General features: G+C 38.6%; 5 protein-coding genes and 1 long non-coding RNA gene across 8 annotated transcripts in view; 2 read left to right on the top strand and 4 right to left on the bottom strand.

Moving 5' to 3' along the window:
- Positions 1-932: 932 nt before the first annotated feature.
- LOC144628150 (uncharacterized) lies at positions 933-13787 on the bottom strand. Of its 2 annotated transcripts, XM_078486212.1 has the most exons (4): positions 13071-13787; positions 12615-12758; positions 3818-3955; positions 933-3309 (listed from the first exon to the last, which is right to left on the bottom strand). In XM_078486212.1, the coding sequence occupies exons 1-4, from the start codon at positions 13156-13158 to the stop codon at positions 2501-2503; spliced, it is 1179 nt and encodes a 392-aa protein (XP_078342338.1). In that variant the 5' UTR covers positions 13159-13787; the 3' UTR covers positions 933-2500. The 2 variants fall into 2 exon arrangements, with proteins under 2 accessions (XP_078342338.1, XP_078342347.1); XM_078486221.1 differs by lacking the exons at positions 12615-12758; positions 13071-13787 and adding an exon at positions 6779-8114.
- A 1034-nt stretch (positions 13788-14821) lies between these two features.
- On the bottom strand, positions 14822-20272 carry LOC144628265 (uncharacterized). The gene is made up of 2 exons (XM_078486337.1): positions 20031-20272; positions 14822-16324 (listed from the first exon to the last, which is right to left on the bottom strand). The coding sequence occupies exons 1-2, from the start codon at positions 20095-20097 to the stop codon at positions 15504-15506; spliced, it is 888 nt and encodes a 295-aa protein (XP_078342463.1). The 5' UTR covers positions 20098-20272; the 3' UTR covers positions 14822-15503.
- Positions 20273-25200: 4928 nt separating this feature from the next.
- Positions 25201-28913, top strand: LOC144628531 (uncharacterized). The gene is made up of 2 exons (XR_013566262.1): positions 25201-27048; positions 28526-28913. It is a non-coding gene; the product is annotated as an uncharacterized LOC144628531 (long non-coding RNA).
- A 6763-nt stretch (positions 28914-35676) lies between these two features.
- Positions 35677-47293, top strand: LOC144628095 (MFS-type transporter SLC18B1-like). Of its 2 annotated transcripts, XM_078486157.1 has the most exons (17): positions 35677-36010; positions 37900-37995; positions 38812-38885; positions 39455-39602; positions 41469-41537; positions 41616-41709; positions 41958-42020; positions 42449-42519; positions 42611-42718; positions 43015-43115; positions 43229-43324; positions 44099-44173; positions 44783-44849; positions 45305-45331; positions 45825-45871; positions 46607-46691; positions 46940-47293. In XM_078486157.1, the coding sequence occupies exons 1-17, from the start codon at positions 35783-35785 to the stop codon at positions 46943-46945; spliced, it is 1455 nt and encodes a 484-aa protein (XP_078342283.1). In that variant the 5' UTR covers positions 35677-35782; the 3' UTR covers positions 46946-47293. The 2 variants fall into 2 exon arrangements, with proteins under 2 accessions (XP_078342283.1, XP_078342289.1); XM_078486163.1 differs by lacking the exon at positions 41469-41537.
- A 1-nt stretch (position 47294) lies between these two features.
- LOC144628086 (MFS-type transporter SLC18B1-like) lies at positions 47295-57703 on the bottom strand. Its single transcript, XM_078486147.1, is given in 18 exon segments — positions 47295-47990; positions 48222-48276; positions 48697-48743; positions 49139-49165; positions 49824-49890; positions 49994-50068; positions 50758-50853; positions 51494-51591; positions 51776-51874; positions 52465-52535; positions 53028-53096; positions 53623-53713; positions 53817-53885; positions 54770-54917; positions 55443-55516; positions 56054-56149; positions 57291-57428; positions 57430-57703. Coding segments are annotated over 18 exon segments (1455 nt in total). The 5' UTR covers positions 57559-57703; the 3' UTR covers positions 47295-47984.
- Positions 57704-59160: 1457 nt separating this feature from the next.
- LOC144628386 (heme-binding protein 2-like) overlaps positions 59161-60948 on the bottom strand; it is a 4439-nt gene continuing 2651 nt past the window's right edge. Inside the window, exon 3 of the mRNA XM_078486484.1 lies at positions 59161-59787. Coding sequence (XP_078342610.1) covers positions 59324-59787 — 464 coding nt within the window. The 3' untranslated portion in view covers positions 59161-59323. The remainder of the gene's footprint in view (positions 59788-60948) is intronic.

Here is a 60948-nt window from a genome sequence, read left to right as displayed (position 1 = left end):
GATTTCTCAACAGTCAGTTAAAATTTAAGCCCATTTCTCAGCTGTCAGCAATCTTTGCGAATCTCAGCTATCAGCTAAGAAAAGCGTCATTTCTCTCCTGACAGCTAAAACTTGAACCTATTGCAAGCTATCAGTGAGACCCTCTTATAATGTCGAAGAAGGCAGGGCAGAACCTCGGACGCCAATAAGCCCTTCGTCTCCTTTCTAGAAGATACTATCCTTCATAAGCCAGCGTATCTCATCGGTGTATTGGCAGCCAGTGTCCTTCTGCAATGTAACGTCGTACCTCGCGTTGGTTCTCATAGAACAAATGACTCACTGCAAGCTCTGAGTAACACGGAGAAGCCTTTCTCGTCCCCCGGTGCCGTATCCACTGCGGTCAAACGACAGAAATATGCAAAAAATAAGAAAAGTACTGCAAAGATAAGGTTTTAATTTTCAAAGTTCAAAGTTCAAAGTTCGATACATAACCGGTATCCTAAGGGTTTACTAAGTTTTTTTGAGCTTTACTAAAAATGTTCTACGTGTTTGAAAATAGCGATATGCGGACTTGTCGGCGCCATTTGTCAAAGCACCTTTGGTTCGGATGCGAAACATTTAAAAGGTAAAAACACTGGTTTACCTGAGGGAATGGGATTATGCCTTCACTTGGCAATTATTTTTATCTATCCTTGCTCTTAATAACACTTCAATTTGAACAAAAAATGGTGAAATGGCAAGAAAACCTGCCTGAGACGTTTGACCGCGGTGAAGGTGCCGTAGCACATCATGTTTTCTTGCGGAACCTATTCGTTAGTCCCCGTCTCACACCTAAGGCAGAATCTGGCGCATCGATCCATCTATTTGCTCATCAAGGAAACAACAAGGCAGACCCTGCCTGACGCTACATTTATGCCAGCAATCATACAGCAATGACAAATTAAACGCAATGATAACGTTCCAATGGCTTGTTTATTTATTTTACAACTCTTAAAAAAATTAGCCATAGTTTTACATTGATATGTTTTTAATGCTTTAGCTTTCGACTAATAGGCCTCTGACTGAATACAAACGTTTTCGATGAGATGAAATGAAGGCGGTGTATAAAACGTCTTTATGTAATACAAATAGTAAAGAATTGTCTTCCTTATTAATAACAACATTATTATATTATTCGATACACTGGTTTGAGGTTCAAAGGCTGAAGGTAATATGAATTGCTTCCTTATGTCTAAAACCAGTTTTAATGAAAAAAAAAAACCTTAATTAAGCTTATCATGATTTTTCATTTGGCTATTTATAGCATATCTTTGGATACATTGCGTAAATATTGCCTTTGTCTTTAAATGGTTTGAATGGAGGCCTCCTTTCTGAATCTTTATACTGAATCTTTAGACAGTAACTTTTAAGGTTTCCACTGTCTATATAACTTATTGCTATGTTTTCATAGGTTTTAGTTGCTTACTAACAACTAATGAAATTTAATTTGAATAAAGATATGGACCTGAGTTAGAAAGTGAAATTACTGACAGATTTCCACGTCACTGATGAATATTTCAGCTTATTACTCTAAAAATATTGATGGGAAAGGCCACTTTGATATATTTCTGACAAAAACCTACGCGTAATGTCACTGTATCTAACTTTACGATAATTGTTTATAAAATACTTAACTTTCAAAATCAGTGAGAAATCTTACACTTTGCTAGCAAAAAATTATTCTCCCTAAAGGATATAAAAAGCTACAAAAAACTTTTTATGTTTTGTTATGTTTTCATATCTAAAGTTGAAAATTTCCTTAACTTAAAATAGAACCTGTTCCATATTTCTATTGATTGTGCCAGTCTGTGAAAAATTGACACCAATAGGTTTCGTCTCTCCAATAGACCATGGGCAATCACAGTTCAAAAACAAAGTCCTGACTGAGTTATTGTATTCTGATTAAAGTTTGTTTTTCTGTATTTTTAAAAGCTGCAACTTTCTACTTAATTCGTGTTTTGTTAGCCGATCGTTCCTAGCTGAAATAAAATGTTATCACAAACTCGTATTGAGAAAGGTCATGTTACAAGAATAGTTTCCATTAATACTAAGTCTGTGATTCAAATGTTTCAAACATCCTGATAAGAAAGGATGTAGGCAAACTTACAGAGCTATCAGTGAGCCGATAGATCGTCCATTAACGGTGCTTATCACTCAGCATAGCTTAGCTTCTGACAGATGTATAATGTATGTAAGTGCTTCTTGGTCCTTTTTTTAAGTATACATCAAGTTGAATAGCAAGGCATAGTTTTGATAGAAGTGTCAGCTATCTGCGTACAATTGCATGTTTTGCTAGCTGCTGAGTATCTTTTCTCGCCGATTTTTTTGTAGATGCTGGTTATATTATAGAACGTCGCAATGTTATGATGGCTGCGTAGAGCAATCCCTCACTCAGTTCTATATATGCTTGGTAATAGCGCATTTAAAAAGCGTTTTCAAACCCATGTGCATGAGGTCATGATCGCGAACTTGCTGCTGGAATCTAGCTTTCTACCTCGTGGGTGTACATGTGTCTCCTCAGATCAACCTTGCGCATGAACGATATACCACATTCATCACACGAGAAAGGCTGAAATCCTTTGTGCTTCCGACAATGCGTGATCAGATTGGACGACTGGCTGAACGACTTGCCGCAAAAGCTGCACTGGTGGGGTTTCTCTCCTGTGTGGATGTATGTGTGTTTCTTCATGTCGGACTTCTGGTGGAATCTCTTGCTACAGAACTGACACTCGAACGGGCGCGTGTCGGAATGAATCAGCATGTGCGTGGATAACGTTGACGAGCGCTTGAAGCTTTTACCGCACACTTTGCACTGAAATGGCTTTTTGGTCGAATGCACGATCATATGTTGTTTTAGGCTGATCGAATTGTTGAATACTTTCTCGCACACCTGACATTGATACAGCTGCCTTCTCACCGATCCAGGCGTCTTGGGGTTGTCGTTTTTCTCTTCCTGTTCTGATCCAGGACTGCGTACACAATTGAACTTTTGTTGACCATTTTCCTTCTGAAATTCATCGTCCGTTTTTGTCTTTAGTTTACTAATAGCCCCTTCTTGTTGCATCAGAACATTGTAGTATCGATACGCCCCGGTGGAGGGATCATTTTGGAGTCGTCTCATTTCTGCCCATTGCTGCATCCAGCGTGCAAATGCTTCGGATCCGTTGTAAGGCTGTTGACGGAGGTTCCAAAGGGGGAACTGTGGGTATTTCCAAAACAGGCTTTGCTGTCCTTTGGAAGAGGGGGAGGGGAATGTTGGCAGAAATCTCAGTCCTGCTCCCAGTGGCATACCTTGAAAATAAATGAAATCAAACAACAATAAGTTGTAAATTGGTTTTCAAAAGCCTGAAGGGAAAATGGTATTTTAACTGACTGGAACTTCGAATAAGCAAATTTAAAGTGAAAAGATTTCCGTAGTTATGTAGCAACTGAGTCAGTCAGTCAGCCAGCCAGCCAGCCAGCCAGCCAGCCAGCCAGTCAGTCAGTCAGTCAGTCAGTCAGTCAGTCAGTCAGTCAGTCAGTCAGTCAGTCAGTCAGTCAGTCAGTCAGTCAGTCAGTCAGTCAGTCAGTCATCAGTCAGTCAGTCTATAGCACATAAGGCCTAATACTCAAGCCCCAGTCTCTTCCACTTGTAAGAATATCCTCCCTTCCTTCCTCTCTGTATAACCATTCGTCTTTCTTTAATTGGATTTAATATGATTTTCTCTCTTTCATGGGAAGAGATTCAGTGAAAGAAGGAAAGAGAGGGAAATGGACTCTTTGTTAAATAAAAGAGTGCAAAAGATCATGTTTTTCTCACCATGGGAATAAAACGGTAATCTATTCTGTGGCTGGTAATTGTTCCCATCATGACTTGCGTCTTTATCTGAACTTGACTCTGGACTGGTGGTCTTCTCATTGTCCACGTCGTGCGCATGCTCGTCACTGTCACTTTCATCTATGGAAAAAAGGAAGAAAAATTCAGAAGAGTACTTTACTGATGTCAAGTGTAACGCTTGCCATATTTAACGATGGTCAAAGCGCAATCGTCCATGATGTTCCAGAGCCTCTTCAGAAATTTTTGAGAAAATACTTGTAACTCAAACTCAAAATCTACTTGGCATTAGAATATCCGAACAGATAAAACTGCAATCATTCTAAAATTTAAAACATCTATACAATAGCTTCCCGCGATTAAATAGGGTAATTTTCAGCAGAAGCTAATTGTTGGTCTGTCTTATGGCTAACGGTTGAACAAACACGGTAGTGCTGTGAGATTACTGAATTAAATCGCCATATCGATTTAGACTGCCCTCAAATGTTCTCTGTAACCTGCACAATGATCTTGCCTCTCCGGCCATACCCAAAAGCACAAATAGGTACTACACCGAGCGTTTTGCTTTTCCCTTTGTATGGGTGCTAGTCCACTGAAGATTACTACACCAAATTTTGAAAGGATGTTTCTAACAGGTGGTTAGTAGCTATGTAAGGGTGCTCGATCTATACATCTGGTTGGGGGAGAGGCACTGTGAGATCAAAGTGTTTTGACCATGGCTACCACATAATGATCCCGGCGAGCGCTTAAACCTCTTGACTCGGAACATAACATAGTATTACTTCCTAGCGTCTCCTACCCAAAAAGAAGACATCGATTTAGTTAAAGGGATATCTTAGATGCTAGAGAAATAAGATGGGTTGGAGATATTTTTGTCTTAGTATCTTAGGGATCACCAAGTTATTTAGAAGAAAGGTTAGGGATTCGAAAATTACTTCATAACGAAGAAATTTTCGATTCAGAATTGGCATTTTAACCCGCATCTGTGTTTGCAGTCCCAAACAAAACTAATTGAAACTTTCGAAAAGAAAGAAAACATATTTATTTTCCAAAGAAGTTATATTTTAACAATTGTAGTCATTTCTTATTATAAATCATTCTGGGAGTGAAATACTGTTAAAATATCAAGGCCGTAACCAGACCTTTGCCAAAGACGAGGTAAAATCTTTCTAGTGGGTTCTGGGGGCATGCTCTCTAGAAAATTTGAACTATAATCTAGAAGCTATGAATCTCTTTCAGAGACATTTGTCATGAGGTATTTCTTGAGAAAAATCAATCTCGTTCAACTGGCGATCATTTCGTATTATAACATATTTTGTTTTTAATTTTGGGTAAAAATTAAGTCGAGGCAAGTTCCTCGTCTTTTCTCTTGTTAGTTACGGCCCTGAATATAAGCAAGGAAAAACTAAGAAGCTTGTGAAATACGAGAGCGTTTTTTCTCACTAGCATACCAGTTCCTATAACACTTGAGTTGCGCCCCTTTAGCAGGTGACATGTAACCTCAGGTAAAGATCTGTCAAAAACTGACTGCTGATAAACTTATGAAATAATTGAACTTTACAGAACGGAACAACTTCGTTCACAAAAACTGCGACGGGTTTTAGAATTTTATTGGCCTTGTGCAGCTATATAAAAACTGTTTTCTGTGAAAATGGTCGTTTAAGTTGGGTAATAGAGAAGTGACATGGGAAAAAGGTATGTAAAATGCTGTTTATCAACCGCAAAGCCATGCAATATGGTATTTATTATTACGAGACTTTGAAATGTTTTGTGGGCCATTAATATTGGCTATGGTATAAATAAGAATTATTTGAGTTCAGTGAATTCAAATTGATTTTCTTTTACATGAGGGAAAAAGTCCACTGAATGCAATGTTTTATTAGAAAAAAAAAAAACAGTCAAGAAATGAGATAAAAGAAGGATAATGGTCAGATGTTTTGTTCATCTGTAAATCATAAAATACTTAAGCTTATACTTCGTGAACTGAAATTATTTCTTTTGAGATGTCATTAGAAACTCTTCACTTAACAACAGAAATGAAAAGCTCGGAATACAGGAAAAAGGGAAACTTGAAATCTCCTCTGGACTCCTAAGCCGGGATATAAAAGTGACTGAATTGAAACCTCAACCCAAGACAAAGCGTAATGCCGGTAAAATAGCTGTTGCTACTGCGAGATTGGTTTATTCGATCATTTTGATTTTATTTTTCAAACAAAAGTGAGATAGTTAGCCACCAAATTCCACAAACTGGTCAGAATTTGTGCTTCGTTTCGCAATCGCTTGAATTTTTTGGAAAGGCTAGAGCCGAAGGAAAGTTGCTTAGACAAACTTTTATCTTAAATTTACTTTTGCAATTTTTAGGAGACACTGGAGAGGAAATTTACAATTACACTATGAAGTCGCCTTGGTCCCGTAAAAACTCTGAATAAAATTATAAAATTATTTTCAAGTAAAGAAATCGTTGAAACAGTTCGTAGGTTTTCAACTTGTAGTGTTACAAACCACACGTTATTGGTTTTTGTGTTGTTTTCATTATTTGCAGAGAAAATTTCTATCAATCCTTGCTCATATTATGTAATTCTGTTGGTGTAGAAATTCAATCCATTCAATTTCTTAGTTTAAACAGAGCAAAACGGCCGAATGGTGTAAACATGCATTTTTTTTAACGTCCCGTTTACCTGAAATTTATTAAGATGCTTGAGATGAATTTTAAATTAAAGCAACTCATTAACTGCATGGATAGTGACCAACCGACGATTTAGAACACTTATTATCGAGTATAATAAACACCTTTTACTATGATATCCCGTGATTTGCAGATAGTATATTCAAAACGAGTAGAAAAAACGACTTATACTTGGATTCTTTCAATCTTGGGATGCACCCAATGTTCTCTATGCCACTATGAGTCACGCATCTATTGAAAGGGTAAAGAAAATCACATACCAGTTTTCACTTTGTGCTGAAATCCTCCTTCGGGCTCCAACTTCGACGCAACATACGGTTTTATTAGGAAAGATTTTGGCATTGCTAAACGAACCTGCGCCCGAGAGTCGAAAATGAAGAACACTACTACAGACAACGCTTGTTTTGTCCAAGATAACAGGGAGTGGTCCAGCGGTACCAGCAGTTAGGTTTGATAGGATTTTACATACACATGACTTCACATAATTGGGCAGAACTAGAGCTGACGACAACTAAACACCTTATAGGCTCACGAGGAATGCTATTTACTGGGAGTGATTCAAATTATAAATTAAACCGGGACAATAATCAAAAACCCAACAAAGAATAATAAATAATTATAGGATAGTTTCTCTGATTCTGGAAGTAAATTAAACGTTTAAATTCCCATCGTTATACGTTATATCATTCTAGTAGTAAAATAATTACGATCAGTTATTCAGAAAAGTTTAAATTCCCATCGTTATATCCGTTATAAATTTGTCATGTCTTACTTCAAACGAATAAATTATGGTCAGAATCTTTCAGACTATATATATTCTTTGTATTTCTTCTTTACCGTTTGACGGAAAAGCAGTGCAAAAACTTTGATAGGTGAAGACAGGAACGTTCCATGACTAAGTGATATTATGCTAAGGACAAAACGCTAATTAAATACGTGCTGTTTTCATGCTGTTAAATATACGGATTGTGCATCGGCGAGAGAGTAAAAAAAGACATACTTTATTTAACTTGAAGTTTATAGGGGGTATTAACTGTTGAGTTTATTAATAGATTCACTGTGTCTTAAAAACTTGAAAATCTATCAACCTATCTTTCTTGCATTTTGAGGTCTTTTAGACGCCTCATCTAACGTACATGACAGAATTTGGAACCGATCTTGGAACAACAACGAGCCTAAAATTCTATAAAAACAAGCCCGAGAATGGAAATTTCAGTAAAATGACACATATGTACATCGATCACTACTGTCTTTAGAAACTGTAGATAAATGAAGAGCTTTCAAAAAGATTTGTTCTTGAGGTTGAAGCACGACTTTATTACGAGGTGTTAAGTTTGGGCGTCATCCACTCTAGCAAAGTGCCTTTTACACAACTGAACACTGTCCGCTAACAAGCAAACAGAATGTTTCAGAATGTGTGTTGCTCGCCTATAAGAAAACGAAACACGTACGAGGCTCGTTCTGGAACTTTTGGTGTGTGAAATTTTGTTAACTTGTTCAACGGACTATTAACATACCAGAAGGAACTAAATAAAATTATTTTGTGAAAAAGAAAAAAAAGACCAGTTGGAGATTACCGGAGTCTAGATATTTTTTTTATTTACCTAATGTTGAGCGAAAACGCATTTTATTTTTCTATGACAGTTCCAATATGCATATCAAAAGAACCGGCTGAGCTGCTCAGAGCAGAAATTTGCTATTTATTCAATACTTCGATTCGCTTCTTTTATAAACAACTGAATCATGTTGCGGTGATATTGCTTTTGTGTGATGTTGCTGAATTTCAGAAAAAATTAAAATGCCTGCCTCGTTAATTATTCGCTTTTCTAAGCTTCAATATGTGAACTGGGCCAGTTCAGTGCAGCTTAAATTTCTAGAATAGCCTGTTCCTTTTTTGCGTTCCATCGAATAATTCTAAACAAACTAACTCATCAACGAAGATTTGCCGCAAATATCACTTGTTGTTTAAAAAATCAGCTCTAGAGTAGTGGGCTCGTTTAGATTTTTTTCATGATTTGCTGGAAACATTTCAAGTTGTGCTATTGCTCGCAACGGGGCAGGTGCTAGAGGGAATTACCTGTTCAACGCAGGGCGCGCCGGGGCTCTGGGCATCTGTACGGCTTGGTTTGCTGGTATGGTTCTGTTCTTGGCTGGGTGGATGGACAGCTGTCCATCTCCTCTTCTCTTTAGATTTTAAGTACTTCTCGTCAGTGGCTGGGCTTCTGTTCGTCCTGGCTAATTGAATTTCTTAGATCTTGTTTGTTTATGGATTAACACATGCAGTGAATCATGAACATTTCAGTAAGAAAAAAAAATCACTGAACTAAGCACTTTCACTCCCGCTATTTTTGTTCTGAAACAAAACGTCTTTATTTTCGCAAGGGCTTCTACTGAAAAGTTGTCAGATTCTTTCCTTAAGGTACATCTTAAGAACGTGTCTAAGAACACGCATGATTTTTTAATATATTTTGATAAAAATTTTCATCCTATTTAAGCTCGAGGATTTCTTTCATTTTTTAAGCAAATGAGATTTAAGCGTACAAATGAAAAATCATGCGAAAAATTTCGCATCGATTTACTACAATATCTTGCAAACTTAGTAAAATTAAAAGTCGTCATTAATTTTGTATCAGATCGTTTTCTTTCCTCGAGCCTGCATGAAAATAAGATGGCCTTCAAGAGAACTTTACAGTCAGGCTTCAATCGCACTAAAACTCTAGTGTGCAATGCAGATTTCTGCATTGGGCAGTTTGTTTAGTGAAATTTGGATTTGGAAGTTTTGGAAATCCAAAATCATAAAAATCTTAATGGAAACTGATTAACAGCACCGTCATGTTGTATAGTGGCATTGAGCCAATAGTTAACTCCCTTCAAGCAAAATCACTTTACAAATCTGCCGCAAGCATAATGGATTCTTAATGCACAAACAACACAAAAATTTTATAAACATCGGGTAAACTCCGGACAGGGTATTTTCTAAGCACGCTTTTCAAATTTGGATAATCTTTCCTCAATTTTCATTTACAAAAGGTTCATAAAAAAGGGTGTAATCTCAAAGATGAAAATTGTTATAGAAGAAAGCAAAGGTGCACACATAATGGATTTTCTTTACAAATAGTTTTTTGAAAATATTCAAAATGAAACAAGTTTCTGACCATGAAAAGTATTGTATTTGAAGAACATAGTACAACCAATGGACAGTAAATTGTAATAAAATGGGAACAAGTTTAGTTAAATTAATACCTAAAAACATATATTGGGCGAGGGAGCTCGAGAGAGCACCATTTTGACGGGGCCTAGACATGAAAACATGTGAACCCAGGTATACTGAGACATATGCCTTAAAAGTAAGAATAATGAGGATATTTTCAGCTAGTAAGATCAGAATGCTAGCTAGGCCCCCAAACCAACTTCATTAAAATTCCAACAAAACAATGATCTGCCGCGCAGTATGACTCAGAATATTCTGCATTGCCACCACACTCACTCCCAAAGTGGTTCATTTGTTCCTTTTTCTTTACTTTTGAAAGGAATTAAGACGGAATCCATCAGAAAATCGAGTAATATTAATTTTAGTTGGGTTGGACAAAATAATTTAAATCCTATTTCGTTATTTTTACTCTTTTTAAAAGTTAAAGATGTAAGTAATTATCCGTGATAACACCAACAACTATTTCTTATCAGAGCCTGAGAAAATGAATTTCAAAGTTCACAAGAACCATGTTTAAGTAAAATCTCACATGTAGCTATTTTGTAAAATCTTGGAATTCAGTGAAACTTCCAAATTTGTTTTCGATGTTTGGTGTTGTTAGAAATGATTTCTTTTGACAAGATATTTGAAACAGTAACACAGAAGTTTGCAATAAGATGTAAATAATTTTGAAACATAATTGTGTCCAATTAATACTCGACGTCCTGGCGGATTCCGTCTTTCTTAAATTAATCTTCCTTGGAGTAGTTTACTGGAATTTTCATAGAGTGTAACAGCGAAACTCAGCGAGATTGCTCAAACCGGCTAGAATCAAGTTTGCATATATTTGTATCACGTTCGTTTTAAAAATGTTCTTTTACTTTATGCATGCACGAAAGAAGGCGGAAAATATTATGTCTAAAGTACTAATAGTGCAGCTTCGTTTACTTAGCTATAGAAAACATGTAGCTACAACCATTTAGAATAATCTCAATAACTCTTAAAACATCTAAAAAGTGTTAAAGACTAAAGAGAAATCGTGGTAAATTTAATTTCTTTCTAAGTCATAAGCGGCTCACAACATAAGATGCGGACGCTACAACTTAACTTTAGGCCGCGAAGGCGATATTTCAACTCACAACACAGAGAGATCTTTGGTTGTATAAGTTTGTAAGTTAAAATTACAATCAAAATTGAAATAGGCATATCCTGAAAAGGCGAACAATTTTAAAAGGTATGTGCAAACATTGAACTTCAAATGTTTTTAGTCCGGTCAGACAAAAAAAAAATCGGCGCCAGCAATTATCGAAGTTTTGATAGATTCTTGTCACGTTTGGTATAATGAAATATTTCATGAAAACTTCTCGTTTGATATTAAAACTTCCAAACATTGGCATTTTGATGTTTTATAGCATTATCTAATGGGTTATTCCTTCAAAGCACATATCATTTACAGAGCGTACCACTTACAGCTTAATAGCTTATCTCAAATTGCCGAAAAGGTTTCTAATCGACTTGCATTGGTATTTATTGTTTTCTTTTGCTCGGCAATGGCGTTCTGCCCAAAGTTAAGTAGCGTTCCTTTACGACACGTTTATTTAAATTCATTGTGCTGTTATTCACAAACATATTTCTGTTCAGCATTTTGGGCTACTAACAAAATAAAATCAACTGCACCATTTCGCTATAGCTTTTAAAGGAACCCCGCACCTTGTCAATTTCAGGTTTTGGAATTATTCCGTTTGAAGAGTCTTGGTAAACATTCGCACCTTGGGTGTTTTTCAGAAGGGTTCGCTCTTCTTAGCTTTCTACGAGGAGCTGAATCTAATACAGATTAACAGAGATTAAGAATTCTTTTGTATTTAGTTAAAAATTTAAAATTTTTAAACGAAAGCTAAATGAGCAAAAATACAAAAATTTATCAGGCTAGGTCAAGTATGTATTAGGTGTGGCCGTGCTATCGGCTAAAAAATCCCTTACGGTTGCGCAATCGTTTAAAAAGATTTTTTTTTCTTTTAACCAGAGAACAGGTTGTCTATTCAGATCGTTAAATGGCTTTTTCTTCCAAACCGCCCAATGACCAAATATAACGCCCGGGGATATTTTTAGCTAAGTACAGAACTGTTTTTCAGAAAGAACGCAATGAAGAAATTTTAGTTGCCGGCTTACTCAAAACTATTGAGCTTCAAAAACATCTAGTCTGCTTGAATCCGAATTCAAAGATTCCGAAATACAATTAATTCAGCTTTCTTCTGTTTAATTAACTTTGAAAGCGCACCAGGCAAACTATGTTGGAATTCAATTTAGATATGACGGTTCAAACATTTCAATGAACGCGCGAATCAGATTTTAATTCAATAACAGAAAATGTTTGAAAATTGATGATTTTGCACGGATTTGCAGCGAACAAAAACGCCATTTAAACTCACAACTGTACACTCCTTTTAAAAATACGTAGCGTTAAAAGAGAGTTAAAAACGATTTAGAAGTTAAGAGAATGCGCGCGGGATAGAAAACCTGAAAACAACATAACAATTGCCACCCGGCAGTCGGTAAACAGTAAGTTTTGGCCATAAAATCAAAAGAAGTATTTAGCTTCTTGCATGGTGTTTTTTCGATATATTTTCAAACACATAGAATATGATTTTTGATGCGAAAAGGCAAAAGCTATTTAAACGAAGAACTATTTATTTTTGTTCAGTTTTTTTTTCGAAATGAAAGCTAGTAAGCCAGTTTAAATTTACATCAGTATTGGTTTCAATGTTGGAAAATATAAGATTCATCCACGCGTTCTAACATCGAAAGAAGTTGCATCGAAGTTTTTTCTCTCGAGAATTGAAAGATCAGCTAAAAGAAAAACAAATTTGAGGGGAAATAATAACAAAACAATAACTATCAATATATACCTTCGAAGTCCGTGTTGCTGTCCGAAGAACTCGTAGAATCACAGTCATCTTTAGAAATTTCTTGTGGCGCGATCGCATCTTCATCAATTTTTGTCGTGAGAAGTGCGGTAGTTTCACTTTTTAGCGCAGAGGAATTTTGTTTTCCTAAACCACCAGACAAAACAAAATAGGCACATTATTGAAAACCCAGAAGTCCTGGATAATAAATTTCTGTTAAGATAAATCAAACTATGGATCAGTCGGAGTCCAAGAGAGAGGATTTTGAAAAAAATTCAAGTCTGAACTGCAATACGAATCGCTAGCGTGTGATTGAGACAAACGAAAAATCTGCCCTGAAACGGTAAGAAAAATGGGATCTTTGAAGCGTAACCGTAGCGGGTACCGGGAAAACGTTAAATGAAATTGTGCAAACCATAACAAAGAAAGCCCGGGTGAAAATCACAACCAGGTATTTACCTTGTTCATTTCTTGTCTCAACACCCTGGTGCGAGGCATCGCTGGAAACTGCAGCGGGCTTCGTGCGCACGAGAAAAGCTCTTGGCATTTTGATTTTCTTCGATTCCTGTTCTGACAAGGGATGGAGTGTAGTTCCTCGGGTTTTAATCGGACGTGCTGAAGATAACAGGTCTTGCAGGCGGTGTTAAGCGTAGGTTGTTTATCCACTCGCGAAATCTTTGCGGTAAATATTTGATACACGGGAAGATTGAACTTCACAGCCTCGGCTTGCACTGTCAAGGCAGGTGTTTTGAGCTTGCAAATGGTCCAAGATTTAGTGCGGTTTTGTCCAATCCCACCTGCTTGTTAACTATGCGTTTGGAAGGCTTGTAAATTGAGTTGCCATTTACTTAAAAAGCGCGCACCCACTCGATGACACGTTCTGAAGTGCTCCTGGCGAGAGAACAGAAGTTTACGCCCATTTCACTAGTAATGACCAAAGACATGTCCCAGAGTGGCTTTATTTCGAGATTTTCAATATCAAACAATACTTGTTTGTTTTGCTTGACTAAAAATATGCTCTTGCGCGAGTCCCATTGTTGTGCAAATCTTGGCCGCGCAAAATGGCGCGTGCTGTTCATTATTTATTAAACAGCTCTTGTGAAATGGGAAGCGAAACCGCGAATCTCGCAACCAATATGGATAATTACTTGGGTTTTTAATGTTTACTTTTGAGACAGGCTTGAAGATAAATTCAAAATTTTCTAGTGAGTTACGCTGAAGTGATTTTCAAGGGACGAAAACTATTTTATGGTTTGATCGTGTTTTATGTTTCTCCTTCGTTCATCTGCAAAGAATAAGGGGAATAGCTTAAACAAATTTTCCGTTACATGACAGAATATTTATATCTATCCTGTAATAAGCGGATGGGATACTAAGTAATTGGTTACTAAATTTTACGCATGTTTGTCCCAATCAAAATGAATCTCACGTCCCACTCTCGGCACCCACCTGGAGCGGAAGTTGTCACGTAGGTTGTAAAATAAACTTGAACTAGAACTGTTAAATTAGCTTATATAATCGGATTCAAGTCACATCCCTTGATTTTAACATCCGCTTTCGCTAAAAACACAGTCGCAGCTGGAGGAGAAATGATGGGTGTAAAACAAGTTGGTCATAATGCTCGATAACTCTTCGACTGAACTTGCAGATTTCAAATTATACCGAGGCTGTAAACTACTGTCATTTGATGTAACACTTCAGTATAGTCAACACTGTCTTTATCGACTAGCTTATTTTTATGAAGTTATCAGCCCGGCCTAATAAACTGTACACGTACCTAATAAACTGTGCAATAAGGTGGTTATTAACTCGGTTTGTGGCAGATTTGTTTAACTGAATACCCATTATGAAACGCTAGGTGCACTCAAACTACTTCCTAAATTAAGCAGTTATATACCGAAAAAGAAATTTAGCTCGAGCAACGTTGTTTCGCTTTGTTAAAAAAAAATATTCCGTGAGTTAAACTTAACTTATGCCACAATATTTTTGGAAAATAAATTATTTGACATGAAATCAACACGGGTGTTCAAGAATTGGCTAATGATAAGTCACGTGACATTCATTTGTGGGACTCTGATGGTAAATGTTGCGAAAGATTTGACGTGGGAAAACGTCTTCCTCTCTTACGTCATGACATCGAACGAATATTGAGTGTGACTCATCATGTTCTCTCATTTCAGTGCTGATTTTTCTTTATTTTTTATCACGAAATTTTTTCTTAGCAGCAAATGTTTCCGGACTATAAGAGTGGCTCAACAACAGCACTGTTCTCGGCTGTTCACATTTCATAAGAGTGAAGCCACAACCTGCCACAGTTGTCCATTAATGTTTCTGGATAAAACAAACACATTTTAGATTTCTACTTTTATTAGTTATACAAGCTATTTGCAACACAATTCAGTTGCGTGCTTCTCCAAATAGTAAGGCGGTTCACAGATAAGCAAATATTTATTAGTAACTAGCTGTGTTGTCAGCGAATTAACAAATTATGTTTATTTTCCCGCCTCTGTACTTCTCAAGCCGAGATAATATTCACTATCGTCGCCATTAATTTTTTCAATGATCAAGTTTCAACAAGAGCAAAATTTGCTGTATTTTGTCATTATTTACTATAACTGATGCGACTGTTTCGTAATGTAAATTTATATCATGTATAACGTTCTTATCAGGCTGCGACCATGCACTGCAATCACAGTCACATGTTAGAGAATTCTCTGCATATTCTTGACATCCATATCCCAACTTGCAATGTTGTTGAGAAAATAAAGTGTAGTGTACAAATTAGGGCAAAAACAGCGCTATCGACATCCCAGTTGGAACCGGCGTAGTTTAAACGCTGTCGAGAGTTTCCAACGACTCGTGCTCCTATTTGAATCTGAGGAGAATTGTTAATTAGGCGACGCGGAAAGAAGCCGGTATCGTCGGATCAAAACAAAACTCTCCGTACGTTTTACTGTTGCTATGGCAACTGATCCGGTGAACATGGCTGTGCCTCCTTAAGTCCACTTTGCGGTAGAACGCTCTACTGCAGGTCTGACAGGCAAACGGTTTGAATCCCAGATGCTTGCGGCTGTGAGTAATGAGATTTGATGACTGGCTGAAGCACTTTCCACACTGGCGACACTTGTGAGGCTTCTCGCCTGTGTGCACGAGCATGTGTTTCTTCATGTCCGACTTCTGGTGAAATCTCTTGCCGCAGTAATCACACGAGAATGGCCTGATGTCGGCGTGGATCAGCATATGTGTGGACAGGGTCGAGGAGCGCTTGAAATGTTTGCCACAGGTCTTGCATTCAAATATCTTCACAGTAGAATGTGTCTTCCTGTGTTGCGCGAGGCTTACGTAATGACTGAATGTCTTTCCGCACGTGGCGCAACCGTATGGTCGGCTACCTGCGTGCGATCGCCTCACGTGCACCTCCAAACCGTGCGGCGTGCAAAATATTTTCTGACAGGTGTTGCACGTGAACGCCTCGTGACAGTCGGCTTGCGCATGCTGCAACTCGTTTTCACGCTGCGTTTTCATGGTCTCCTCAAAATGCACATCTTTGCAGTCGAATGTCATTTTCATGTCTTTTGTTGACGGGTTAAGTTCGGGAATGCTTTTTGAATTGGGTGCGTTTAAGGTTACTGAAGGACTTTGCTCTACTGGCAACCAATGTTTCTTTGACTCTTGAATAAGGAATGGAAAGTTGCTATCCTGAAGTTTTAATTCTGCGAAAACAAAATAAAAATAAGTTTGAATGTAGATATATGCACATAAGGAAGCATAAGAATCTCTTTTCAGTTTATTTATCAGTCACTTTCTTCTCGAGAAGCCAGCAGTAACAACAACAACAACAACAACAATAGCAACATCTTTATTTCAATCTATCTCTACAACTTAAAAGCCCACGAATAGACTCTGCTCGAGGGACACACACGAGTAGCAGGAGCTAATGCCTTTTGAGGTGTCTCCGAGTATTAAGATAGCAGGTTTCTCTAAAATATGGATGATTTTTTATTTCCATAGAAAAAGTAGAAAAGACAGCTACTAAAGAATAACTTTGATATGTCTGATTAGTGGCGAAATGTGAGCAATGGCAAAAACAGATAGCCGCCAGTTCCAGTTTCAAAACTCTAAAGATAAAAATTAAAGTTTACTTGATTCAATGCTGAACTTGATATAAAGCGCTAGCCATGCGTTTTTGCACTCCCTCACAGTTTTAATATCGTCTATTTTACACCATCTACAACTTTCAGGCATTTCTTTCATGTCAATTCAAATCATCGTTTTCAATTGGCTTTACACCATTTTGTATGACTCAGCAGCAAATACTGCAAACTTCCAATAATAGCTCTGGGCTAAAGGGCTTTTTATTTGACTTATTTTTTTGGGGTAATTTAAACGTTTATATTAGGCACTATTTTTCTTTCCTTCTTTGCATTACAACCTTACATCCGTAGGCGCTTTCCCAAAAACAAAAACTAAAACACCACAAAACAAAAACAAACGGCGGCAACAGCAAATACAAATACAAAAGAAAGATACTGAGAAGGACCGGGGAGAAATGCACTAGTTGAAACAAACATTTTAAAAAACACTGACACAGAAAGATCTTGAACGACAAAGCATGCGTTCAATGGAAATGTGGTCTGAACAAAACTTGCCTAACGTACAGAACTGCTCACTTGAAATGCACAAAGAAATTACTTATAAGCCCTTTTCTATAATGTTTTACTAAACGAGGCTGATGAACAATGATAGTGATTCTGAAGACAAAAGAGATTGCTCGCTTAGATTCTACTCGTTAATTCGAAAAGAACGTTTGGTGCGGAACAAATGACCACAATATGCCCATTCTGTATGGCCTCTTTTTTTCAAGGTGTTTCTTTTCTTTTCAACTTCTGACATCAACGGCAATTTGAAGACGTCATGCACTGACCACGGTAACTATTTAAGGAACCGAAGAGAACACGCTCACTGATTAAAAGAAATTGTTAAACTGCGTGTGACGCACAGAAACGATAAAAAAATATAAATTAATTTCAAGCTTGAAGAGCTGGTCACGTCAGTTCTTATGCATATGGGGCCTGCACTAAGAAATCTGCCTCATAACGCCTTGGACGAATGATTTGCAGCATAAATATCAAAATTTCTTATCTTGTGATAACGAAACATTCGCTCAAAAAGCTCAAAATTTTAAATTATTCAGCTAATTTCAGTTTCCCTTAGGCTACGAAGGGCTTGCATTTCCGAGCTTCCGATTGGAAAGTTGAATATAAAATGCTTTAACCAAGACGAATATTCGCCAAAGAAAGAAAAATAGCTCTATTTGTTATGCGCTCGCGAGAAAATTAAAAATTAGGAAACACGGATTGATAAGCCTTATCTACTGACAAAACGAAAGTGAAAGCTAGTAACAATTTTTTCTAAATAGATCTCAAAATTGACTGATTGTTCGAGTCAAACTCCGGAAAAATGAGTCTCACAAAAGGGAAGTTCCTATTCAAACTTGATGTGAACTTCACTTGAGTGTCACAGCTGAATCATTGTTGGTGCTCAGTTGTTTACCTAACGATGCCTCTTGTGCCAGTGTTTAGAAACAGTAAAAACATCGGCCAGACAGTTCTGCCACATCTTAGAAATACTCTTTCCGATTCGATTCTGACTTTTGTCGCCTCGCGAGCTAAACAATATTTACTTGCGGAACATAGCTTGTTTTGTAGATATAGTTTAAGCCCTTTGCGTTATAAGATGCAAAGAAAGTTGCTGGAATAGGAGTTACATAAGGTACAAATCATGAAATTTCGTTATCAGCAGTTTCAGTTTCTAATCATTTTGCCGTAGAAAAGACTGATCTAAAAAAAATTTCTCCCCCAAACAGATGATACAAAAGAAATAATTTACTGCAGAGAAAAAATTGTCTTGATCAGTGTTCTCGGCTCTCAGTTATTGCTAGACGAAAATAGTAGAAAAATCGTCGCCTTTTACTGCGAAGCATCACTGAGGTGACTTCCTCTGCAGGTCCGATAAGAACTTGCAATCTTCACAAAACAGGAACTGATTTCTGATTTTTATCCAGCGACTTAAGCAACTCACTTTTCTACCACTGATAAACGAAGTCAAGTATAGGTAGATGACAACGCCTTTAAAATGCGGTTTGATTCTTAACTCGTCTGAAATTGAAATTTATTAATGTAACAAGCACGTCTCGAAACCTCGTGCGCAATACTGATCGAGAAAGTGATAAAGCGAATTTGTGATTGAATAATTCTCGCTGACTGAATAGAGCAGGTGAAATCGAACGTATATGCTTCCTCTTTAATCACTGGCTATTTACTCAGTGAACTTAACTCATTATGTAGATTAACTTCATTGAAAAGTAAATTGAACGAAATCCAATCTTTAAATCAGCTATAAGGTGTCGTCTCTTTCTTGCCCAAGAAGGGCGAGGAAAAAATTGTTTACATGTACGGGGGATTAAATTCTATATAAAGCAAGTTCACATCATGTTAGCGGGTAAATATCGCCCTTATATTGCCCTCCCGCAGATTAAAATCTTCAATAGTACCGGAACGCTTCCTACCGCGCGAGGGCAAATACTAAATCAGAATGTCTTTTATGAAGCCAACTATTGTCCTACAAATAAGAGTCACTTTTCACCTTTCTTCCATGTTTTGTTTGCTTAAGCGCCGATTGAATAAGGAAAAATCTCATATCCGGACTTGATACAAATGAGCTTTTTGAGTACACGTTCAAAACTGTGATTTTGTAGGAAATCAAATTTCCAAAGGAAATCAAATTTCTTCAGTTCTCTCAGCCGGGTGTAAACCAAACAAAAGACAAATGCAAAGAAATACCAAAAGTTTATAAAGCAAAGCAATGAATTATTAAGTGTACTGAAAATAAAAAATGGAAATCATATATTTTTTTCTGATCGGTGTTTTTTTTGTAGTATTTTTTGGAGAAAATTGTCGTTTCTCTCTTAGGTGCATAGCTCGTAGGTATAATTGCCGGTCTAGAACGCAATTCATGAAAATTTCACACCGTGTAGAGTAAATTCAGGCTTTATTTTATAATAAAAATGTTTGAAGAAACTGTAAATAGATGGTACACAAGCTACTGTACAATTCGAAACGTAGCAACTAAAAATCAAAAGATTATCACTCTTTTTCGTTTTATTTTTCTCCTTTAAAATACCAGACTCTACACATTAAATAACTATTCTATCAAGCATTAAATATGCTCTTCAATGTAACGAATTAAAACTGCTTTTAGCCCGCCCCGAAACAAGGAAAAATACTGCGTTGCGTTTAATTTTAAAGTAGGCTTGCAAAATCAATAACGGAGAAAAGATTTTTTTCAGTCCTTAGCAAAATCAATGACAAAAAGATTAACTAACGTACGCGAGGGAGATAACAAAATCCATTTTCTAACCTTGAGGCGTGCTTTCAGTTACATCCGCGAATCCTTTTCGGACTCGAACCAGGAATGATTTTGGCATGATGAGATAAGACCAGAAAACCTTAGGGTACTGTTTGTCGGTTGATATTACCGTTCTGTGTTTCTTCTCGATCGTCTTCGTCCAAACTGCGGAACTTCTGGTTGCTCGATGTTGTGTTGACCTTGTAAGTGCTTGACGGAGTTTGAAGGCTGTTTCAAGCTGGCTATCAAATTTATTTCAATCAATCGGGGGGAACAAATGTTACAGTAATTACACATATCAGCTGCACGCCTCCTGGTTTTCTATACACAGGGTTGAGTTCACTGTCGCGTTCCCATTGGCTGTTCAATCACAGATTGTCCCGCGGTAATGAAGTCGTCGCAACTGATTTGTGACTTATTTGGTAAAGAGAGGAAATTGAACACGAACTTGATTAGAAAGATTAGCAACAAACTGAGCTCAATTGTGATTAAAATTTTCGTCGAGCAAACCTTTTTTAAACAAACGTCGTTTTGCAACCAGGCGATTTCGTTCGTAACAAGTTCGCGTGCTTGAGACTACTTCGGACAACGCTGTGCTTTATAATAAGTCGAATTTCCATGAAAAACATAAATACATTACTAAAGATATTCTTTTGACTTCAGAGTGTAATTTAAAAATTGAATTAAGGGTATGATTTTAATGAAACTTGTTAAATGGGGCTGAAGTGACTCACCCTTGCAGGTGAACTAAATATAATTATATTTCAATGTGAATCTTGGTTACGCTTTTAATTTCTTTGGTTTTGTTTTATTTCTTGTGGTATTAGAATGGTAGATATGAGTTGTTGAGAGGAGAGAACGAAGAAATGTTAATATTCCTCGATATATTTAGCTGTAATTCAGTTTTTCATAAAGTACGTAAGTTTATTTTACAGAAAACAAAAAGAAAAAAATTACAAAAAGGAAGGATTTAAATCCAATAGATTTTTAAACTTAAATACATCACGCTAAGTGAATAAAAGATTCGTAACACCTTTTTACTTCGGTACATTTAATTTATCTTCCAGCTTACATAAAAAAAGAAATTTAATTGTTTCATTAAAGCCATTAGTTTTATCAGCACTTTGAGAACGTGTCAGTTTATATCAGATAAAAATTGAGACGTTCAGCAAAGCAAGATAAATTTAATTCATAATTTCGATTTCGCGCGATTATGAACGAAGGCGCCGCGAGGGAGAGTCAATTAAAATGCTAGAATAATCAAATCTGCGAACACTGCTTTGTTAAAATAATGCTTGTGATAATAATCGCGGAGGATGTTTTTATGATCCGGCGCGTCACTCATTCAGACGAGTATTGATACAGGTAATGAATCTGTGAACAGAATTTCTGTGATATGAGCAAACACCAGTTCCCTTTTGTTCAGATTCGACTATTCGCATTAAATGAATACCGCGTGAAACAGTGATTAAGTGATTTATTTTTGCCTTTAAACTCTTGCTGAGTTAAATTAAAAAAATTATGTGACGGTTTTGAATGTGGCATTCATAAAAAAATTCCCTGCTATTTTAATTTGCTAACGATTAACTCCGCATGGCTATAAATCTCACGCAAGGCCGAAGTAAACAAGGCGCATGAAATGTCATCTTCTCGGCGTGAAATGAAAAAGAAATACATTACCGCTATGTAAGATTTTACCAACATTGGTAAATAAATACAGAGAATAAATGATAGTAAAGCCAGCTTTTGATTAATTATTAGTATAAAACCATTTTTAATAGAACTTGTTTTGTTTCATTTTTGATAAAATAATTTTAAGTACTTTATTATTATGTCATGCGAAAATGACCAAGGCATGACCATTTCGCATACTACACAAGTAAAAAAATATGTTCTAAAGTATTCCCAAAACCGGCGTCATATATGGGTTGAGTTTGCTGCTGGTTCTCGTCCATGCTTCGAGGGTTTTTCTCCGGGTTCTCTTCTGGTTTTCCTCCCACAAAAATCAACACTTCTTAATTCCAATTCGATCTGGAATCAGTGGGATCGCAAGAGCCACTATATGGAAGATGCCACTGTAAATTCCCATTTTTCAGTTGAATTTTTTTTATATTTGCGGAAGCTTGAAATCCTTATCCTTGAATTTTTAACATGGATAAACAACGAATTTCTCTTAATACATTGTCAAAATTGACGGGAATGAAGAAAATCACGAGGACACTTTCTTGGTTTTGGTCTTGGTGTGCCACTCGATCTGGAAAGTAATTTAAAAGAACTGCATGGCAAGTGATCAGTTAGGTAGTCGATTTATATGTTACTGAGCTCGAGAATCGAAGAGATAAAGCAGAATTCAGTTGGTATTGAATTTAAAGAATATTTTAAGCGAAATTGTCAATAATATGGAGTCAATATTGAATCATTGATTGAATCAATATCAAATCAAATTTGGATTATTGAAGGTTGCTTTCGCCTTGATAGAGAAAATGTACAATTTTATTACTTCGATCTGACTATTTTTATCTCTGTGAATTCCGCATCGTCAGCATTTTTTTATGCTCTAGAAAGAACATTTATAGATAGATCGATAATCTAGTGTTCATTACAATCAAAAATTTATTTTGGTTTACATTTTAAATAATTTATGTACGTCGCATTGCGCTCATGTCAAGATTTTGGTTTTCATTTTCAATTTCTATAACTGAGCTAGCTTTTTTTGTACATGCAGTGTTATTTCTGGCAAGTTATCTGGAGTTATTGTGCTTCCTATTACTCCATACATTCATTATGACTGCTTTTTAAGGCTAGAGGTGGGTTTTAATTGTAATTTTCATGGTTCTGTAAGGAACTTGTTGGAGGAGGGGCGCTTAATCGAGGAAAGAAGTGGAAAGATTTACCCAAAGCTTCTGTTCGATATGTAGACCATTTGTCTACTTTCCTTTTTACTGTTATGAAATTTTAGTAATGGATTTAAAATTGCAATGGCGAGTGTTAAGCAATGTTTCGAGCTGCAAGTGATCGCCTGAACTAAGACCCGATGAAACAAACATTTTGCTGATTGGATTTTTGCGCAAACCATCATAAAACAGGGAAAAAGAGTCGAATTTTCAAATAGTTGCCAATTGTTGCTATAATAAGAATCCCACGAATTTCCAACCAACACTCACAACCTCTGAATACCCACGCCTTGGATATTTTGTCACCTGCTGTCCCATTATTTGTAATCATATACTACTTATAAACCGAGAGTGAGGTCATTACAGGGGAATCTCAGACCGAGGCCTTGATGTATTGACCGAGCGATAGCGAGGTCAATACATCAAGGCCGAGGTCTGAGATTGCCCTGTAATGACCGAACGGACGAGGTTAATAAGTTATTTGTTATATGGCCTTTTAGCGCTATTCTAAAAATATCTAAAAAAAACACCGAGGTGAAACTCGCTCTCGCTCTCTGTGGCTCTCTTCGTCGTTCATACTAAAGAAGTATCGGTATGCTAATATTTTTCTTTCAGTTATTGAAAAGATAGTTACATTTTGTCGGTATTTATTGTCGTTTTCGCAATTGCACTAGTAGCTTTTTCTCACAACTTAAAAAACCGTCGAGCAGAGAAAATTTTTCATAATGCCCGGTCATTACAAGAAAAAAATGCCCGCTCAGCAGCCAATCAGAGCGCGCGTACTATTGTAGCCATATAATAAATTATCATTAATACCCTAGACTAACTTTAAACCATAGTGGTTCAAAGTCTGCGATTCATGCACTGGTAGACTTAAATTGGCGGCGCAAGGTTACAAATTCTGTCGCATTGCTTGACAGTCTGACTTAGATAAGGAGACAAACGGAAGTTTTAGAATAGTTACCACTAGTATATACTAAAACAGTGGATTGCGTTATTGGCGCGCTCTGATTGGCTACTAAAACTCTGGATATCCTTCGCTGTTCACCTCCGAGCACCTCGCGCGCGAAACTGTAATCGTTGACTGGAATAAATGAGTTAAAAATCATCCTTTTTGGGTTATTTTATCTCATTGTTTTAGAATATACTAAAACAACTATTCACCTCAAGCGGCGAGGTAAATATTCACCACTAGCCACCTCCACTTCGGTGAATAGTTGTTCATTGTTTTCATTATCCATTGTACGCTTCTAACTAATCAAATAATTATTTTCCATCTTTGCCTTCACTAGGGCAGTGCCGGAAAGCCACAAAAAACTGGCACTTGACTTTACTCGACGGCGAGATCAACGAAAGCTTCTCTTGAACTAAGTTCGTTACGGGCTGTGTTTGTCGCGTTCTAAAAGACGACGCCCCTTGCTCAGTTTCATTAATAACTAAACGACTGCTATTCCTTCCGTTTTCGCTGATGAAAATTCTTAAACGGCGATAACATATCAGGCACTTAATTCTAAATGCTTGGATCTGAGCTGACAATAAACAAAATGCTTCGTCCCGTGTTACATGCACGAGCTGGAGGCTACGTTGTGTAACGCTTTGTACTGACATAGTCTCTGCATTTTTGTTTGTGTTTAATTAGTTTTGCTTTTGGTAAGATTTTTGTTTCTGTTTGTCCCTTCTTTGTTTATGAGATTCCATGGAAGTTTATGATAATGGGTATGTGACAAAGGGAAATATAAAATAAAACGACGAACAAATTTAAATCACAAAATGTATATTTGCCCAGTCGATTTTCTCGATGGTCGAAATTATTCTGTGGTGGAGTGGGGAAAGGAAACAGAGCGTAAGGTGCACGCGGTGAGCAAAAGAGCGGGAAAAAGCGGAAATACCAAAGTGGCTTTCTATATTTTGCAATATAGAAAGGACAAAGGCTGGGAGTCATTTAGTAAAGGGCGGAACCTGGAGTACGAAATACGGGAAGAGGAAAAACCAGACCCCTGCATGCCCCCGTCCTAAGCAAATCACTGCAAAAAGTACCGTATTTTCTCGATTAAACGCCCCCGGCGTTTATTTCAAACTTGGCCCTATAGGGCCGGCGTTTATTTGAATTCAGGAGTTTTTTCAAGCCCTATGTTTCTAGGAAATGATTTTTATTCATTTTTTTTGACAGCTATATAATTAGACATTATTTTTAAAGCATATTCAACCTTTAATAATTGTCTAAGGGGTTTATTTTCAAATACAGCTTGGAGACCCGGCGTTTATTCGGAGCCCGGCGTTTAACCGAGAAAATACGGTAAACCTGCTGGAACCTTCTTCGACCCACAAGAAATTTAAAGGCAAGCTAAACGAAACATGGCTTAATACATGGTGACATAACAACAATTAATTATTTTGTCAGGGACAAACACACACCAACTTATCACGCAATCAATGTTAAAAGGAAGACAAAACATGACGCTCTGTTAAATTGCTCCTTTGGACACGTTTCAAAACGATCGAAAACGGTTTTACACTGAATATATTTTTTTCAGGTCTAAAGTCCACGGTTCAGTTGGATTTCAACGGTTTTGCGGTTTTGAGACTGTATGTAAAGAATTTATAAACGCGATACGCAAGAGGGTTGTGTTTAAAAACAACTTAATTGCCGCATCTTAACTTGCGATGACTACAAGATCGAGTTATATTAATTTCAAATACACATTCTTACACAATAAAGGGATTCCTAGTGACTGATTTATATAAACAAAGATGAAAATGTAATTGACAGACTGGATCAGAAAAATTAGCAGTGTGTAACAGACGTTAATGTTCGCGCAGAATATTTCAAATACCTAATAATTTTTTCCAGATTAATCTTTTCGCAAGTTACGTTTAACAGTCTTGTTTGTTTTTGTTTATTGTGGTTTCTGCATGCGAAAGGTGCAAAACATTTCTTTATTCTATTGTGTCATATAACTATTTTCCAGATGAATCATTTCGCAAATTTAGATAACGGTCTGTTTTGTTTGTTTTTTGTGGTTTATTCTCTTGAAGAGCATCCATGCGAAAAATAATGATTTTTCTTTATTCTACTGTAATTATACCTTACAGTTTTTTCGAGATGAATCTTTTCACAAGTATAGATAACGGACTTGTTTGATTTTTGTTTATTGTGGTTTATGGCAATGAAAAGCACTCACGCAAAAATTATCATTTTCCCGCCCCAGATTTTGAAATTAAACCCGAAATTAAAGAACAGTTTTCTCAGGGATGAGGTTTTCTCTCAGTGTGTGATGTTTTAACTGAGCTCTCTCGCTTGTGTGGGGAGAAAATAAACTTTATAAAGCTTGATGAAGGCGTTATACTTGTTTGATGAAGTATTGCGTGGCCACAGTTTGTATAATTATTTGTAGCTAGCTGATCGAATGTTCGCCGAGTCATTTTAATTGCTTCAAATGGTATGTTTTCAATGAGAAATTACTGAAGCAGAAACGTTTTAAAAAGTAGGATTGTCTTTCCGTTTGATAGCCACAGGGCATGAAACGGCTAAAACTTTATCGTTTGCTTTCACTTCTGTAGAGTTTTATTTCATTATTTTTTATTAACTTTTGCCGGATACACGTCTTCCTACGAGACGGAAATTTTACATATTTGTTTTAACCGGCGGTTTCTGACTTGAGCTCTTTATCTTAACGAGTTCTTTGGATTGAAAGAAGCCGAACAAAATATCCGATCGCGACTGATTTTAATTATGCCGACCTTTGGTTCCAACGGTCTCGAATCTACTTGAAAACCGCACTTAAATAGCACTCGAGCCCACCTCAGTCATCGACCGTTTAAGTGCATCCAAGTGCCTTAATATAAGACGCAAACAGACGCTACGACTCCCAAACGTTGTATTGCTATCCAGCAGAACGTACGAGGTACTTTAAAAGAAGGAGAACAGATATTAAATACGCCGGGGTGACTTCCATTATGAAGAAAATTCTTCTCCTCGCTTTCCTTGGCCTGTTCTTTGGTATTTGTCTTCGAGGTGTTGAAATGCGAAGGATGACACACTTGAAATGGAACTCGGACAGTTTGCCATTGCAGTGGAAAAGAAGAGAGTCTACCAACCGCCTCCGAAACAAGATACACGATGACGACTTTATAAGGTAGTTTACTTAAACGTTCTTCTTCAGAACTATATGTTTGGTTTAGAACGGTCTGCAGTTGAAATTAAACTTTTAACGTACAAGCGTCTACTTTGCCTTTAACGGTTTTATGCATCTAGTCACAAACATGGATTCTTGTTTTAGGCATTGTGACAAAAAAAACCTTTTTCTGGCCAAAATACGGAAAGGGTATGCTAGGATCAATCGTTTGATTGGAGTGGTGCCCTCGATATGGCCTGTACGGTGCTGATGTAGGGCCTGTAACTAACTACACTTAACTATACTGAAGTGTGTTTATTCGATGAAACCATAGTTACTCTGATAGACATGAAAAGCAATCCAAAAAAATAAGGTGAGAATTCACCCAATTAACAAAGTGTTTCTAGGGCAGGTTGAAGAGTTCGTTAATTGTTAGTGACGCATACTGAGCAAATCGAAAGGAAATAGAAGCTAATAGTGGCATGCACTACGCCACGTAAATTGATTCCTGTCTCTCCCTGTCCCTCCCTTCACCGTCACAATGCCGACGTCAATTATCTGTGCTGATCAATCAAAGCACTAGCTTTGTCTCGTTATTGCTTCGACAGTTAGACAAAAGTAGTTGACACATTGACTTTGCTCTGCTGTTTTTTATGGCAAATTTATTACTAGGTTTTAAATTTCATGTCTGTCTGCTTAAATACCCCCTCCCCCCATCCAATGTTGTAAAATTGTAGCAAAGGGCTCCCAAAAACAAACTACAACATTGATAGGGGGAAGGGGGGTTGGAAAAGTGGGGCGAAAGGATGAAATTAGTCTGAAATAACCGTGAATAAAATAGGACCTAAATTAATAATGTGTCAACACTTTTGTCAATGATTTTAGCTTTCCCAAATTAATCAACCAATCTTTTATTGCCCCCCAATAAACCTTGATAAAATTACACAGGAATGACGCTGTGGAAGGATTTTCCCCAACAATGTTTAGGGGCGTCCACCGCTGAGACCAACGTACTCCCTAAAAAAATAAATCAACTTTGTTTTACATGGGTGCGCATAACAGTCTTTCGACTGACAAACCTGTGGCCCTCAGATTCCCGATTGAATTGGAATTTAGAAGCGTTGGTTTTCCTGGAGGGAGAAAAACCGGAGAACCGGGAGAAAAACACTCGGAGCAGGGACGAGAACCAACAACAAACTTGACGCAGGATCCGGGAATCGAACCCGGGCTAGCGAGCGCTCTCACCACTGCGCCATTCCCGCTCTCTACTTTATCGGAATTAAAGATTGGACAGAACAGTCCTTTCCAGGCCTTAGCAGTGGCCCAACATTTCCCATTTCAGGGTCAGTTGGAGCGTTAAGGTCATAATGTTTAAACCCAACCTCACTACACTGAACTGGTATAATATGTGGGGCAATCTCTCTCACTTACCAAGTCCTTGCGGCAATGACAGATTAAGGGTCCAATACGCTTGCCTTTTTCCTTAATTTCTTCACAGTTATAAGCCCTCCAGCCTGGAAGAAGACGTAGACCAACAGTATGACGACACATGGCCGCCTAATTTTCCTCGTCCAGGAAAAAGAACGGTGCATCCAAAATGATAGTCAGACATAGAGATGACTGTGATCCTAAAAGAATCCTGATTGCTTTTAACATATAAAATGATGACAGCTTTGTAATTCAAATCATGGTATTTTTTCACGCCTTCTAAAGTTTTCGCTAAAGGATTGTATCTCGTTTATTTGACTGACTTTATTCCAGAACGTAAAGGCTTGTGCTTTAAATCGATTCGTTTCAGTTATAGTAACTCAGTGACTGTAAGACCTGTAAGTTTTGTGCCAGTAGGGAATTAAATGTAAATTCAATAAAAATCTTTCAAGCTACAACTGAGTTTGTAACTTGTTATTGTCGGTTCCAAAAACCAGCATAGCTACAACAGAGCCAAAATGGTGGGGCGTAGCATTGAGGGTTGAAAGTTTACAAAATTGTGTATTGACGGTAGACGTTGAAATGGACTAGTAACCAGGATAAAACATCTTAAAAAAGTTAAAGCGTTGTCTGATAACCGTATTTATACCATGCCATAGAAAATACAGCCAATCAGAATACAGGCAGGAAAGCCGTTGTATATTCGACGGTATTCAACCCAACCTTCCCATCGTGCGCTGCGATCTTATTCTCGATGAAATTTAGTGAGCGTATTTTCTATGGCATGGTATAAAATAGTTACACAACACTTTCTCGTGGTATACTATGGAATATCCCACTTGTCACTTGTATTTTCTTCGTATACACACTCGCCTAAAGGCTCGTGTGTATACCGAGAAAATACAAGTGACTCGTGGGATATTCCATAGTATACCACTCGAAAGCGTTGCATAACTAGTATTTATTCGATTAAGCACCCAACCTCGAATAAGCGCCCACCCTGTAGGTAGGAAAAGATAATAAGCGCCCAGCCTCGAATAAGCGCCCACCCCCAACCAACCCCCCCCCCCCCCAAAAAAAAAAAAGTGCATAAGAGGAGTATTGATTGTTATTTCTTCACTTGACGTTAGTGACAACGAGATAAAAATTGACTAAATACCTATTCTAAGAGACTTCCCCGAAGACGAAATTCTCCTAATATTTTACAGAAACTTTCAATGAACAGTCTAATTTCTGCTTTGGTACATCTTCACGTTTTGTTAGAGCGCTTTTCACTTGAGTGTCGAAAGTAAATTGCGTTTGCTTTGGTTTTGAATTGCTACGCTTAGTGATTGGCTTAAAAATTTCGCGCCACTTTCTCAGCCAATCAGGAGTAAAACCAAAACCAATCGTGACTCGCTCGCGCACGTTTTCCCGCGCTTCGTGCCAGCTACATGTATTTGCTTCGAGTTTCCATTGGTTCACTGGATTGTCTGTGTCCTTTGTGATTGGTTAGAGTGATTACTTTGGTTTTGGTTTTACGACATTGAAAACTGCTCTATTATTTATTGTTTTGTTGCAAAATAGACTTACTACTTGCTGAAAATTGTAAAAGTTTAATAAGCGCCCAGCCTCGAATAAGCGCCCACTCTCAAGGTCCAACATTTAATAAGCTGCCCAGGGCGCTTAATCGAATAAATACGGTATAAATAGTTTTCAAACATATGAGCTTTCGATTGTTACATTTTAGACTATCGGAAGGTTTACCCCCCCCCCCCCCGGTTTACGTCTTCATGGAAGAAATTCATTTTCTTTTTCTACATGTTCTTTGTGCGATGAACTAAGTATTAACTTGTTTTTGACACTCAGGAGACGCCTGAACTTTAAAGGGACTGTGTCACGGCTGAGATAAGTTTCTTTTGTTAAGTTTTGCCAAATACTCGCTATGAAACTAAATTTTTGCAAAGAACTGAATTACTTCTATGGATCTAAATGAACAACCATGGGTTCATTGCAACTAAATTTGTCTCCCGGGCGTTATAAATATAAGTTACAAGCAAACGAGATTAACTTTGAAAACTGTTAAGCCCAACAATATTTCAAATTAAAAACCCAAATCGCAATCCCTTTCAATCTTTTTTACTTGGCCATCCGTACCTTCTTTTGTTTTTGCAGTGTTTTTGAATGTCTCTTCAATGTTTTAAGGGGTTATTTTTATATTTTACCAGAAACCCTTCGGAGTTTTTGATTTTACCCAATTTGATGGTCATTTCCCATGCCTAAATTTGGCTAAAATCCGTGACACAGTCCCTTTAAGACTATATTTAAAACTAAACGACCTTTGTGCAATACCCACCAATTCCCTTTATGAGACACGCGTGCAGGGATTCATGGTAGCTGTATTCGATATCCTTGACCATGTTGACTTGGCTACGCTGAATACAACTCCCATGATTCCCTGCAGGTATGTCTCATAGCGAGATTTGGGCATGGGATAGATAGATAATTTATTGAAGCTTTGCCCTTGCTCATTGGTGACAAAAACTTTGGACTCATAGAAATCCGCTCTGCAGGACTTACGATCACGATTAACGCAATTTCTCGTCAAGAGAGTTTCGCTGATGAAATCACCTTCTTGAGGTTATGACTTATTCACGTCTAAAAGTTTTCTTTCAAAAGCGTCAAAACACCAACACAGCAGCTGTGGTAACAGAGTCGACGGCTCGTGTTTTCACACAGGTAACCAAAGCGTACTACTGTATGAGAGTTTGTATGGATGTACTATAAAAGCTTGTATGGATTTGAAATAAAGTTGAGAAAAATATCTCTTTTTACCGGTGAAAAGTTATAATGAAACTTTAAATCTTACCTGGTGTCACGTTTTTGTATTTCTAGTGCTTTAGAAAGTCATACGCGCGATTTTCGTCTTAACCGTCTGTTGCGTACTAAAAGAAAGACAAGGTAGGAAAGCAAATTCGAAAGGCGAACACAGACCTCTTCAAAAAACTCGCTAAAGTAGCTCAAAACCAGACGTAGCTTGATCTTTTCACTTCACGATCCAAGAGCGATAAATATTCCATCTTTCTGTGTAATTGAATTACATTCAAATCGAAGTTTGGAGCTAAGAACTTTATTTGAATTCACAACTTCGGCACAAATCGGTCGCCATTAGGCCGTGAAATACAAATGCGAGCACCTAGCTAACGGTCGAGCCTAGGGCGAGTACAAAATCCACCCCATCCGGGGGAGACAGAGGACACCTCTTGCAAGCACCATCTCATACTCACTACAGCCACTATAAGTTAATTTTTGTAACGGCGGGTAAACCCAAACGTCAACAACCCATTCAATCAACATTCAAATCTGTGCACCGTTCCCAACGTTACAAAAATTAACTTATAGTGGCTGTAGTGAGTATGAGATGGTGCTTACAAGAGGTCTCCTCTGTCTCCCCCGCCGATAACTCGAATTCCGGTTCTTGCAACTCGCCACGGTAGAGATAGAGATAGATAAACTTTATTAATGTGTCAAGGCCACATAGCCTGGGAAAATCCCATACTAATTTGGGGACACAATTAATAGGTATTAAAAATATGTAAAAAGAGAATTTAAAATACTTAGAGCTATATAAAATATTTATGATAATTAGATATTAAAAAAATATATATTTATAAAGAGAATTTACCCATTGATAAGAGCAACGAACAGATCACGTATTTGAAAGCCATTTTCCACTCTTATCATAAGAATGTATGGTCATGTTAGAGTTTCTGACGAGATAAATTCAATTTGCACTGTACTGTATACTGAAGTGCTGAAAAATCAGTAAACTATCAATTATTCAATCGACCCCAGTAACTCGAAACCCCGCTAACTCGAACTGTTTTTCGTTTCCCTTCAGAGCTCGAGTTACTGGGGTTCTGCTGTATATCGTCGAAAGACGCCCTTGTTGCTCAATTGTAAAATCACCGTTTAGCTTTAAACTCTCACACGCTCTCATTGACCCTCGCCAACTTTTAAGTGTCGTCAAAATGTTTCACTCGTCGATCTAATCGAAGTTACTGGCATGCTCTGTTTTCGTTAATTCTCTGTGGTATGAAGGTAAAGAAAACACTAAAATCACTAATAATCTAAATGCAAAAATAGCTTAAAATCTTTTATTTGTCTTGAATGAACACCAATGGGGTTTCCGCATGAGACCGATCGTGGCGATCAAAGGTCTCGAAGAAAAGGCTCACTAACATAATAAGTATTCAATGTTAATTATACTTACCGATGACGTTTAATGTATATAACGGCCACGTTTCTAGCGAGGTCTTCCACCAGAATGAAAGTTTAGGGTTTGAATAACTTTTATGACGCTAATATTCAACAACAGTTAATCAAAATAGTTCCGCTGATGAAATCGCTATCTCGAGCTTATGACTTCTTCACGTCTTAAAGTTAGCTCCAACAAAGCAGCTGTGGTAACAGAGTTGACGGCTCGTGTTTTCACGGCTTTTGCGCGAGTTTTGTTTATTAGATACGAAATAAGTCAGAGAGAAAGAGAAAGTGAAAATTGGAAACAGCTGTTGTTACACGCAATTTTGATTCTAAGAAAAATTGTCATTTTTTAGTTATATTGTTGATGACGATCATTACAAAAACGATAAATAGAAACCACTATATTGGCTGTATTGGACTTTCGAGCCATTCTTTTCTTACGGTTACATAAAAATAAAGCGAGACAATTTTAACAGAAAGTGTATTTTAAAATCCTCAAGTTAATATATAGTTTGTGGGGGCTGAGTTTAAAACACCGCGCTTAAAGTTTTTAGTTAAGGGCACCCATCTATGGAAGGGATAGGGTGGCTGAAAACAGTTCTCCAATCTTTGGAGTATCTATCCTTTATTTAACTTTCACGTCCAAACCGTTGCAGCTGACGATCTCAAAACTGGCAGGTTAAAAGATAAGCCGTACTGTAGTTGTAATTTTGCGTGTTTCTTAAGACCATATTGTGTTACCATGGCAACCCAGCTTATTATAATTCAACCCAAAAATTGACAAACCTTACATTTCGAGCTTCAAATGTTGGTACTTTTTGCAGCACGGTTGCTCCGAAGTAGTGATAGTTATCTTTTCTGGAATAGGTAACGTTTGGCGCTCAATTCATGAGCGGATCGTTTTGTCTCATTTCTGTCAGAGATATTTTACTTGCTATAGAAAATGAAAGTTTTCCCATATTGTGAAGCCAACTTTATTTCCAAAAGTGACATGACTGAACGGATTTGTCTTACAGGGGCGTAGCTAAGATTTTTCCAGAGGTATGCACAATTTTCCAAGTCACCCCCTTCTTCCTCCATTCCCATCACGATCAAGTCTCGAATCTTTCTTTTTTATTGTTTTTGTTAAAAAAAAAAACACAGTTTATTAGGAGGAATGGAAATATATTTAGACTCAGCAAATATTTTATCCATCCTTGCTCATACTTCCTCTTCAATATAAACGGAATTCTCCGAAATAGAAAGAAAAACTGCCCGAGACGTTTGGCCGTGGTGAACTCGTGATGACGCAAGTTTGAAAGTGAGTGAAGGCTACAAGTAGCCTTTTGTTTCTCAAGGACTGCGTATGCGTATGCCGCCTTGAGCTCGTGCTTATCGCAAGTGTAAACATCGTTGTGCATATACTGAATGAATGAAATACTTTATTATAGTGTCAGTGAGGTATTTAGCTTTTAAAAAAACTAATTGGGGACACTATTAACATTAAAATATATCTAAGCTACATAAAGTTAAAAATTAAAAAGAACTGTACTACATAGATGAATAGATAAATAAATTTATCAATAAATAAATGAAAATAGAATATAAAATTCATAATAAAAGTAGGTGAAGTGAAGAGCCTGTAGGTTGCAGAGTGCGTAGGAGGCTAACAGTGGCCTGAAATGACTGGCTACTACAGCTGGCGTAATAATGTCTTAATCAAGGGTGTACGTCATGTCTGTTGCATTTCTTGGAAGGGACTTGGCCCAGCTCACAACGAGTCTCTCGTAGCTCAGTTGGTTAGAGCGCCCAACCGGTATTCTGGGAGGCCATGGGTTCGATTCCCGTCGGGGACTCAGATTTTTTCTTTGTCCCACGCTCGTGTCATGTAGAATAATATTCCTCACTATTTATCACCGAGCTTAAAATCTACCATCTTTATTATTTACTACAAATTTGATGATTTCGACATTGCTGATCCTAGCAGTATGCAGGACGCGTGTCACATATCAATCTAGTAAATGACCCAGCTCACAACGAGTCTCTCGTAGCTCAGTTGGTTAGAGCGCCCAACCGGTATTCTGGGAGGCCATGGGTTCGATTCCCGTCGGGGACTCAGATTTTTTCTTTGTCCCACGCTCGTTTCATGTAGAATAATATTCTTCACTATTTATCACCGAGCTTAAAATCTACCATCTTTATTATTTACTACAGAATTAATTTCTTTAAAGATGAATTCCAGTCCGTACTGCGCAATCTCGGCTGCAATGTTTTAATATGTGAGCCCACACGAATTGAAGGGAATGTTTACAAGCAAAACTAAAAATTCCGCGACAAACTTACCTTTTTCTTCATTATTAACGCCAGATATCCTTGCAGAACAAATAATAACGAGTAGAAGAACATTGACGCTATTTCAAACCGACGTTTCAGCTCATCGGAAATTCTTGAACGAAACGAACTGTAATGGCGGACTAAAAAACGTCATGTATGCTGTCACCGAAGTGTAACGTTTCAACGAATTCAAAACAAAAACGTAAACAAACCCCGAGTCTGCGCAGTACGGACTGGAAATCAGCTTTAAGTAAAGAAATGATCCTCGCAGAAAAATTGCAAAGAAAGAACCCTTAACGGACTTCAACGGGATTTAAACCCGTTACCTCCACGATACCCGTGCGTTGATCTACCAACTGGGCAAGATGTGGCTTCATAGCTCCTCATAGCTAAGTTAATAGAGCATCACACCGGTATCGCGGAGGTCACGGGTTTAAATTTTACTGTGAGAATCATTCTTTACTTTACATCTAGCCGCAGTCCAGATATGAATTCTTTCATATGAATCAATTTCTTTTACTAAATAATCGTTTTATATTTATGCAGATTTATTTTGCGTGCAGCTGGGGAATGGATCAATATTGCGTGATGTTCCAGGAGACCTGTCACGCGATCCGATATCCATGTGTGCATGTTCAGTCACGCGATATGCTACATGCTTCCTGTCACGACAACTTCTTGCACCATTGCAGTGTAATTTTAATCGCCTCTCCTCTATTTGGTAAATAGTCGCTTTCTTCTCTGACGAAACAGAGAGAACAGTTGTTCTAACATGGAAAACGATGAAGGTATAAAGCGAAATAACGAAAGCAAACAATCTGGGGAAGGAGACACGGAATGCCGCGACACGGACGACACGTGTGCTACGAAAGAATCAGAGAAAGAACAACAAGCTGCAGGATGGACAACAAGAAAGAAGCTTGTCGGAGCCTCTCTTTGCTTCGTGCTATTTACAGCCTTTGCTAGCATGTCAATTATCTCGCCTTTCTTTCCAAATGAAGTAAGTTCAATGGAACGCAGACTTTGTTTTGTTCGGCCTGTCAGGTCAATGCGACGCCATCTTTTGTTTAAGCCGGCACATACCGTAAGCTTTTGATATAGATAATTTCCTGTAGATCACTTGATGGTAAACTTGGCGTAGACTTACACTCCCTAAACTTAATCTCCCGGCTAAATCTACAGTGAAATACTCCTAAAACATCAACATCTACAAAATTTAATTCACAAACAAAACAACATAGTAGTCAGTCATAGAAGTATGAGTTCAAAAAAAGTCACTTATTCCGGTAAAGTCTATGTCCAAGCCAAATGGCCCATACAGCCAGAGCTTATCCCGGTTTCTGTAGCAAAGCGACTAGGAGTATTGCTACCCCCCCCCCCCTGGATGGGATGCTAGTCCATTGCAGGGTTACCCCCAGCAGTTAATTCACCGGTACCCATTTATACACCTGGGTGGAGAGAGGCACTTTGAGAGTAAAGTGTCTTGCCCTGAAGAACACAACGCAGTGCCCCAGCCAGGGCTCGAACCTAGGCCTTTGACTCAGAGTCAAGCACGCTAACCATTAGGCCACTGTACCTCCCGCACCTCATTCCGGGAGAGTTGTAATTTGTCGGGCTTTTATAAATCATTAACCTGGAGAACTTTTTTTTTTTTTTGGGGGGGGGGGGTGCTTTCTGTACTCATATGTAGCTGACGGTACATATAAAAGAATTAAGGTGGATTTTTTTAATGTTTAAGTTGTTGTCTGGTAACACAATTTTGATGGGGTGCTTACAAAGAAAGGGTCAGGTATTTTATGGTATAGTTTTTATGATAACCATGGTGTTGAGCATGAGAAGCCTGAGTATAAAAAACCTATATATATACTGCTGTACCTTAGGGAAGGTATGTTTTTTATTAGGGGGGGGGGGTGGGCCGGGGTATTTTAGAATTTTTTTGCGAAAAAATTAGTGGCCCTCCCACTTCCTAGAATGTTTTGTTGCATGACCCTCCACAATTACAAACACGCTCACAAAAACATGTGACCCTCCCCCCACCTACTCATGATCAGTGGTTCCTTGGGAACAAAAATAAATGGAAGTATTGCTGACCTTAACACTTTCTGGTTGCTCCATCTGCACACAAAGCAACTATTACAGGGTTTTTAATAAGAGTCAGAGTAGGCAGCAATTGTTTTGGAGCTCCGAAGACTCGACCTTCTAGGGGGGTTCGGGGGCACGCTCCCCCGAGAAAATTTTAAAATTTGGGCCTCTAAGAGTGCATTTCCTGCATTCTGGAGGAAGAATTAGGTTATTTCAACAGAACTGTACGTTGTAATTTACCTATACAGCTAGAATACGTAAGTACACTTGAACGTTTTTCATATATTTGATGCTAGCCGATAGTGGTAAATCACGAATAACCCTTCTACCAGCGATGGCCAGTTTTCTGGCCAAGCAGAAAATATCCCATTCCATCACCAATGGCCGGAAAACCGGCCAAACAAAACAAACTATTTTTCTTTTGGAAAAACTGGGCGCTACTTGGAAAAGCACATGCTTTGAAAACGAAATGGCGGTCTGTTTCACGAACTGAAGGGCAATGAAAGCATTGTGAAACAAAGAAGATATTTTAGGGTCTTTTTTCAAACCATGCGTTGTCCATGTCATGTTTGTTGCCACTATTTATGTTTTTTTCTTGTTAAATTTTTTTCCATGCTGAAACAAAGTGTAACCCTCCCCCTCCTGTAAAAAAAAAAAAACAGGTTTGGCCCTCTCCAATTTGTAAAAAATTTACTGATGACCCTCCCCTCTGACACCCCGGCCCACCCCCCCCCTCCCCCAATAAAAAACGTACCTTCCCTTACAAATATACAATGCTAATGAATTCTTTTACAATGTTGCTGTAAGGCTTTGGAAAAGGGAGCAAGCCACACAGTGATTGGTTTGATATTTTCTGTCTACCCCCTGGTGGGTATAGTAATGTCACCAATTTATGGAAAACTGGTAAGAAGCATGATAATAAAATTATAATAATTACTTTTAAATGGATTTGGTTTTTCAACACATAAAAATAAGGAGAAATGCAGGTGATAGAAAGAGTATTTTGAAAACTATATATCCAGTCCTCCAGCCAGCCTGCAGTTCAACAGCTTACCCAGGGTTCCCTAAGATTGTTAAGCTATCGCCTGGGCTATCTGCCCCAGTGGTAATTGATATCCCCCCTCAAATTCCACAATGGCTTGAAGGCTGTCACAGTCAGCCTTCAAGCATCAGGTTCTGAAGTCCACATTTTGTCAAATCACGACTGCAGATAAATTATACTGAAGGCTGATTTTTAAAACTCTGCTCCAGGTGAAATTAAATCAACCATATGCATGTATTTGAAGAGGCGTGCAGGGTTCACATTCCTAGGGAATAAGTCATGATGCATGCTCCCAATTAGGACCAGACCTTCAGGACACACCTGGCAGGCTGTTGACTGACATTTGGTTGTAATATGTCACCACTTTGTTTGTTTGTTTGTTTGATCGTAAAGGTTGTTTCATTACCCTCCCTCCCGCCCTGACTGGACTCTCCTCGAGCCCTCAGAGACTTCTGGCTTGTTTTTGTTCAAGAGAATTGTGGCAGGGGCATAATTAACCTCAGCTTTATAAATGTATCCATGCATAATATATTATAATTTCATCAGAAATTTGTGAATTGTATCAAATTTTATATCTTCAGTTAATAGATAGGATCTTGCTTAAGTGCAGATCTCCCTTTTCCTTCTTTAATAGTCCTTATTACATTAAGCTGGTTTTTAATATTCCTTTCATCCAGATGCCAACATATGGAGCAAAGTTTATTCTGTTAACAGGACTGATTGTTGAAGGAGGAACTCAAATTCTTTTTGGGTGTGTTTTTATTTATTTATTTATTTATTTATTTTAATTTTACTGCAACTGCATACTGTAAAAGTAAGCTCCAAGATTGAGATTGAGCTATACATGGCCATGTCACATCTCCCCCCTTCACCTCACTCCATCTTCCCTCAGGGCGGAGTGATAGCTGTCAGGGGTCATGAATGGTTCTTCAAAATGTTGCAGTGTTCGCAAAATTAGGCTTCTGCTTGGAATGCTCGCAAAATTGTAGTGAGTGCTCGTTTACTTGTGCTTGTCGTATTTTTATAAGTGCTCGCAAGCTCGGTTTTTAGTGCAGGTACCTTTTTGATAAGTGCTTGTTGCTCCCTTGAAAGGCTTACTTTTGTCATAGGTCATGTTTGAAAAGAAAAATACTGTCCTCGCATGCTCATAAAGACTATTCTATTCCCCCCCCCCCTGTTGGATAGGGTGTGGCCACTTTGGCCTCCTGGTAAATAGAATATTAAATTTTGAATTTTTCAAGCTCATTTTTTTCAGATTTGCATCTGCTGGTGCTGATAGGTATTTTATTTTTAATAATTTATTTCATAATTCCTGCACAGGTTTGTTGCAATGATGCCTGATGGAACAGTGTTTATAACTTTCTGTTTTTTGTTACGGATTATCGATGCCCTTGGAAGCTCCGGATGTGAAACAGCTGTATTTGTTATATTAGCTCAAGAGTTTCCTGACAACATGGCTTCTTTCACGGTAATTCAAAGTTAACAGTAGACTAGAGAGCGCAAAAATGATCGCCTTTAAATTCTCCGCACACGTGGGGACAAGACGCAGAGACATATCGCAGCAACATGTAGCTTGCGTGTGTACACAATGTGATTTTGTTCCTGCTACATGTCCCCGCTCCATGTCCCCTCAGTGTGAACAATACATGATTTTGTCGCTGCTACATGTCGCTGCGCCCTGTCCCTGCGACATGTCCCCACGTGTGCGGAGACCTTAACTTATTTGCGTGTGTCGAGCATACCGTATTTACTCGAATAAGCGCCGCGGCGCTTATTAAATTTTTCGCGCCTCAAGTGCGCGGCTTATTCGAGGGCGGCGCTTATTTAAAAATTGGACGCCACAAACAATCGAATATAGACAAAACTTCTACAGTAACAAAAAGAAGGGACTTTTGTTTGTCAGTATTTGTCTCTTACGGAAGAGAGTTTTTGCGCTTGCTGTCCCGACAAAGTTCACGGCCTTTACAACGTTAACAGAACTGTATTGTAAGAATTTTGGATAGAAAAACTAATGGGCGCGCGGTAAAATATAATAACTTTGCACTGTGAAACATCGCTTTTGACGAAAAGGAATTTCCAAGGCTGTTTTAGAGTTGCTTTGTAGTGCCATTTTTAATTACACGGAATTCCTCGAATACGTGCCTCATCGTTACTGCGGCGCTTATTCGGGGGAGGCGCTTATTAACTTCTTGGTCCCGAATGCGGCGCCTATTCGAGGGCGGCGCTTATTCGAGTAAATATGGTAAATGCAGGTCATTTTTGTGCTTTCTGCTGATTAGACTTTGATTCAGTTTGAGAAAATCTAAAGCTGACCACCCAACTTATATCAGTGCCAGAAATGCCATAATATGCTAGGTACAAGTTGAAACTTACTTTTCAACGTATGTTAAAGTGCGTTGACACTATAATCAGCTATAATATTCAGTGGAAAGTCAGTCTCTTAGAATTGAGTGAACCCGTGTTTTCCGTCAAGAAGGAATGCCGTGGCATGCGCATCGCTTATAACGACTGCTTGTTCTGTGTTCTAGTGGCATCGGACATTTAATTATCTTTTTTTTTTGGAAAGTAAGAATCACCAGTTCTCTTGCTTTTTTCTGATTGAACAATAAGACATTCTTCCCGCACGTTCTCACTCTTTGAGAAACCAATCAGTTAACGGGTCTGCTGTAGCTCAGCGGTAGAGCGTCCGAGCGGTTTGTGGAAAATTACAGGTTCGACTTCTCTTCGGAATTTTTTTCCGGATAGCTTATGTCACTGAATGATTACCGTATTTATTCGAATAAACGCCGTGGCGTTTATTAAATTTTTCGTGTTTCGAGTGCGGCGTTTATTTAAAATTCGATTTATATCTTGCTAATAATAGTACGGTAACTGAACATTTGAATTAAAAAAAAAAAAAAACAGAAAAATGTTTTAGTTCTTGTCTGAAAAGTTATTTTCAATATCTTAAAACATTGTTACATTTAAGGAAAATATTTTTTAGGCTTGCTCAAACTTGATTTTTACTAGATTTGCTTTTTGACTCTATTATTAGAATAAATGTCACATTATGATGCGGCGTTTATTAATATTTCTGCCCTTATGTGCGGCGTTTATTCGAGGGAGGCGTTTAATCGAATAAATACGGTAACATATTGCTAAAGACATTACGTGACTTGTTTTAAGGACAGCACGGTGCTCCTTTGATATTTTTCGACCGTTGCCCTTCGCGGGAAAAGAAATGTCTCTATCAAAAGGTGAATAAAAGGACTAACTGGATTGTCCCAAAAACAAATCAGATAATGAGGTGTGAGTTGCTCTATGCTTGATACTTACTTTTTCGTTTCTTACCCAGGGAGTACTGAACACATTTGGCGGAGTAGGACTTGTAGTTGGCCCACCCCTTGGGGGATTACTATACACAGTAAGTCAGTGTCTTAACCATAATTCCTCCTTAATTTTCAAAAACAGTGTTAAAATAATTACCTCTTCTGTTTTTCAGGCTGGTGGATTTAAGCTTCCTTTTATAGTGATGGGTGTCCTTTTGATGGCAACTGTGTTGGTATTGGTTTTCACTCTTCCGTCCGTTGATGAAGGTAAATTTACGCTCCAGCAGATAAGATACTTTTAAAAATGCCGTTTCCCTGTTGCAGCTAGTGTGGTTGGCTAAAGAGATGTTTTTCGGAAACATTGACGTCTCGGTGATCACTATATCGTTGCGCTGGCTCAAGTACTCTACGCATGTTGTATGGACAGCTAAAATAATGCGTACAAACGATAACTTGTGGACGAAAACCTTTTGATGCGGGGTAATATTGTTAAGTAGTTCTGTTTTTACTTTCAGACGAAGTTCACGAAGAACAGTCATTTCTTCAAACACTGAAAATTCCTGCTGTCATATTAATGGGTCAGTGGTTTATTTATTCGATACTCAGTTTTAATCTTTAATATTCAATCCTACAAAAAGAATACTCGAACCTGAATTTGAATGTGCGTCAAGTACAGTCTTGTATTGTTAGTAAGCATACTGAGGCATTGTTTCTTTTGAAGGCTATCCATCGTTTTTATCGATTGTTCGGCAGCATGATGTGAAAATTATATGCTTGTCTCTCTAAGTATAGCCAGGAGGAAGTGGTGGACGAATGCTAGAGTTTATAGCCTCTCTTTTGATCTTGAACCATTCTTGAGAGTTGAGACCAATACACTAGTACTCGAACGGAACAAGTGCCTATTCCTGTCGGATTAGGTAGACCGTAGTATATATGCTATCTTCTGTTTTCTGTTTAAAATTCAGTCTTTCCAAAGTATAATATATCTTTGCCTTTTCGCTTGCAGGTATAAGCTCCATCATTGGTGGAATAAATCTTACTTTCTTGGACCCCATCCTGTCCCCGTACTTATCACACGTGAGTTTTCAACCTTTCGGACCAAACTGCATAGAATACAAATTGTTGACACAAGCGCTATGTTATATCTAGTTTTTTTTTTCTCTTTTAGTTTGGTTCTCATGGATTAAGCGTCGCTCAAATTGGCTTTATTTTCCTTATTCCTTCTGGTCTGTATGCAGTTATATCTCCAGGAATAGGATGGATTGGAGATAAGACGGTGAGTGGAAATTAGACTATGATACCATGTAACAGTAACCGGTTATCTTTGTGCCCTGGACCAGTTCGTTAGAGGCTGAAAAAGCCCCGTTGTTACCGGGAATTTACTCGAACTAGCGAATGACACGTCTTTTTGATGCGCCCTCCAAGTTGTTAAGGTCGTCTGACGTTTTAGTTGGTTGTACATTTAACTCGGCTTACAGAACGTCTGAGGCCTATTGTACGTCTTGCTAGATTTTTCTGGTTTCGTTTTTCTCTAAACGCTTTTTTGTTCTTGCTCTTGATTTTTTTTTATAGAAAAAGTACAATCTGATGATGTTGCTGGGTTTTTTCCTCGCTTGCATTAGCTTTATGCTGATTGGTCCGATCCCTATTCTCGACTTTGTTCTTCCAGAAAGGTGTGTCCAAACCGAACGTATTCAGTTGTTCTTTTTTATAGGCATGCAACACGTACAGACTGTAACATGGATCTTTTCTTAGCTGCATTGTACCTTTTTACGCCTTGTTTTAGGGCAGTGTGGCTTGCATGTGTATCCATGGTGATCTTGGGGATTTCAGATTCTTTGCTTTTGGTGCCACTTATGCCAGAGATGCTTCAGATTGCAAAGTGAGTCACACGAATTAACTAGTTTCCGTTTATCAAGAGAAGGGCGAAATTGTTTCTTAGGCCGTTTTTGCATTAAGATTTTAAAAGGTTCCGAGGGGCAAGTTCATCTCAGTATTCACAGAGATTAATCAATTTCTCTCGTAACATAATATACCACTACAAATTCATGCAGGCAGACCATTAAAATGCCGTAAGATTGGATCGTCCTAGTAAAGGTATATTTAATGATTTATTAAGACCGGATTTCTTCTGAAGAACGTTGTGCCTAATTAATAAACTGTTAAAGAACGACAAAGGAAATCAAGAAAGAGCGAGAAGTTGTATACAAAAAAGTGTTTTATACAAAGGATAAATAGGAGTCTAAGTACTCCTGTCTGTCTTTTAAGCACCGTGTGGATGGCCATATGTGGCCAGACAAGCATCATGCCTTTTTCATTGCACATACGATCCCAAAGTGTTGTTATGCCCGAGTTTAATTGTTAACGAGGATGGGTTTATTTGAAAATTGCGACAAATCAAAGAATCAGTTTTGTTCTAGGGTAGGTATCAATCTTACCGTCTTACCACACGTTCCCTTTAATTTTACTTGGGTGAATGTGGTTTCAAGTCAAGCTGTCAATTCTCATGATAAGTTAAGCTATTCTCATTACTGCACGTCAAGGTAAAGGGAAGTGAGAATTTGATCACTGTCAAAGTCCGACTTTTTGAGATAGTAGTCAAAAATACAAAACAAACAAACCAAAACCAGCTCATAGAGTGCTATTTTTTTCACAGACGCAATGGCATGCCTGAGGATGTCTCCACAACTGGTATTATGTCTGGGATTTATACATCGACTATGAACATAGGGTGGGTATTAAAAACATTTTAGATATATTTTGCCCCTTGTAATGCTACCAATCATTCGAGTGAAATGTCCAAAAGCAGTTACATCGCTGATCGCTGGCTCACTTACACACAGTTGAATGCTGAGCACATCAAATGGCAGTATTATGACGACGACTCTTGCACTAACATGCTTGGCGCAAACTTTTTTCGCAAGACTTTTTTCCCGACGGAAACATAATTTTGTTTTTCGAGAATCTCAATGTTTCCCGAGGCGTCGATTCTCGGGAAACAAAATTGAAAGTTTCCTGAGGGATCAGTCCGAGTGTTTTGTTATATAGCACGACGAAGACTTAGAAAATGGCGGTCGTCGGTCAACATTCGCGGGCAATATTGTAATGTTACCCTCTGACGTCATAGATTTTGCAATGTTGCCCGTTCAGAGACTCTTGGCGGGAAACAGTTTTCATTGTTAGTTGTCATGTGACCTCGAATTAGCCAATGAGAACATGCGCTGTTGAGGAAAATTTACAAAAGGCATTTACAATAATTTAAAACAACTAATTTCTTTACATTAGCAATTTTAATGCAAGTAAGGAACATGTCTTATGGCTTCGCTTTCATTACTCACAGTGCGTTTGTTGGCCCAATGATGGCAGGAGCCATGACTGAACATCTGGGGTTTAGCTGGGCCACCGGGGTAAGCAAACATTTGAAATTCTAGGCGGTAGACATACTCCTTTAAACGTTGCCAAATGCTTAATGGCGACAAGAAATGTTACGCTTGGTTCAGTGTAGTAGTCAATGATACAAAAAGAGATAGTGGTGGAGAAAGTAGTTTGTACTGTCGTTATTGAAGTATATATTTTGGACACGCAATTTTGGCAGTTTCATGTCGAGTACTGTTTTTCCTCAAGCCAATATTTCGACAATTTTGTAAGTGGTTTGAATCAAAGTAGAACCAGTGGTATGTCGATTTTGATTGTCTTGACTGTGATTTGAAGATCATGTTTAGACGTGCTACGTACAAAGCAATGTTTCCCATGTTTCCTGGAGGGGTGGTATGTTTTGAGCCTTTTAACATCATAATAATAAAAGTGGATCTATTTCATTGTTGAATTTCATAAACTTGAAGTACTCTTTATTTTCTTGCAGATTCTGGCCTTTATATTGCTTTTCCAGGTAGATGAATTTTAAGGCCATTGGCTGATTATTATTCCCTTCATAATTTAACGGCTGATACATTTTGTGATAATACGTACGTTCTGTTGGATGGATGTGCAACAGCTAGTATTCTTTACAAAACTTAATGTATACTTGCATAGTATTCGATAAACGGTGCTCGAAAAGGGGGGTGGGGTGGGAGAGAGGATGCGGCCTTTTTTGGTTTACTGATCCCCTGGGTTTAATCCTCAAAATACGCCAGTATTTCTGTTTCGTTGCACAGTTTGATACAGGGCGTGAAAATGTATAGTGGGCAATGCTAACAACGGTAAAAAAGAAACATTCACTGATTTGCCTTACGAGTTCTTGTGTATTTCTAATTGAAATTCTAATTAATGACAGGCGTTGATGCACTGCTGACGAGTAGTTAACAAATTGTCTGCGAAGCACGTAGAACAAAGATTGACAAATATATGCTTATTTTTTTCTCTGGCAATATTTCTCTCGGCAGGGTATGGTTATGGTTATCTTTAACATCTACAACAAAGCTAAAAAAAGGTAATGGTTTTGTTGTTCTGTTTTCGTTTCAGTCCATATTGTAGATAAATTGCTCGCTAGAGGCACCTTTTGTGACACATTGTTCAGTCACTCGGGTGAGCAAGAACTAGTTTGGTCGGAATCCCAATTTGCTAATCTGCAGAGTTTGCGTACGATTTTCGCAATAGTTTACTTAGCAGCATGGCGTAAACTTGTCACAAGAAGATAATTCAAGACTTTCGGCGTGCTCGTGAGTGTTCGTGAAATGTTCTGATTGGTTAGTAACAATCGGAAACATTTCGTTACTTTTCACCAGTTCGAAGGTTTACGGCATTTTATAGGATGGACCCGTTCCCCCAAACTATCGTACATTTCAACCTAAAAACAAACTGCACAGCATGAAAATGGAAATTTACGAAAAATTAAAGGTGGCTTAAATCTCCTTAAGTTGGTCATCCAACTTTAAGCTATCAATTAAATGTTCTTAAAGGCCCTTAAACCGGCCAGTTGACATTTAAGAACCTTTAAGAACAGTTTTAGTCCCTTCTAAACAATCTTTAAACATGAGTGTAAAGCTGGCTTAAAGGTCAATAATGAATGTTAAGGTAGCGTAAAGCTAGTCAAAGCTGTTATTTCCAAATTTACGCCAGCTTTACTTAAGCTTTACATCAGAGTAAAGCTATGTTTTCATGCTGTGCTACTAATCAGGACGACAACTTTAATCAAGAGGCTTCTTAATATTCATCATTTCTGCAGACCAGCTCTGGAGTTGCCATTAGATGCAACCAGCAGTGACGAGCGAGAACCACTGCTTCCACAGTCGAGGGAACACACAATACAGGTAATAACTGACTCATGTAGGAATTATCCAAAGAAAACATCCCCTCGGTTTAAGGGCAGAACCCCTATTCGCCGAGTTTATTCTCAGCGTAATGCGAAGGCAAAATCAGCAAAAAAGGAAACTTAAAGTTAACCAATTTACTAGTATTTGTTTGTTTGCTGCTATTTGACATCTCAATCTTGAGCAAAAATGGAGATATCTCAGTCTGTGCAGGGGTAATTTATAGACATTTTCTTTGAACTTATTAGGTTTGACAAATGGAGAGGGCGAAGAGAGCTGCCATGACATCGATACCCCGGCTACAGTGCTGTCTGAGTACAATCTCACGTTGGATTTGGACAATGCATCAAGATTGGACATCGCCTTTCTTTGGTGTTATTTTTTACAACAGATTTTTAAATCGTAATCAACGACTGCCTAATTCCCCCCCCCCGCCCCCCTCCCCTCCCATTTTCCCCACGGACGCGGACCGTAGAACGAGAAGCCAATTTTCGGCGTCACGCAATGCTTCTCTGTACAAACTCCGGAATAGTTGGGTTACCTGTGCGTCAAAATCTCTCGTAAATTTATGTTAACAGATATTGTACAAAAGCAAAACAGAGATAAAAGAAAACCTGAGAATATATTAAATGATACTGTTCACCTTGCGAATTACAACATTAACTGTTATAATACCGATCAAAATATAACTCCTAAAAATGTTTAGTAAAGCACGTTTGTGAATGTACAAGGTACATGTAGTAAGAAAATAAGTCTTTTTTATCAAATGATAAAATGCTATTATTTATTAACTAGTTCATTGTGCTTCTAATAATAAATATTATTTTACACTAATTCATTGTGTTTCTATTAATAAATATTATTTTCCACTGAAGCGTTTATCTTGAATCTCTTCTTATAATACGTTCCTTTTTATTCATATGTTCTTACTTTGTGGACGTTATCTGCAACACAATGCTTGTTGATTACGACATGTATCGAAAGTACGTTTATTACATCAGGAATTTAAATTTACAACTGTTCTTGTGATGTTTTGATGAAATGTACAGTATAGTTTGTGGACAATATTTCCTATATTCTCGTGACTGAACTGTATGAACTACAGCATTCAAAGGCGGGCAAATAAAGAGCAATGTAGTCCCAGTTCACCATTGAGAATATTAAGGATATTGCTTATAATTACAAACCTAGTCCATATAAATAGTTCATTACTATAAGCAAAACCTCTTTAGGCTCTCTACAGAATCTGTACTACAGATTATTGTGTTCTGGCCTCACATAGAAAATAAATCTCTACACCTGAAAGATAAAAATAGAAACAAAAAAAACGTTTTAAAATGTATTTCAACGACAGCACATTTCTCAATTATGTTCAGAAATTATGTTATTATGCACATTTCATAAGATAATACGCTGTCTATTAACCCATCTTTGGGGGCGGTTGTGCAGGAAGGAGGGAAGAAGGGTAAGAAGGAGGGAGGAAGCGAGCGAAGCATATCAGTTTGGGACGCTAGTTTGTTTATTGCCTACCTGTATGTTACTATCTTGGTCAAAGGGTTCTTTTCTTGTGCTGTATTTCCGAATTCTGGTAAAAAAGATAGCAGCTTGAGTTAATTCGAAGTCTGTGTTGTAATGACCTTCAAAAGAACGTCTGCGTAGTAGGCTGATATTCTAACAGCTTTAAAGGAACTATGTCACGGTATTTTAGGTCATTTTTCTGATAGTTTTACAACATAGAAAAACAGCAACAGAGAAATAAAAAGCCGAAAATAAACAAGGATGGTTTCGACTGACCCGAGATTAAGACGGATTACGAACGACAAACTGTCCGATGTGTTGTCTGTGACGTAGCTCCTTTAAAAATTGAATTCCCGTCAAAGTTCCCACCCGCGTTACCAATAGTCACTATACATTTTAGGAGAACCAATCAGAAACAGGAACATCACAGCGAAAGCTCCAACCGATAAAAAAAAAACAGCCTATACCACTTGGCTTTAGATTGTACCTTTTTCTTCCTTGATCAAATAGTGTGAAGAGTGCCAAGACAATGATCTGAAAAGAAGACAAAACAGTTTTTACACTCTGTTCCCTTAAATAACTGCCATAAATTTTAAAACTTTTCTGCATTTGAAGGTAACTTTTAATCCCCCAATCAACGGGCTCTTTGCCGGAGGAAAGTGTATCAGTGCTGTCTTTGCTTGAGAATCATATCACATCACTGGCAAATGAAGGTTTTTTGCAAACTTGGGTCAGTGTCTTGTTATCTGACTCATTTTATATCGCTGGATGCAAAACTTTGTTTCAGCAGGTGTAAAAATTGTTAGTGTAACAACTGTTGTGGACAGTGATGAGTCTTGAAACATCAAGTCCCTAGGTGCCCTTGTTTATTGCCCCTTCAAAGTTTAACTGAAAAATCGTAGTGTATCTCGACGTTCTGGAGAGTATACCTGCAATCCAAGAATTCCAGCCAGAACCTAGGAAAACAAAAGAAAAAACAGTCGTGGTTCAACGTGTTCTTTACAACTCAGAAAATTGCTACTTTCTTTTTTAAGGTTGAAGCTCATTACTTGCGAAAAAGGCGTAACTTGGAAAGCGCGTGCGGCCGTCCCCCCCCCCCCCCCTCCTAGCAAATGAACAATGCCCTTTTTTGAGTACTCTTCTTTGTAGAACGTCGAACGTCTCCCCCTCTTTCATACTGCAGTGATCAGCGTGCTGGACTCAGGATCGAGGGGCCCGCGCTCGAACGCTATCCAGGGTCACCACGTTGTGTTCTTGTGCCTCCGTCCACCTAGCCTGTTCTAGGCCCTCGGTAGTTGAAGGAGAAAGCGAGCGAAAACGCGGGCGAGCGTTTTTCGCTCTCCCGCAACTACCGAGAGCCTGGAACAGGCTACCGTCCACCCAGGAGAATAAATGAGTACCGACAAATCAGGGCTACCACACAAAATGCTGGGGGTGACCCTGCGATAAACTAGCATCCCATCCAGTGGGGTTGAAGCAATACTTCTAGTCGATTCATGCTGCGGAAACCAGGATAAGCTCCGGCGCTGTGGGCCGCTCCGCACTGAGCACAGCTTTTGATGACATGTTTAATTCAACATCTGTTATAGTCAAAAAAGAGTTGCATACACTTACCACTGTGGACCACTGAAACGATACATAATTTTCCGTCAGTCCACTGACTGTGGGTCCTAGAAAAGCACTGGAAAACAAACCAACAAAACAACAAAAAAAATCAAAAGCAGAAGACACTGATAAATGGCTTTGAAAAACATTATACAGAATGTGATTCGCCATGATCTTACCCTATGCTTGCCATGGCATTGAAAATCCCAGAGAGCACTCCATGAGTAGAAATATCATCAGGCATTCCATGTTCTCTGTGTAGATACAATACCACAGATAAAGGTTTTCACACAACACGTTAGATAGATAGAAACTTTATTAAGAATGTCATCAACCACCTAGCTGGGGAAAAACTCCGCTTCTAATACGGGGACATACTACTAATACGGGGACATTGACACATTACCTCTCGCAAAATATTTAAAGGCCTTTTACAGCGATAATTAGTCGCAAGATCATGTCAACCATAGTGCTATCAGGTGCACATGTATGGAATAAACAATAATAGAGGAGATATCCCTATTTTTTTAAACCTTTGCACAAAGTTGTGATAGTTACATGGAGGCGGCGTGGCCTAGTGGTTAGGGTGCTTGACTTGTAATCCAGAGGTCCCGGCCAGGTTCAAATCCTCCTCCCAGCCTTTGTATGGATTTGTGTTTAGTGGTCCCAAATTCAACTCCTCCGCGCTTTGTAAATAGCCAACTGGTCAGCTTCCTGCCAGGAGGGTTTTTTAACAAGTTTCTGTTCTATTTACAATATTTGCTTGTTTATCTATAAACCGTGTCCCAAACTAGCACAGCAGTGCTAAATACATTGACACTTAAATAAAGTGATTCAATGGCACAGTGTTCAAGCATTGAGTTCATTTCAATTTTCAATTTCTTTTTTATAGTTGTGAAATAGTTTTCTTTGTGTTTCGGACAAAAAACCGCAGCAAAAATACCTTGCTGTTTCCAACATGTCTGGCATACAAGGCACTTGATACGCACTGATGGCTATGCCTAACAAAGCCATGGCCACACACACCAGCCACACCTTCCTGTAAATAAACGAGGCAAATATAAGAAACAGAACAAAATTATATATTGATAGAAGAACTTTTGAGCGAGAACGTCAACATACAAATAGAATTGCATTGCCAATAGGCCTTATGCATGATAACGTCATAAGCTCAAAATTCACCACCCAGCCTCATTTACGCAAATTATTCGCAACCTTTCGCCACCTTCATGCAGTTTTCACGTGGGTATTCTTTTCATCTTTGCTGCTTTGGGAGTTCGTTCATGATAATATTTATGTTTGCATTTTGAAAGCGAGGCTGGCGGTGATTTTTCAACTCTTAGTTCCAGTTATATTGTCAATTTGTTTGTGATTCCCAGTCCCAGTGACTCAAATGCCATTTTACCAGTGAAAATTTGTCCAAATCCCAGCTCCCATTTTACTCCTTCAGCCCCTCCTTGTAGTGACAATTTTCGATCCCGTAACAATTTTCTAGAATGCGAATTCGTATCAACTCAATTTTTCGTGATAAAGTGCCAACAGGGTCACTACAGAGGACGACAGTCAGCTTCTAGGTCATGTCATTTAGCAACATCGTCGTCGAAAAGCACGGGCCTAGTTATTCTTAGAGTTAGTCTCCATACGCGAAGAATTGCATATGATAAGACCGTTTCACTAACCTTTGAGGAAGAAATGTAATGAATGGTGCTGGTCCAAGCATCAAAACGCCAATAACTACGAAAACTGCACCTATTATAATGATCAAGCGCGGTTTACCCTGTATAAAGTTAATCAACTAAGGTTTAGTAACGCAGCTAGAAGCAAAATGATGCAAATGTTGGAAATGTTGTATCCACAGATAACAAGTTAGAATTCGCATTTAAACAGACGCTCTGTTTGCTTTTCAGTCGGTGTAAAGTATAGTTATTATCTCAGAATAAAACACAGATATCACTACTTACCGTCTTATCACATATCCATCCCACTAATGGCGCTGAGATAGCATAAGAACCCGCAGCAAGAAGAAACAACAAACCAACTTTACTTGGGCCTAACCCAAACTATAACATGGAAATTAAAACCAGAGTGTTAACAATCTAAGTAACAATTTCAGAAAGAAGGAACGAAAAACGTTAAGAACTAAGAAGCATTGATAAAGAAGTGTGGGCAGACCGCAGCCGGCCACTGATTTCAACTGCACCAGGCAGTCAGAACGCAGTCTACAGTACGTGAGGTGCAGCTCATCTACATTATAATATTCAAGTTTTAATAGTTTTGCTTTGTCATATAGGCAAGAGTGCATGCATGAACTTAATTTAGGTCACAATCCAGGTCTTCCTTGAATTTCATTTGAGAAATAATTGTCCCAAATAGGCAAAATGTTCATTGCTACCAGGTAACAGCCTGCAGCCCCAGGATTTAACAGCTGGCTCAGTGGGGCTTTTGTAAAAAGCCCTGCCCTCTGCAGGCAACTGAGAGTCACCTGACAGAATGTTGTTGAAACAGCGTTTGTAAGTGTCAACCAATTTACCAAAAAATAATTAATAATAAAAATAGCGTAACATGTGAAAACGTTTTAGGAATGGCAAAGTCGAGTTCAGTCGAAGTCTTATCATTCAAAAATCGACACTTACTTGCAAGTTCTACTTACTTTTTTCATGTATGGTGCAAATGTTGGATCTAAAAAGCCAAGTACACATCCTGACACAAGAATAGACAATCCTGATAATGAAATACAAAAATTATGGCAGGTAAAATTTAATGAAATGTACATGTATTGAAGTGTTTTGTAAAAAAGCACTTGTAAATAATTATGCCTGAAGCCCCACCCTGTACAGTTACCATCAAACGTCCCATAAGCCGATACCCTTAGACTAAGACAGTCCACTTACGAGAGGTGTGTGATTATGGGAGGTTAAAAAAACTGTGCTTGTATGTTTTTTTTTGTACAGAGTTGGGTCCATAACTATAAGAGGTGTCCACCTATGGGTAGCCAGGGAGCAGTGCGAAAAACGGAATTAGGACAAGTGGAAGATTTTTTTGCTTGCCTTTTTTCGCTCTTCCCCAACTAACTGAATGCCTGGAAGATGCTTGCATATGGGAGTTGTCTGTACACTGAGGTGTGACTATACTGTGAACAGGCAGTAACTTTAGCCAAAGGCTAATTGAACACTGCAGGTGTGGTGTGCATCATATCAATGACACAATGTGTACCTATCATGGTAATTCCTGGAATCTTTATCGCCTGTAGTAATGACCCAGCTTTTTCGTCCCTATTGACATCTGAAAATTAAAGCACATTCATTGGTATTTACATTTAAAATATTCATGCCAACCTGAATTTGGTAGTGTATTACATTACATTGTGCTCTTCAAATCCAACTATATGTATTACAAATACATTTGAGGGGGAAAGGGGATGAGGGGTGATTATATAAGGTGGTAGTACACAAATGAAGCTAAGGTGCTACACTGTATGTCACAATATTGAATGAGTGTTTTATATGTGATGTCTGAGAAGTTTCCTTCAAATCAGGAGAAACCTCAAAATAAAAGTTCATTGAGCAGTAAGGTACAGGTGTTAGTAGTTAACAAAAAGGAACAAGGATTGATATGATAAAGACAGTTAATTACAAAAAATTAATGAGAAATTTGAAAAAAAGTTGTACCAGTTGTACCATCCATGACATCGCTCCTAATTATAAAGCTGAGTATAAGGGGAAGAAGGAAGAAGGAGTGGTTGGAACAAGTGAGCAAACAAAATGAAAAAAAGAGATTTCCACAGTGCTATACTTCCATATATACTTACTCTCATCTTTTGGCAAAATGACTAAAACCACAGGCAGAATGGACAAAAGTAGACCACCCATCACAATAAATGGCAGTTTAAATCCTCCTGCCTAAAATAAAACGCACAATGATAGTAAATGGGTGTCAACATGCAGGTAGCCTGGGGAAGTTATCAGCCACATCTTAAATTGAACCAATCAGATCCTTACTCACTGAATAGAGCACTCCTCCCAGAGGAGGTCCTAACATGAAGCCAAGCCCAGTGAATGTCTCCATTGCTCCCTACAAAATACAAACAGTACTATCATAATTACACAGCGATAATAACTTCTCAACCTCATCAGTACTTCAGCAAAACTTGTAAAGGATCTAAATTACCATAGAATTTACGATTTGTTCTCAATTTTAAATACTCCTTAGTCTTTAAAAGTTTCAATTGAGACTTCAAGACATATTGAGCAAACAAGAAAGCCGTTATTACCTCTGCAACATGTCAGATTTGCAACTACAGTGGAACCCCGATATAACGATATGCCAAGGGAGTAGTAAAATTAGATCGTTATATCGAGGAATCGTTATATCGAAAATCCCTATTTAACGATATGGCCGTAAAATAACCGAAAATATCGTTATATCGGGGAAAACCTACTTTTTACTGCATATAAAAGGAGGATACAGAGAATAATTTTTATAAAGAACACAGAATCATTTTCGAATATCATCGTACAAAGCTGCTTTTAGAAACGTTAGAGATGACTAGATTATAACCGTAATGTTATTGCAAATAAAATGTGTCCGTGTACTGATAATATCGTTATATCGAGAGGATTTTACGAACGGTCCGCTAAATTCTCATCGTTATATCGGGAATATCGTTATATCGAAGATGGTTATATCGGGGTTCCACTGTTAGTACATGGGTAACTGTCTTAGAAAAACAATCAGAGAGCCAAATGTCACCAAACAGACGGAATCCAAAGAAGAAACATCTTCTACATTCACTTTGTGGCAAGCTCCTACACAATAAAAAATGAATATTACCTATATAATAGGTGACACCTTTGGTTAGAGCTTTTTACAGTTAAACTTATGGTTTGCACGAGAGTGAGAATTAATTTTATTATGCACATGTGGCAATTAACCACATATAATTTTATAACCCTTACCGTTACTGTACCAATATTGGAACCAAATTCTCCAGCCACAATTGCAAATGAGGCAGTATCTGCTGCAGCCCCACCAAACGCCATCACCACACGAAGTACAAAACAGAACACCACAAAAACCACACCCTTAGGGAGCATTGATACAAATCTGAAATGGAAAGCTCTATGAATTAACAAATATATTTTTTAATCAAAGCTATATTAAAATGGCTGTACAAATTTCCATGTGTCTGATTATTAATATAGGAGTTAACAAGTTTTAAACCTTCGCTGTCTACAATGTATCAGCACACAAACTATCATTGTTAACTTTGGAATTTTCTTCTGACATACACCACCTAGAAATAGTTGGTTGCATCAACTGCCAAATTAATAATTTGGATGTTCTTCTTTGTACCCATGAAACCGTCCAGGTGGAGAAATATAAAAAAAATATCATGTACATTTGTATTATTATTATATATTGTATATGTATGTAATTTGGTTCTGCAGTAAAGGCTTGCTGAACCATAAAACATTAAATTAAAGCAAGAACAGCTGTTTGCATGGCTATAAAACATCGCCAGCGGAAGGCCGAAACATTGCCAGCGGAAGGCTGTGCGATTCGATCAGTTACTATGAATCACCAAAGAACCGGGCAGAACCCGCATTGGTTTTTAATCTAATAAATTACCCAAATAATATCTGTGAGCCAGAGCAAAGGAAGATTCCTGCTGTCAGGGTGAACTTTGGACCAACAGTTGGAAGCTAAATTGACAGGAGAAAAACAGGATTGGTTAAATAACAGGTAACAATATGACAGGTCACATGACTTAAACATTGAAAGGAGTTTTGAAATGTACCAGAGGTTCTCATTTAGTAAAGTCTACCTTATGTGTTTTGTCTAAAAATAGTATGCAGAAATTAATTACATGTATACCCTGATCATGTGGGAGGCGCGGTGGCCTTATGGTTAGTGCGCTGGTCTCCAGATCAAACTCGGCCAGGTCAAACCAGGTCATTGTATAAATTTGTGTTCTTTCACAGTGCCTTTCTCCACCCAGGTGTATTAATGGCTACCAGCGAATTTATTGCTTGGGGTAACCCTGCAATGAACTAGCATCCCATCCAGGGGGAAGTAGAAATACTCCCAGTTGCTCCATGTTACTGAAACAAGGAAAAGCTCCAAACTGATGGGCCACTAGTTTGTAAGAATTTTTTAGTTGTATGCTTTTTAAATTACCCTACCGGTAACAAAAAGTCACTTAGGAAACCTTGCACAAATACTGGAAAAGCAGTACTTACTATGACCCCTATTAATGGTGCCACAACAAAAACCACCAAGGGATAGATTCCAAAGATAAGACCAATCATAGTACCTGAGGCACCCATCTCTTGAGCCTGTAGTAGTAACATGTAGTAGAATCAAAGCACATGTTTAATCTGACACAGTAAGTGGTATCATGATCGGTACAATCAACAGTGGGTCCTAAATAAGTAGCCTACAAGGGTGGGGGGGGGGGGAGGCATAGGTCAGACACAGTCCTGCTGCAGAATTGTCAAGTATTTTTTCATTCATTCTTTTCCTCGCACTGTTTGTTTTTTCGTAACTTTGGACTAAACCTAAGGTGGGGGCCCAGGCCTCCCCGGCACCCACCCCAAGATCTACCACTGTAAGGTGGGGTGCATGTCAGGTGGGGGGGGGGGGGGACAATTCAAATAAAGTAGAGAACAGTTGTGGGAGAATTGTAGATTTTTGTCAAATAAATTAAAAAAAAATTGCTGAGAATTTGGAGACTGTGCAGAAAAATCTGCATTGTAACTGGAGATGAAATATAGATTATTTGCAAAATAATATTGAAAATGTTAGAAATTTTATATGGTGGGATTAACCTTAACCTCAGCAGGGTATGGGGTACCGTAATACCCCCGGCCCTCCCCCGGCCTTTTGCAGGCCTTTCGCCCCCCCTCCCCCTCCCCACTTGTCCCCCCCCATCAGCACCTAGAGGGCAGCGCAGGGCCTTGGCCTATAACAAACACATTCGAGGGGGCGCTTTTCGGGGGGGCGCTATTGGGGGGGCGCTAAATCGTCTCGGTCCGGTTCCGGGGTTTTTTTTGCGGCGGCGGCCGCGATCTCGGGGGCGACGGCGGCGCCGCGATCGTCGGGGTGGCGGCTCTCTCCACGTCGCGCTCGCCGCTCTTGTCCCGCAAAAACCCTCTGGACCCAGGGTAGGTATGGGGGTAAGGGGGTAGAATGGGGATAAGAACCCATGAGAAAAGGTGATCAATGTGAATGCTTTTGCCACAGCAAGTGACAAATAAACTCAAGAAAAATAAATATTAACTAATGTGTATTAGGTTAAGGTATTCGGTTGTTAGGGCTAGTAATACATTCCATTCTTTAATTCATGAAGTTGTTTTCCCCACCATTAAGTTCTTTGAGCAAAATAAAGTATGACGTTAAACGACAATCTTTCCACAATTAATCTTCCCCTATATAGCTGTCCACTCGTTTCTAACAAGGATTAAGCATTATATTTACCTCGCCAGGGAAGAAGGGAGATAGAATAGCGAATGACGCTGTAGCTGCGAAGTAAACAATGCACAGAGACACAAGTGTGAGTTTGCTTCTTGTCGTGTTCCAGATTCCATGACCTTTCTGGATTGCCATCTCGTTCATCGCCATCGGTGTGATCTTGTGCAGCTGCCGGCTCCTCGAAAAGGTCTTCTAAATTGTGAGAGGATATACTGCCTTGTTTACTAAAGCTGACACTTGGAACACGGGAATAACTTGGTCGACGAGTCGCCATTGCAAGTGCAAGGCCAGTGCAAGGCAAATGTTATGCAGGCGTTCGCTCCAGGCGTTCGGTGTTTCAACAATCAGGACGAGCGAAGACTGGAACGAGAAGTCGAGCTCCCAAGGGATTTGTGGAGCAGACAGAGGGAAATTTTGTTGCATCTGCATGTTCGGCGGCTGGTCTCCGCGGGCCGTCATGGCTCGCGGGTGGCTGCGGGCTAGTGGTTGGGGGACAGCGTCCATGCATCAGCATCTAGTCTTTTTCGTTGGTTCCTCCCGCTCTTGTCTTTGTGCTCTTTCTGTCGTCCCTCCCTCTCTGTCATAAAACGCTTTCTTCAGCTTTTTATGTGTGGTTTTTGTTATAGCCTTAATTAAATACTATTCCGTCCTTCTCCCCAGACAACCTTTTCCTGAGAGAAATGGCTTCCTATACCTCAGGTTCACTCAACTTCGAAACGGGAGAGGTGGGGAAAGGGGGACTCCCATGTGAAAGAGACGAGGATTCAAGACGAGGATGCTCGTTGGGAAATTTCAATTACTTTAAGCTATTACTCCCTAAAAGACACCAATCTAGGTGTAGCTCAAGCTTTTTTGGACCCCAGAAAGAGACCACTGCATTTTCCATGCCTGATCAAACTAGACCACCAACATGCAAAGGCCCGGTAGTATAACCTCTATAACAGCGTTTATTTTTCTTCTCTTCACGTGCAACCCTAAACCAGCCCTAAGCAAGACGACGAGCAAACCCTACCTTTCCCCAGGGATGTTTTGTAGCCGGGTCCCACACCCCTTACCGCTCTTATGCCCCAGTAATAGCGCGGCGCTTTATCTTGGAGAAGCGTTGCGTGACTGAATGGTACTTCTCTCTAAAGTGTACCATTTTTCCGAGCATGGACGATCAATTGCAAGCAGGTACTTTGGGTGGTATCGAGTCCCCCGCGCTTCCCCCCAATTAAAATTTACCAAAAAAAAACAAAAAAAAAGTAAAAAAATTTAAAAAAAAAAAATACCTAAAAGGGAGAATATGAAGTTAACACAAAGTTAAGCGGAATAACGTTTGGTTAGTAGGGTATAAAAAGAAAGTGCTTGGCTTGAATGTAAAACGCTAGATCGCGGCTCGGGTCAATCGACAACCATTCTTTTCGCTTTTCCCCACCCTTTTTATGACTCTTAAAAGCATTCTCCCCCCCTGGTGTTTGGGGGCCTCCTCTTAAAATATTATTTATTATTATTATTATTATTATTATTATTATTATTATTTTTATTTTTCTCGCCCATCGCCGTCTGCATAATCGGACAACGATTTCATATGGGCCTTGTTGTTCACATCGACACTGCTTGCCATTTTCTGATCAATACATGAAATTAGAAGAATCATGTGAACTCCAATGCAAGGGGAAGGGCACACTAAGGGGATCCTTACAATTTTTTTTTTCAAAGATGGGCATCAAATGAACGCATAAAAGAAACGAGCAAAATAGCCGCGTAGAAATGGGGGGGGGGGGGGGGGGAAGATTCCAGCGCATTTTCTTTTTTCCTTTTGTTTGGTTTTCACTGCATTCCCAAGTCTTTAAAAATTAAAAAAAAAGTCTTAAGTCTTTATAAAGAAAATATAAAAAAAATAAACTTTAATTGCTTTTCTTACGAATAAACTGGTTTACAGAACAAACAAACATTTTGTTTTACTACCTATTCCTTCAAAGTTCGGTTAGAATGGACGCTATAGCTAGTCCACTGATATGCTGTACATGTTCCAAGACTGAACCGCTTCCACTGACCTAGACAAAGACCGATTTGACAAAAGAATCTTTCTTGATATACCAGATCTCATTATGGCGATCAATCGGCCTGAAAGGGCTGTCATAGCCACCAAAGAAAAACACGTCTTTTATGAAAGTGTCGCCGAGCCCATCCTTGACAAGGGCCTCGCCCAACTCTTCGGAATACTTCTGGATATCATCAATGTTAGAGTAGCCGCCGTACACGATAACGTAGGCGCAGAACTCCGGCAAGGTTGAGATGAAAACATCTTTGTTAGTAGGAGCTACAGGGCTGGCCTGGTCTTCGAACGGAATAAAGAAGTTGACAGTGAAGTTGTTTTTGCAGAAGGGGCCCTCTCCTGCTTGAATTTCCACGGCAACTGGGGCAGTCATGGGGATTTTCACCTTCTTCACGTTCTCGCCCTCTATGTAGTCAAACAACCGCTGGAAACCCATTTTAACTGCTTTGTCGTACTCATAACCTGGCAAAAAAGAACACATTAGAGGTTAAAATTGATTGGCGATGAAAAGAAAAAAAAAAAAAAAGAGACAATGACAAAAACCAAAATAGAACAGAAGGAACTTTTTGTCTTCTATTCTAGTTTCTGGAACGAAGGAAGGGAGGGAAGGGGCGACACAGTTCAGTTATTATTCGTAGCGCAGTGTTCATTCCGGAGAGGGTACTACCTTGTAATGCATTAGTCAATTGAAATCCCGGCCCCCCGACCCCCGGGACTTACCGGGGATTTAACGCGTCCAAAGCCGGGATTTAACGCACTTTTAACGGCGCATTGGCCCCGGTGGGCGGTGGATTTAACAAAACGTCAGTAGACCGGGGCCGTGGAGCGGTGATTTAACAGCACGCAATCACCTGAAGTGGGGACGACAGCCGGGATTTAACATGAAGGACTAATGTTTTTCTCAAATGTACGTTGTGAGGAATTGTTCTGTGTCACGCTTCTACCTTGATAAAGCCTGTCGCTGGCGTGGCACGATGAATCGTGTTGCGGCTCTTTAGGTGTAGTGCTCGCACGTTAAGGATAAACTCCTTGTGGAATCTCCACCTTTGTACGCTATCGTCTCCAAGAAAGTAGTTTCTTTTCTGATTCGCTGATTTTTCGGGGTGAAAGCTGTTGCCTTTAGGAATTTATTTTTTTTTTTTGTCTCACTAAAAGAGTCGTCGATGGATTGTTCCGGATAGGTGCTACTTTCGGAGTCTTTTCTATTTTGGTGATTTTCGTGCCGGCTGTTCGTGGGTTTAAGATATCTTTTTCATTGATGTGGCGAGTTTTTTTAAATAATTATCTCTCTATTTAGGTTCTGGGGGTCCGGAATTCTTCTATGCTTCGCTTACATGTGGACAAGGAGGCTTTTTGACTGTTTAGGCAGTGTAATCTTCTCTTGAAGTTATTAAATTTTCAGACGAAGCTTGTTTCTGTGCTATCCGGCTGAAGTAGATGGTAACAAAATGAAATACGTTCTGTAGGGCAATCACACCTGATATTATGGGTCTTCCGACAGGTGTGTTCATTATGTGCTTATTTCGGGTTAGAAATTGGCATTGTGACTTTGACTACGAAAAATGATTTCTTAGTTTTTTCAAATAAAAGGCCTTTGGCGGAAAAAATAATCAGGTTTAATTC

Source organism: Oculina patagonica, chromosome 1, assembly GCF_052425735.1.
Source record: "Oculina patagonica isolate OP01 chromosome 1, crgOcupat, whole genome shotgun sequence".
NCBI lineage: Eukaryota > Metazoa > Cnidaria > Anthozoa > Scleractinia > Oculinidae > Oculina > Oculina patagonica.
Note: the sequence above shows the minus strand (reverse complement) of the source record. Positions and strands in the feature narration are given on the sequence as shown.

What these genes read in the sequence shown, in the direction of transcription:
- LOC144628150 (XM_078486212.1), bottom strand. Translation starts at nt 13,158, where the DNA reads ATGCCAAGAGCTTTTCTCGTGCGCACGAAGCCCGCTGCAGTTTCCAGC. An exon ending in TGAGACAAGAAATGAACAAG is followed by an intron (nt 12,759 to 13,070) that starts GTAAATACCTGG and finishes CTGGTGGTTTAG; the next exon opens with GAAAACAAAATTCCTCTGCG. An exon ending in CAGCAACACGGACTTCGAAG is followed by an intron (nt 3,956 to 12,614) that starts GTATATATTGAT and finishes TTTTTTCCATAG; the next exon opens with ATGAAAGTGACAGTGACGAG.
- LOC144628095 (XM_078486157.1), top strand. Translation starts at nt 35,783, where the DNA reads ATGGAAAACGATGAAGGTATAAAGCGAAATAACGAAAGCAAACAATCT. An exon ending in TTGGGGGATTACTATACACA is followed by an intron (nt 41,538 to 41,615) that starts GTAAGTCAGTGT and finishes TCTGTTTTTCAG; the next exon opens with GCTGGTGGATTTAAGCTTCC. An exon ending in TCTTCCGTCCGTTGATGAAG is followed by an intron (nt 41,710 to 41,957) that starts GTAAATTTACGC and finishes TTTTACTTTCAG; the next exon opens with ACGAAGTTCACGAAGAACAG.
- LOC144628265 (XM_078486337.1), bottom strand. Translation starts at nt 20,097, where the DNA reads ATGCCAAAATCATTCCTGGTTCGAGTCCGAAAAGGATTCGCGGATGTA. An exon ending in AACTGAAAGCACGCCTCAAG is followed by an intron (nt 16,325 to 20,030) that starts GTTAGAAAATGG and finishes TTGTTTTCGCAG; the next exon opens with AATTAAAACTTCAGGATAGC.